General features: G+C 40.3%; 1 protein-coding gene across 3 annotated transcripts; it reads right to left on the bottom strand.

The window, feature by feature from the left end:
- Positions 1–609: 609 nt before the first annotated feature.
- On the bottom strand, positions 610–43,879 carry LOC144290718 (putative adhesion G protein-coupled receptor E4P). 3 transcript variants are annotated; one of them, XM_077860216.1, is made up of 17 exons: positions 43,750–43,879; positions 36,143–36,239; positions 33,311–33,361; positions 31,508–31,627; positions 26,230–26,379; positions 23,906–23,946; positions 23,118–23,256; positions 22,287–22,394; positions 19,154–19,338; positions 18,395–18,562; positions 12,641–12,835; positions 9,071–9,306; positions 7,180–7,246; positions 6,497–6,588; positions 5,152–5,332; positions 3,042–3,137; positions 610–918 (listed from the first exon to the last, which is right to left on the bottom strand). In XM_077860216.1, the coding sequence occupies exons 2-17, from the start codon at positions 36,171–36,173 to the stop codon at positions 862–864; spliced, it is 1,917 nt and encodes a 638-aa protein (XP_077716342.1). In that variant the 5' UTR covers positions 36,174–36,239; positions 43,750–43,879; the 3' UTR covers positions 610–861. The 3 variants fall into 3 exon arrangements, with proteins under 3 accessions (XP_077716342.1, XP_077716341.1, XP_077716343.1); XM_077860215.1 differs by having other exon boundaries at positions 610–947; XM_077860217.1 differs by lacking the exon at positions 22,287–22,394 and having other exon boundaries at positions 610–947.
- Positions 43,880–51,585: the final 7,706 nt, after the last annotated feature.

Raw genomic sequence — 51,585 nt, forward strand, 5'->3', positions numbered from 1 at the left:
TCTGGGAAACGAACTAGGGGTAGTGGAAAGGGAGTTGGGTGGGGGGTGGGGGTGTCTGGGTGATGGGCACTGAGGGGGGCACTTGATGGGATGAGTACTGGGTGTTATCCTATATGTTGGCAAATTGAACTCCAATTTAAAAATTTTAAAAAGAAAAAGAAATTAGAAATATTAAAACAAACAAAAAGAGAAAGAAACAACTGCTGTGACCCCCATGCTGCTGGTCTGGGAGTATTCCCACAGGATACATTCGAGATGATACTATACAAACAAAATCAACCCAAGAAACAAGTAGGTTTGAAAATCATCAGGCAAAGAAGATAATGCAGGTCTTTTGACTACAAGACCCTTCTGGTGACAACATGCTCCTAAGCAGGATGGTGGAGGAATTTTGCATTGTAAGAGAGCAACACTCTTTTTAATATTTATTCATATGGGAATTATTGAATTCTGAAAATGTTGAATGATGCAAAATCTTCAGGAGCATAAAATACAACCGATTGCCAAGAGAGAAAAACCTGTCAGGTGAATCCAGATGTTGGACAATAAATCTTGGGCAAGGTAGCAATAGCTAGAAAAAGAAAATACACTTTCTTTCATTACTAAAAATCATTCCTTGAGTATTTAATGGCACATGATATACAATATTGAGTAAGGGTTTCAAAGGTCTCCCAGTGACCCCTTCTATCTCTTGAGATAGAAGCCAAGATAGAGAAAAGTCTCAGAACTGCTTTCAGGAGGAAGATACAGATGATGGCATTTGTCCCATCCATGTGTGACCAGGGGAGGCGCTGTCCAGAACCAGCTCAGGTTTCTATTCTTTGTCAAATAGCACAGACAGGACGAGTCTCAGGCCATAGATTACCAAGAAGCAAGGTCTCTTCTAGGAAAAACTTCTGATGACATCCGTAGTTCCTCCTATTTGGGGAGATAGTAGGTAGAACAATCTGAAGAGAAATTAACACCTCAGGAAATGACAAGCCAGAATTTTTCTAAGGTCTTAGCTCAGTAAAGACACCCTAATATCTGACTTTATAACCTTCTCCCCATCCCAAATGCAATCTATGATGACCTTTTTATTTATCTGAACTTTCACAAACTTTTATAATGTATTTGTTTACCATGTGCCAGGCAGGACTCTAAGCAAGTAACACATATGACCTTGCTTACTTCTCATGATGAGAAAGATACTACTATCATCCTCATCTTACAGACGAAGTCCTGAGGCACAGAGATAGTAAATGGCTAGCACAAGCTCATGCAGCCTGGAAGTGGTGGAGTTAGGACTTGAATTCAGGCACCTTGACTCCCTTCACACAGTGACAGATCACTAAATGCTACAGAGGATCAATAAAGATTGTAAGATTGAATATGTGCTTTTTATTTTTTACCTTTACTTTTATTTAATTTTTTAGAGTGTGTGAGCAAGTTGGGGGGAGGGGCAGAGAGAGGCGGAGAGAAAGAATCTCAAGCAAACTCCATGCCCATCATGGAACTCAATGCAAGGGTCAGTCTTATGACTCTGATATCATGACCTGAACCAAAATCAAGAGTGGGATGCTTCACTGACAGAGCCAACCCAGACACCCTGAATATGTGCTTTATAGAAGGTAAAGTATTGTCCAAAGATAAGAGGATAGGATTACTGTGTGGAGCCTTCTATATAGTTGACTCTTGATAATTTGGTGTTAATAAAAGTAGTAATAAAAGCTGACATGGTTCAGAGTAGAACAAAAAGCTTCCATGTACACTGTTTTGTTCCTCAGTCCATCAGACATTTCAATGATGAATGAATTGAGGCTCAGAGAGGTTAAGCCACTTGCCCAGCATCTGCCAGCTAGAGCCTGAAAGAATCCAGATTCCAATACAAATAGGTGAACCCCAAAATCCATGCTGTGGATCCCACTATGCAACATGTGTTTGGAGACCACATGGGCTGGGACAGTTCTTTTACACAGTTCAGGTAGACACTGTCCTGAACTGCAATCCTTTGACTGCTGGTGATTTCAGCCAAGGGTTGAGCCACTGGCATATGCTGTTAGGACACTATCAGCAGCCAGTTGTCCTCTGTGTGAAAGTACACGTCCCAGGAAGTGGTCCTAAAGTTGTTGATGATCTGGAGTGAATCCCTGTACCCAGCTGAGTAGCTTTGAGCAAACCCTGTGGACTTTCCCACTCTGTGTCCTCATCTATAAACAAGGACCTTAGACACTCAGCAAATTAAATGAGCATCTTTTATGGGCTAGGCATACTCTAGGTAGAAGGAAAATGATAGTAACCACATCACTGAACCTACAGGGGGCAGAGTTTGACCAAAGGTAAACACTTTCATGTTTTCCCCGACTAAGAGAAATATCATACAGAGAGGACGTCATGCAGAGAATTAAAATAGAAGGTGGTAATAGACAGTGAAAGGCTGTCACCATGACCCCCTTCCTGGAAACCAAACTCCCTCCACCCCATGTGTCCTGATTTATCTTCACGGCTCAGTATCTTTCCATATCCCATATCACTTTGTGAAATAGTATATAATCCATGTTTGGGGGTTCATTGTTGGCCTCCCCCATCAGAATTTATTCTATGAAGGCAAGGATTTTAGTCAATGTATCCTCTGGTGTTTCCTCAGAACCTAAAACAGTGACTGGCAATATGGGACAATTAGTAAATATTTGTTAAATAAATGTTGTTATATATATTTAAATTTTGAGAAATATCATTTTGATATTTATGTAAAGACTGGAAAGAGAGAGAGAGAGAGATGAGAGGAGAGAAGAGGGAAAAGAGAAAAGAAAAGGAGAAAGAGAGGAAGGAAGAAAGGAAGGAAAGGAGAAGGAAGGAAGGAAAGAAAGAAGGAAGAAAAAAGAAAAAGAAAGAAAGGAAAACAATTCCATTGGTTTTGGTTTAAAAACCAAAAGCCACCATTATAACAGAGGAAGTAATGCAGTTTCTCTTTTCTTTCAGATCAAGGGACCAGGAAGCTCCTGGCAGTACAAGATTTTGGGTTCAGCAAGTACACAGCACTGCAGAGAAGCTGGTCTTACCATTTTCATTTGGGTCATAGAGTGAGTTACATCAGTGCTCTCAGTTTCAGCCCCTTTGCAGATCCCGCTAAAGCATTTCTTGTATTCCATTCGCACCTGAGGAATATAGAGGTTTATTAAGGAGGTGCTTGATAAGGGAGAAAGGACCTTGATTAGCAGGCTAAAGATATACATGGGAAGTCCCATGGCTACCTTCTCATTGGTTTTCTGTATACTCTCAGCTATCCTTTTGTTGATTCATTCTAAAATTCAAGTTCCTCATTACAGAAAAGGTATCTACTAAATGTCAGGCATCACCTACTCCTTCTAGATTGGTGGTGGTGATGATGATCCTGACAATGAGGAGGAGGAGGATGGTGAAAGTGATGGTGGTGATCATGTGGAATACCTGATGGTCATGATGATGACTCTGATGACAATGAAGATGATGGTGGTGGTGGTGGGGGATTATAACAATAAAGGCCACCATTTATTGAACACTAGCAATCTTCAATACACTTTATATACAATATATCATTTCAGTCTGACATAAGCCAAATGAGGAAGGTTCTTCTGTTATCCCCAATTAAAAATAAAGAAGCTGAAGCTGTTGGAAATAAATGGACTTGTCTCATATCCTACAGCCAGCATTCAATACCTCTTCATTCTCACTCCAGAGCCCTGACACTAACCACTATCTGAACCAATCCTTAGATTTCATGAATTCCTTCCTGAAACATGCTTAACATGTTTTAAGATAGTTAAACATTTCATATTAAACATTATTTCACTAAGACACTTGAGTTATACTTTATTCTAGGTGTGAGGAATACTAAGCATTAAGAAGGCCCTAGAAGATGAAAGAGAAATTAATGAAGTGTTATGATGGCATTTTTGCCACCACCATTTAATTGCTGGTAGTTCTGATCAATAGAAAAGGGAGAAATGCCAGAAAAACTGTTTCTAATCTTCTAAGAGAAATAAAAATATAATGATGACCCTCTGAAGAACTTAATGTGTGCCAAGGACTGTGCTAGGAGATTTATATTTCAATAGCTCATCTAATTCTCAACCCTGTGAGGCAGGTGTTGCCATTTACACAGGTGAGAAGTTTGAGGCTCAGAGAGGATAAGAAGGCTGCCCAAGGTCACAGGGCAACCTACTCAGTAGAAAACCTGACATTAGAGCTGAAGTCTCTCTGTTTTTGGTATATTCAGCCAAATTTTTCAGTGCCCTGCCCTAAGTGCACTACACTATAAGAGGTTATGTGTCTTTCTAGTGAACTTAGGTGTGGCCAAGTAATCTGCTCTGGCCAATGAAGAAAGCTAATTAAGCTACACTTATCAGGATCTCCTTTCCCTTTGCCATGAGAATATCAGTGTTCTAAATAAGGGCTGCCCTTCAACCTATATCCCAGAGTGAAAACAATGTAGATCAAGCCATGGATATGTAGATTGGGCAAGAAATAACCTTTATTTTTATAAACCACAGAAATCAGGGGGTGGTGGCTCTTTGTTACTGCAGCATAATCTCCCTTATCCTGACTGATACATGCTCTGCTATGAACTGAACTATGTCTCCTCAAAATTCACATGTAAAAGCCCTAACCTCCCAGTGTGACTGTATTTGGAGATATGATGCCCTTTATAGAAATGATTAAGATTAAATGAGGTCATAAGGGTACATCCTTGATCCAAAAAGATTAATGTCCCAAAAAGGAGAAGCATAAAATCTCTCTCTTCCATGTAAGGCCAGAGCAAGAAAGTGGCCCTCTGCAAAAAAGAACAGAGCTCTCACCAGAACCTAATAGCACAGGCACACTGACCTCAGATTTCCAGCCTCTAGAATTATAAGAGAAATCTCTGTTGCCCAAGCCATACAGTCTATGGTATTTTGATATCATCTGCAGCAGACAGAAGCACACTCTTAAGAGATAGGTTGGAATGCGAAGGCTAGTTAGGAGCTAGGGCAGCTCAGAGCACATGTCATACTGAAGCATAACCTAAACCCTCTTCCCAGAAGGAAGGCAGCACCAAATACAAACATAAAACATCAGAAGGGTGAGAATGGGACCAACCATTCAGTAAGACTTTTTGTCTTGGCTGGCAAGAGACAAAATAATTAGGCTTACCTGGCGATTAAGGAGACAGTGTACCACAAAGAGCAAAATGCCTTGCAGGACATTGATGATGGTGAATGTGTATGCCATGACTAATCTGATCACCTTCCCCAGCTCTTCAACCATAAAAAATCCAAGGCCCCAAGAACAGCCCAGGATAAATAGCTGAGCAATGGCTTTAAATGTTATGACTCTGCAAAGGAAAAGGAGCAATAATGACTATCATTGATCACTATGTGTTGCGCACTGTTGGTTTGCACAAATCACCTGAGTTAAACTTTACATCAACCTCATGTGCTTAAGTGGTTTATGCAAAGTCATACAGCTCAAAGATGAGAGAAAACTCATGTTCCAATCATTATCGAGAGTAATGGTTTCTCCTAACCTTGGAAATGATTTATCTGCAAGTCTTTTATTTGGATCTATTGGAAGCAGTGTGGAACATGCCTTCTAGGATATTTTTTTGAAAATGTAATTGAGGATGATATGACTTCAGAACATAACAGCTGTTGGGTTCCTTCAACTGAAAATTGTGTTTTATAAAACAGAACAGGGTTGTTGATGGCAACTGTCTAGGAGAGCTTACGTGTGTGAGATGATATGTGTGCCTGCACACAGGGGTGTGAGCCTACACTCCTCCAACACCTGTAGAGGGATGAGGAAATACCTAGAAGGGTGATGTTTGACCCTTCAGGATGGAAAACACTAAGGCTAAGAAATGTTAGTTTGGTCTGAGAAGTAGATGAGATGAAAGCCAGGGTCTGAAGTTGGAAAGATATTCCTTTAAGTTCTGTATACATGACTCACCAATGCAAGGTTCTAGCCCACTGTTGGGTAAAATAAGCAGTTGTTCATCTTATCAATGGGGGCTGGTACTCATATCCACCACATAGATTGGAGTTATGAGCATTCAGTGAAAGAATATTGGTAAATTTCCAACATCTACCAAGTCCCTAGTTAACGTCAGTTGCTCTTATCATTAATTTCAATCATTTAGATCAGCACCAGTAAGAAATGAACATCTCCAATAAAGGATAACAGAGTCCCTAGAAGTAGGTGGATTTACAAGGTGGGGGAGGCAGGATAACACTGATTCTCTTGGCATGAATTTCATATGATGATTATGTTACACAAAGGAGGCACCCAATAAATATTTGTTGAATAAAGAGATCAAGGAGTACATGAAGCTACCTAAGATTATAGTTTTTACCTCTAGAAGTTGTACCTCACATACTCTTTATCCAGTCCTAGGAAATGTTGTATCAGATTTTTGTATGGGTTTTTCTTTCCTAGTTAGAAAGAAAAGTAGTCCTGTAGGAGAAATCTGTGGATACCACTGATTCTGGGAACTTCTTACCTGGTGTCCTGAATGGTAGAAACTTCATGATTGAGGGAGGAAAGCTTGCTTCTCAAAATCCACAGAATTTGGAAATACAGCACCAAGTTTATCTGTGGACACAAAATGAAAACCCGAATTGGAATTTTATTTTGAGGCCATGGCAGGCAACTCAATTTGAGGTAGACCTAAGAATCTTTTTCCAAAAGATACGGGCTTCATAGAATGCTATGAGCATATGCTCTGGTCTTTTATACAGCACATGGTATGTATATGTACCTGTGGCACTTGGTGCTTGATTAGGGTGACTATATAGTTATCATTCACACCAAGTCACCTTGAAAGTGAAAGAGTACTATTAATTTCTATACCAGGATAATGGATGTGATCAGGAAATTTCTGATGAACAGGAGAACATGTCACTCTGTGCAGAGTAGATACTTGTTAAATATTTGCTGAATGAAGAAACGTGGGATTTTTAGAAGAATTCCCAGCAGAGGGTTATACTCCATCAAAGCAACAAGTGAACCAGGGGGAAGCAGGGAAAGACAGATGAAGAGAGCATTTCCAGGAAGAGGAGTTCATCACATTAGGTTATATTTTCTTAGCTTCACATCATTTCTACTTTCACAGAAGGAATCACACTCTATGTTTGGCCAACCCAGGGCAGGCACTCCCATAAATAACTATCGCTAGTCACTCACGAAGATAATGACTGCCACTGGGCCCATGAAACTCCAGATGAATGCTCTATCGAACTTGAGCCAGCAGCTGTCGAGAGAAGGTTACACATGGGTTCGCATCTGACACAAGCTGTATACTCTAAGTTCAGTTACCCCAAATGTAAGTGGGGGCAAACAGAAGTATTGAAAAGATTAAATGATTACAGCGGCTATATTGCCAAATCTTGATGTTAAGTAGAGTCAGTCCTCTGACTTTGTTCTTTCCTCAATATTGTGTTAGCTCTTCAGGATCTTTTGCTTCTCTAAATAAACATTAGAATCAGTTTATCAATATCTACAAAATAATTTTCTGGGATTGTCGTTGTGAATGCATTGAATCTATAGGTCAAGTTAGAAAGAATTGACTGACTCCTCGGCAATATTAATTCTTCCTCTCCATGAACAATGACCATCTCTCCATTTATTTGAATCTTCTTTGATTTCTTTCATCACGTTTTTGCAGTTTTCCTCATCTGGATCTTGTAGGAAAGATCAAATGAGATCATGTGTATATAGATTTTGAATATGTTTCCTGGCGAAGAGGTGGGGCTCAGTTAATAGTACCCTATTAGTAACAATTGGTATAAGAGAGTAAAAATAGTAATTTAACTAGAGCAAGAAAACCTACCAATGCTAATGAAGTATATTCATATACGAAGTACGCTGTTGCCCAAGTACTTTTTATTATGTCATGGCTTATGTTGGCAAAGATAGTCAAATTATTCTGAACAGAAACCTGGCAGCATAAAACTATTAAATCTAACAAGTTTGTCAACACTTAGTGAACAGAAAAGCTCCTGTGCTTATGTTCTATACCAAGTGTTACAAATGATAGCCCACAGGCCAAATCCAGTCCACCACTTGTTTTTGTAAACAAAGTTTTATTGAAACACAGCCACATTCATCCATTTAATATGGTCTATGAATTGGCTGCTCCCCCACTCTAAGGGCAAAGTTCAGTAACTGTCACAAATACCATATGGCTCATGAGACAAAAAGTTACCACTTGATGCCTTATAGAAATTTTGTCCACCCCTGCTCTATGCTACCATAATATCCCCAGAATCATTCTGGCCGGATGTTTGGTTTAAGCTGGAGACAGGGCATCTTTTTTCCTTCAAAAGCATCACCTTAAAAAAAAAAAAAAAAAAAAAAAAGCATCACCTTCATTACGTTGTTTTAGCACATGCCCGCCTACTCCCTAACAGAAACCCCATTGCCAAAACACTAACATCTTCAACTAACTTTGCAGAGCTTTGCAAACTTCCTTAGTGAGGCAATAATCCCTTTAGTGAAGAATTCTGACTTCAGCTGTGATCTTGAGAAAGTTTCTTCGATGCACTAAGCCCCAATATGACATCATGAACAGTGCTGACCCCACAGGATTACAGGGAGAATAAGATGAAATATAGGCTATCTATGAGGCATCACAAGCCTTCCAATTTGCTGCTATTGTTACTCTTTTCATTTTGGGGATGAATCTCAACCTCTTCAGCCACTCTTTCAGAATCCTACAGAGCACAGAGGCTACAGGTGGGCTTTTTCATCCTTGAAGTTATTGAATGTACTTTTTGTCCCTAATATCCTGAAGTTGTAATCAAAATTTAATGTGTAAGTACATTTGTCTGAAAGGTACATTTCCCTGTTTGGGGAAATAGGCCCTGGATTTCACCAAGTCTCAAAAGGATCCAGCCCCCAAAGATGCTGAGAACCATTTCTCTAGGGATTTCTAAGAGAAAATAGAATTCTGGCTTATAAAGAGACTGGTTTGAGGAATAATTTACAATGGGAAATGGACTGAAATGTTTTTGGTTTCTGATCGTGTGTCAGCCATAGACACCAATTCCACCATCACGGCATACATCATGCTTACTGTGTGTGTGTTCCATAATTTTGGGGTCCTATTACTGCAGACACAGCCACAATCAGAGCTGGAATCCCATAGCCAAAAGGGTACATGAACTTCTTCTTGAATTTGCCTGTACTGGTGTAGTTGGCCACCTTGAGATTCCTAACAGTGAGGAAGAGATGCAGCCCTTCAAGGAGCATCCAGGTGAAGGCGGCCAGGTAGAGGTAGTGCAGCACCCCTGCAATGATGGAGCACAGCACCTGGAGGGGAGACAACAATTAGGAATGTGTTTTGTACCCCTGTACCCAATTATGTCCTTAGCATTTAGCATTACTTGGGTGTGGCCTGCATTTTCAATTCTAACACCTGTAATATTTTACCTGGGAGCAACACAATTTGGGGAGCTCTCAGTGACCCCATGCTTACCTCATATACAGGGCAAGCCAGAAATACCAAGGAATGAATGTCATAGGAAGAGTCCTCAGATCCATGACAGATGAAACTTGATAGATGAATAGTCCATGGCCCTTGCCCTTTGTGTGGGTGTGATGCTTATTTTTATGTATCAACTCAACTGAGGTAATGAATGCCCAGATAACAGGTAAAACATTATTTCTGGGTGTGTCTGATAGGGTGCTTCAGGAAGACATTAGCATTTGAGTCAGTAGGCTGAGTAAAGAAGATCACACTCACCAATGAGGGCAGGCATCAACCATTCCACCTGAAGTCTAAAAGTAACATATGGAGGAAAGGAGAATTTGCTCTCTCTGCTTGAGCTGGGACATCAAGCTCTCAGACATTGGTGGTTGTGGTTCCAATAAACAAAACAGACCATTTTATAAAAACTGATTTTTTGTGTGTTTTTTACAGAAACAGAGTGGGCCAGAATCAGCCTCAGCACTTACTCTGTCAATCTGCCCATTTCCTAATGAGGAAATTGGAGCCCAAAGAGGTAAAATCTCACCCAAGATCACACAGCTAGTAAAAAATAAAAATGTACTTGAAACCCTGTCTCCAGAGATTGTACTTACTCTTAACCATAGCAATATACTGCCTCCCAAGGAGGAAAACAGTGCTTTTGTAACCTTCTGGCTCTGAGATCATAGTCTTTTAGGGTTAAAAGGAGTTTTGGAAAACAGCTAGTTCCAATTCTTCCTGGATATTATGATGCCTGTGATCATAATGGAGACAAAAGCTAATGTTGTTAGTATAGCAAAGCCACTGTCACTCAGAATTAAAAACTCCCTCCACCTCTGATTCCAGACTATAGATTGTCATTAGGATGGGACTTCCAGCTAGAGAATACACCACCCTGCTCCCCTGTTGTCAGGTGGGACCATACCACGGATTTATAGCCAGTAGAATGTGAAGGGACATGATTTACACAACTTTCTAAGAGGGCCTGTATAAACCTCCCTCGTGGGACTCTGCCGTGTTTTTTCTTTTCAGTTGGGTAAAATGAAAAGGACTCTTGGATGACCTTTAGAGTTGTCTTGGATGACCTTTAAAGTTGTTCATAACTGTTTGTGGGAATGTGAACTGGTGCAGCCACTCTGGAAAACTGTGTGGAGGTTCCTCAAAGAGTTAAAAATAGATCTGCCCTATGACCTAGGAATTGCACTGCTGGGGATTTACCCCAAAGATACAGATGCAATGAAATGCCGGGACACCTGCACCCCGATGTTTATAGCAGCAATGTCCACAATAGCCAAACTGTGGAAGGAGCCTCGGTGCCCATTGAAAGATAAATGGATAAAGAAGATGTGGTCTATGTATAGAATGGAATATTACTCAGCCATTAGAAATGACCAATACCCACCATTTTCTTCGACGTGGATGGAACTGGAGGGTATTATGCTGAGTGAAATAAGTCAATCGGAGGAGAACAAACATATGGTCTCATTCATTTGGGGAATATAAAAAATAGTGAAAGGGAATAAAGGGGAAAGGAGAGAAAATGAGTGGGAAATATTAGGGAGGGAGACAGAACATGAGAGACTCCTAACTCTGGGAAACGAACTAGAGGTGGTGGAAAGGGAGGTGGGCGGGGGGTGGGGGTGACTGGGTGACGGGCACTGAGGGGGGCACTTGATGGAATGAGCACTGGGTGTTATTCTATATGTTGGCAAATTGAACTCCAATAAAAAATTAAAAAATTAATAAATAAAAATAAAAAATATGTAAAAAATAATAAAATAAAATATTTGACGAAAAACAAACAAAGTTGTGCATAGAAGGGACGCCTGGGTGGCTCAGCAGTTGAGCGTCTGTCTTCAGCTCAAGGTGTGATTCCTGGGTCCTGGATGGAGTCCCACATCGGGCTTCCCTTGGGGAGCCTGCTTCTTCCTCTGCCTGTGTCTCTGCCTCTCTTTCTGTGTCTCTCATGAATAAATAAACAAAATCTTAAAAAAAATAAAGTTGTGCATAGAAGACAGAAAAGCTTCCATCAGCCTGAGGTTGGAAGATAGACACTTTTCAAACCTGTTTGTCCACCCTCTATGGTACAGAAGGGGGAAATTAATCACTCTTGTGATAACCCACTGACATTTTGGAGTTTATTTATTATAGGAACTATTGTTACCTTACTTAATACCATCAGCCTAACTCTCAATCAGCTTGATAAATGGCTTCTCAGCAAGTACAGGTCTCATTCAGAGCTACAGATGAGGAGAGTTGAAATGGAAACTTGCTTTTCCCCCTAATACCATCACTGCTGACTCTTTATTTTGTAATTTTTTACTTATTTTAAAAAATTTAAAATTTAAATTCATTTAGTTAACATATAGTGTATTATTAGCTTCAGGTGTAGAATTCAGTGAATCATCAGTTGTATACAACACCCAGTGCTCATTACATCAAGTGTCCTCCTTGATGCCCATCATTCAATTACCCCATCCCCCCACCCACCTCCCCTCCAGCAACCCTCAATTTGTTTCCTAGAGTTAAGAGTCTTTTGGGGACACTGAGTGGCTCAGTTGGTTGAACAATCAACTCTTGGTTTCAGTTCAGTTCATGATCTCAGGTTGTGGGATCAAGCCCCTCACAGGGCTCCATGCTCAGCAGAGTCTGCTTGGGATTCTCTCTCTCTGCCTCTTCCCCTGCTTTCTCTCTCTCTCTCGAAATAAATAAATCTTGGGAAAAAAGAGTCACTTATGGTTTGCCTCCCTTTCTGTTTTTATCTTATTTTATTTTTCCTTCCCTTCCCCTATGTTCATCTGTTTTATTTCTTAAATTCCACATATGAGTAAAATCATGTGGTATTTGTCTTTCTCAGACTTATTTTTTAAAAGATTTTTATTTATTTATTCATGAGAGACACAAAGAGAGGCAGAGACATAGGCAGAGGTAGAAGCAGGCTCCCCAGAGAGAGCCCGATGTGGGACTCGATCCTAGGACCCTGGGGTCATGACCTGAGCCAGAGGTTGAGGCTCAACCCACTCATCCCTCAGACTGATTTATTATGCTTAGCATAATACTCTCTAGTTCCATCCATACTGTTACCATCACTGCTGTCTCTTGTCTTCTCCCTCCTTCCTCAAGACAAGATGGCTAGATTTGATTATGACAGCAAGGTGATTTGGTTAAATCACCTACCTCAGGCTTAGTTTGATTAATCCCTGTAAGGAAGAGCAGGTGGGCCAGGAAGAGGCAAATGGAGAGCTGCAAGTGGAGGGAGGTACTCATGTTCTGGATGGATCGGCATAGGAGGAAGGTGAGGGCTGCCAGGAGGAGGCACAGCAGAGAGAGGCTCAGTCCCACATAGGTGATCACAGTCAGCACAGGATCCACCTATAAGCCACCAAAGGAAGAATCCGTTATCGTTTCCAATTCTGCAGTTATGTTTCTGATGGAGAGTCTGATAGGCTTCCCAGTTCAGTCCCTTATACAACTGACTTGACCTCTCTGAGATTTGATGTTTCCATCTTCAAAATGGGTGCACTCATAGCATCCAGCACACAAGGCTATCAAGAAACCAAAACCCTAGCCTGGTGCTATCCAAAAGAAATATGTGAGCCACATGTGGAATTTTAAATTTTCTAGTAGCCATACCTTTTAAAATGTCAAACGAATCAGGTCAAATTAACTTAATCGTATATATTCAAAATATTATCAGTACAATGTATTGAATATAACATAATCAATATAAAAAAATGCAATGAGTTCAGATTACAATCAATGTAAAACAATTGTTAATGAGATATTTAAGAGAGGGGGTCCAAGATAGTGGAGGAATAGACCTTAGTTTCATCTGGTCCTGGGAATTCAGCTAGATTGCTATCAAATCATTCTGAACACCTGCAAACTCAACCGGAGATCTAAAAAAAGAATAGCTGCAACTCTAAACAGTCATCCCAACTCCCCGCCCACCTCCCTTTCCACTACCCCTTGTTCGTTTCCCAGAGTTAGGTATCTCTCATGTTTTGTCACCCTCACTGATATTTTCACTCATTTTCTCTCCTTTCCCCTTTATTCCCTTTCACTATTTTTTATATTCCCCAAATGAATGAGACCATATAATGTTTGTACTTCTCTAATTGACTTATTTCATTCAGCATAATACCCTCCGTTCCATCCACGTCGAAGCAAATGGTGGAAGGGGGCACTTGGCAGGATGAGCACTGGGTGTCATGCTATATGTTGGCAAATTGAACTCCAATTTAAATAAATAAATAAATAAATAAATAACCACTTTCTGCAAGGTAGAAGGAGTTGAGAAGTGAATCTGAGGAGATATCTGGGAAGATAAATCAAGGAGGGGAGGGAACATCCAGAAGCTGGCTACCAGAAAGTGATATAGCACCAGAGAGCAAAATCAGAACTTTTAGAAGTCTGCTCCAGTGAGGGATGTCCCTGCCTCAAAGGTGCTCAAGTGGTGAAACCAAGCAGTATCCTAGGTGGAACAGTGTGGTCTCAGGATCCTCAGGGTCATAGGAAGAGTAGGGGTGCTGGAGTGTGGTAGAGTTCCCGGCATCAGAACGAGGAAGCTAGCTGCAATCAGGGAGCCCAGGAGTGGGCTCTTAGCTCAAGGTTGCCATATACTAGAAAGGAACAGAGACAATATACAGAAACAATGACTTTACAGGTAATACAATGGCACTAAATTCATATCTTTCAAAATGGGCTAAATGCCCCAATCAAAAGACACAGGATATCAGATTGGATAAAAAAGCAAGACTCACTGATATGCTGTCTGCAAGAGACTCACTTTAGACCTAAAAACACCTCCAAATTTAAAATGAGGTGTTGGAGAACCATTTATCACACTAATAGACATCAAAAGAAAGCTGAGGTGGCAATCCTTATATCAGACAAATTAGATTTTAGACCAAAGACTGTAATAAGAGATAAGGAAGGACACTATCTCATAATTAAAGGGTCTATCCAACAAGAAGATCTAACAATTGTAAATATTTATGCCCCTCACATGGGAGAAGCCAATTATATAAACTAATAAGAAAATTAAAGAAACACATCGATTATAATACATTAATAGTAGGGGATTTTAAACTCCACTCACTGCAATGGACATATCATCTAAGCAGAAAATAAACAAGGAAACAAGGGCTTTGAATGACACACTGGACCAGATGTACTTCACAGATGTATACAGAGCATTCCATCCTAAAGCAACAGAATACACATTCTTCTCAAGTGCACCAAAAACATTCTCCAGAATAGATCATATACCGGGTCACAAATCAGGTCTCAATCTGTACCAAAAGATTGAGATCTTTCCCTGCATATTTTCAGACTCCACCCTGAAATTGCTAGAATTTATATAGGAATTCAGGAATGTGGCAGCATATAGAATAAATGCATAGAAATAATTTGCATTTCTATACACTAACAATGAGACAGAAGAAAGAGAAATTAAGGAGTCGACCCCATTTACAATTGCAACCAAAACCATAAGATACCTAGGAATAAACCTAACTCAAGAGGTAAAAGATCTGTACTCTAAAAGCTAGAGAACTATTATGAAAGAAATTGAGGAAGACACATAGAAATGGAAAAATATTCCATGCTCATGGATTGGGAGAACAAATATTGTTAAAATGTCTATGCTACCTAGAGCAATCTATACATTCAGCGTAATCCCTATCAAAATACCATCAACTTTTTCTCATAGAGCTAGAACAAATAATCCTAAAATCTGTATGGAACCAGAGAAGATCCCAAAGAGCCAAAGGAATGTTGCAAAAGAAAACCAAAGCTGATGTCATCACAATGCCGGACTTCAAGCTTTATTATAAAGCTGTAATCATCAAGACAGTATGGTCCTGGCACAAAAACAGACACATTGATCAATGGAACAGAATAAAGAGACAAAACATGAGAGACTAAGTCTGGGAAATGAACAAGGGGTAGTGGAAGGGAAGGTGGGTGGGGGGATAGGGTGACTGGGTGATGGGCACTGAGGAGGGCACTTGACCGGATGAGCACTGTATATTATACTATATGTTGGCAAATTGAACTCCAATAAAAAAAAAAAAAGAGCCCAGAAATGGGCACTCAACTCTATGGTCAACTAATCTTTGACAAAGCAGGAAAGAATATCTAATGGAAAAAAAAAACCAAACTCCTCAACAAATAGTATTGAAAAAATTGGACAGCCTCATGGAAAAGAATAAAACCAGACCATTTCCGACATCACACACAAAATTAGACTCAAAATGGATGAAAGACCTAAATATGAGACAGGAATCCTTCAAAATCCTGGAGGAGAATAGAGGCAGCAGCCTCTATGACCTCAGTTGCAGCAATTTCTTGCTAGACATGTCTCCAAAGGCAAGGGAAACGAAGGCAAAAATGAATTATTGGGACTTCAAGATAAAAAGCTTTTGCACAGTTAAGCAAACAGTTGACAAAACTGAAAGACAACGGACAGAATGGGAGAAGATATTTGTAAATGTCTTATCAGATGAAGGGCTACTATCCAAAATCTATAAAGAACTTATCAAACTCAGCAGCCAAAGAACAAATAATCTAATCAAAAATGGGCAAAAGAGATGAAAAAACAGTTCTCCAAAGAAGACATACATATGGCCAACAGACACACGAAAAAATGCTTCGCATCATTTGCCATCAGGGAAATACAAATCAAAACCACAATGAGGGGATCCCTGGGTGGCATAGCGGTTTAGCGCCTGCCTTTGGCTCAGGGTGCGATCCTGGAGACCCGGGATCGAGTTCCGCGTCGGGCTCCAGGTTCATGGAGCCTACTTCTCCCTCTGCCTGTGTTCTGCCTCTCTCTCTCTCTCTCTCTCTCTCTCTCTCTCTGTGACTATCGTAAATAAATAAAAAATTTTAAAAAAAACCAATGAGATACCACTTTGCACCAGTCATAATGGCTAAAATGAACAAGTCAGGAAACGACAAATGTTAGTGAGGATGTGGAGAAAGAGGAACTCTACATTGTTGGTAGGACTGCAAGCTGATGCAGTCACTTTGAAAAACAGTACAGATGTTCCTCAAAAAGTTGAAAATAGAGCTCCCTATGACCCAGCAATCGCACTAGTTTTTACCTGAAAGGTACAAATGTACTGATCTGAAGGGGCACTTGCACCCCAATGTTTATAGCAGCAATGTCCACATTAGCCAAACTCTGGAAAGAGCCCATATGTCCATCAATCGATCAATGGATAAAGATGTGGTATATATATATATATTCAATGCCCTACTATTCAGCCACCAAAAAAGAAAAGAAAAAAAGAAAAGAAAAGAAAAAAGAAAGAAAGAAAAGAAAAAGAAAAGAAAAGAAAAGAAAAGAAAAGAAAAGAAAAGAAAAGAAAAGAAAAGAAAAGAAATCTTGCCACTTGTAACAATGTCAATGGAACTAGAGGATATTATGCTAAGCTACATAAATCAATCAGAGAAAGATAATTATCATATGATCTCACTCATGTGGAATTTAAGAAACAAAACAGTGGTCATAGGGGAAGAGAGAAAAAATAAGACAAAATCTGAGGGGGAGACAAACTATAAGAGACTCTTAATCATAGGAAATAAATTGAGGATTGCTGGAGGGGAAGGGACTGAGGAGATGGGGTAACTGGGTGACAGATATTAAGGAGGGCATCTGATGTCATGAACACTGGGCATTATATAAGATTGATGGATCAGTGACCTCTACCTCTGAAACTAATACATTATATATTAATTAATTGGACTTAAACCTAAAAAATAAAATAATTTTTAAAAATGAGATATCTGATACTTTTTTTATATTAAGCCTTCAAAATCCAGCACATATTTTTTGCTTATGACACATCTGAGTTCAGATGCTATTGTTTTCAGTGATAAAAGTGAAATGAAGTCCTACCAATGAAGTTGTATTTAATGGAAAAATATTTCACACTGCTTCTTAATTTAAATAAATTAAAATTTAATTTAATTTAATTTAATTTAAAAATTGGTTCTCAGTCACACTAGCCACATTTCAAGTGCCCAATAGCCACATGTGGCTGATGATCCTATTGGACAACATAGGTCTCCAAAGTCAAATCCATGAAGGTTGGGATTTCTTTATCTGTTTTGTTCTCTGCCATATCCTCAATGCCTAGAATAGCATCTGGCATATAGTAAGCAGTCATATGCAAATTTGTTGAATGAATAAAATGAAACCATGTATTTAAATGTGTAATATAATGGTTGTCATCAGTAAATGTTCAATAAATGAGAGCGTAAATAAGTAGGAGAAGAAGTTAGGTAAATTTCTTTAAGCCTGGCTTATCCTAGATGTGTTGGGGACCTGGGAAGTTCAAGGACCTATGCTTTTTCATTGGTGGCAGTCAGTTGCCTTCTTTCCCATCTGACTAGCTGTAACTTTCTTTTGCAGAGTAACGGATGTTTGAGTCCAGATTATCTTAGATCCCACCACTGTTGGGGCTGACAACCCAAACTTTCCAATGTTTGAGGGTTTTCTCTGCTAACTTAACCTCACTCTGCCCGTGCCCATGGACATGCCAGAATTAACATTCCCCACCCCCAGATGCAGGTTTCAACCAATACCTGAAAGGAGGTGGTGTATAGATACCCCAGCTCTCCTGCTGTTCAGTTAGGATGACTCAGGTGCATCTCCTGCACTGACTCCCAGAGTACTTGAGAGGGAATTAAGTTCTAGATACCCACAGTAGTGACGAGCTTGATAACGTTCTCTGCGTTAGCTTCTATTTTTTTCTTGTTTCATTTCCCAGTCCCTTACTGGTGCTTCCTGGAATTACCTCTCACGTAAGATACTTCCACTTGACTCCTTATCTTAGAGTCTTTTTCTAAGACATGGAGAGGACAATATCACAGTTTCTGGGACACAATCAGATACTAGGAGGAGACCATAGATCATGGTACCTTGGGAACAAAATCCATGAGGACAGCAAAGCTGGAAAGGTGGAAGCACTTGCATTTGGTGTGTGAATCATTGCTGTGCACATGATAGCAGCCCTTTGTTGACCAGGTGCCCCCCTCCTCTGATCCTTCCCAGAAGACGCAGAAAGGTTTTGTTCTTTCAACACCAGGCTGAAAAGAGAATAGCATAAAAGTTGAGCTCTTTCTGGTTTTATTATTTCAATTTTATAGGTTAGTCATGGATGTGTTAACATTGGAAAATGGAATAGGAAAATCCCATTATCTAGAACACTAGTGAGAAAGAGTTTCATATGACCACACCTGCTGCGGGGTTTATTCTTCATTTATTCTTCCCTTCTCTGGTCACCTCAGAGCCTCAGGGATTGACCTTTATGAACTGCTTTCCCCAGGCTCCATATCATTGGGACAACTAATGAGAGGAACTGGTGAGAAGTCCTTAAACAAGAGGAGGAGGAGGTCAGGTGTTTCTTCCAGTTGCTTCTGCTTCAGGATATCTCTGTCTCAAGCAGGGCAACCCTTCTGTGTGCCTCCAGCACGCCCTGGGCTCAACAATGCTCATTCCTCCATTGCCTTTTTAGGCTTAAATGTGATATAGCTTCCCCTTCCCCTGGTGCAAATCTCTGAGTGCCTCAACATTTCTTGTTGGTTCTGTTAACTGAATGAGCAGAGTTTCTTGACAGGACCCTGATAACACACCTCTCTGAGGTAATGCACAGAGAAGCAGTCATGGATTTTGCTCACCTGAATATGTTGGAAGGTCAGGAACACAGGTTTAGACAGGCGTACTTTTTTCTTCATACTAATGGTGCCACTCACGACACGAGAGTTCAGTTTCATTTCCTGTGTCCCTCTTTCATCATTAAAAAAGGATCCATTCAGAATATCCCCAAAACTCTGATAAGTGATGATTGCAACTGCACTTTTATCTGAGAAAACAGAAGAGAAATCACTTTAGAGGGCATCCATATTATGGGAAATCGGTATACTAGTGTCTTGTGTGAGAGTCATAAGGCAAACATTACATCGCTCTTGGAAATCCCTTATGTTGAATCCCTGGGTGGCTCAGCGGTTTGGCGCCTGCCTTTGGCCCAGGGCGTGATCCTGGAGTCCCAGGATCGAGTCCCACATTGGGATCCCTGCATGGAGCCTGCTTCTCTCTCTGCCTCTCTCTCTCTGTGTCTCTCATGAATAAATAAATAAATAAATAAATAAATAAATAAATAAATATCTTAAAAAGAGAAAAAAAGGGAATCCCTTATGTTCCCCCACCAATACATTACATGTGGTTTGAGGTACAGCATTTTGTATATATAATACAAATTATAATGCACCACACATTATAAGAGATATATATGTAAAATACCTGTTAACGTGTTGTAAGAATATATATGAGCACTTATACCTCAAAATCATGAGGCAAGATGTTTGTTCTCAAAAGAGCAAATAGAACTCAGGTAGTATAAGGAAATCACACATTCCCATCTTCCATCTCAAGCTCATTCTGGGTTATCTAATTCAGAAAGTTATGGAAAGGTATGCAGGATGACACATTTCTATTTAATTCATTCTCTCATTCTCCTTCCCTCTCTCTGTCTTTCTTTGTTTCTCTCCTCTCCCTCCCATTTTCTTTCTCCTTTTTGGGCAACAATAATTTAATTCACAGAAGGTAAATTCACATATGATGCTCTGTAGTGTGATGTAGTATTTCTTAAACTGCAATTATTCCTGGGCCACCATCCCAGTTTTAGCCAAATCCACTTACCACCTGTATGATTATTTACTCCATTAAAAAAAAATCAACTCATTTGGAGATCTTTTTCCTCCCCCTTCTCATCTGACAGCTCACAATAAGGAGTGGTGGTTAATCAGTGGCTGGGAATTTTCTGGAGAAAATACAGTAGGTATTTCACTCTCTCCAGAGAACTAGGTCATGCACTCATTCACTAATGTATTTATTCATTCTTTCATCAAATATTTATTGAACATCTAGTGTGTGCCAGACAGTGTTCTAGGCATTTCAATGCAACAGTGAAGAAAACAGGCTGAGTTCTTGCCATAAGAGAGCTGATATTATAGTGGGAGTGATGGACAACAAATAAATTAAGAAAAAGTGCATAGTGTGCCTGCTGTGCAGAAATTTAAATGAGATGATGGAATAAAGCAGGTGTGGCAAACTGTGGCCTGAGAATCAAATCTATCCTACAACCTATTTTTGTACATAAAGTTTTATTGGCACACACATGTCCTTTCATTTACATATCAGCTATGGCTGTTCTCCCACTACAATGTCAGGGTTGAGTAGTTATAACAAAGTTCATCTGGCTCAAGCAAGGCAAGGGAAACAAAAGCAAAAATAAACTACTGGAATTCATCAAAATAAAAAGCTTCTGCACAGTGAAGGAAACAGTCAACAAAACTAAAAGGCAACCTTTGGAATGGGAGAAGATATTTGCAAATAATGTATCTGATAAAGGTTAGTTTTGTAAAGAACTTACATAAAACTCAACACCCAGAAAACAAATAATCCAGTTGAAAGATGGGCAGTAGACATGAACAGACATTTTTCCAAAGAAGACAGATGGCTAACAGACACATGAAAAGATGCTCAATATCACTCACCATCAGGGAAATACAAATCAAAACCATGATGAGATACCACTTCACACCTGTCAAGATGGCTAAAATTAACAACACAGGAAACAACAGATGTTGGCAAGGTTGCAGAGAAAGGGGAAACCTCTTATACTGTTGGTGGGAATGTGGATTGGTGCAGCCACTGTGGAAAACAGTATGGAAGTTCCTCAAAGTTAAAGATAGAACTACCCAATGATCCAGCAATTGCACTACAGGATATTTTTCCAAAGGATAGAAAAATACTGCTTTGAAGGGATACATGCACCCCAGTGTTTATAGGAGCATTATCAACAATAGCCAAACTATGGAAAGAGCCCAGATGTCCATCAACTGATGAATGGAAAAGATGTAAGATGTGGGAGATATATGGCTAGATAGATGATAGATAGATAGATAGATAGATAGACAGATAGATAGATAGATAGAAAATGGAATATTACTTAGCATAAAAAAGAATGAAATCTTGCTTTTTTGCAATGACATGGATGGAGCTAGAGTATATGCTAAATGAAATAGATTTGTCAGAGAAAGACAAATACTATATGATTTCACTCACATGTGGAATTTAGAAACAAAACAGATGAACATAGGGGAAAAAAGAAAAAAAGAGGGACAAACCATAAAACAGATTTTTAACTATAGAGAAAAAACTGAGGGTTCCTGGAAGGAAGGTGGGTGGTGAGATGGGTTAAATGGGGGATGGGTATTAAGGAGGATACTTGTGATGAGCGCTGGGTATTATATGAAAGTGATGAATCACTAAATTCTATATCTGAAACTAATATTACACAATATGTTAATTAACTGGAATTTAAATAAGTACTTGAGAAAAAATGACTATTTGGTCCTTTCACAGAAAAAGTTTGCTGATGTGTAGGACAGAGGAAGACTAGGGACTATTTTAAATAAGGTGATCATTAAACACTACTCAATGGAAAGAGTATTCAAGGCAACAATCATCTGCTGCCTTCAAGTGCTGCCTTTTCAGACAATCACATGGAAACAGAGCATGCATCAGCCTGTCCCTTTTAAGGAAGCATGTCAAGCGTTCCCTGTTTGAACCTCAGTGTGTCACAAAGTACTCACTATGTCTCCCAAATTGCCAGGGTAGTGGTCATCATGTAGAGTCTTCCCTACCTTGAAAACTTTCTAAGTCCTTACCTCTTGGCACAATCACCTAGAAATGAGACAACAGTGCCTAGGATTTGAAGATCAGAAGAATCCATCTTAAACACAGTACCTCTTGTGGTTCCTTTGAAAGCATCGGTACAGTTGATATTCATAGTGTTATTTCCAGCTTCCAGAACAGTCTTCTCACTTGTCTCATTGCACCTCTTGATTTCATAGACTGGAAACATTAAGAAAATGAGTCCTGCTTTGCTTGCTTCTCATGCATAAGAAGTTAGTTGAAGAACTCCCTTCTTTGAAAGACTCCCTACTGATGATTTCTTTTTCTGCGTGCATGGTAGACCAGATGGCACTCCCTTTTACAGATAGTCAAAATGGCCTAAGCAGCATACAGTGGCCACAGCAACCCAGGAGAAGAGAGGGAATGGCTATGCTTCCTGGAGAGGTGGTAAGCTCATCCTTTTTTTTTTTTTTTTTTAAATATAAATTTTTTTTAATTTTTATTTATTTATGATAGTCACAGAGAGAGAGAGAGGCAGAGACACAGGCAGAGGGAGAAGCAGGCTCCATGCACCGGGAGCCCGACGTGGGATTCGATCCCGGGTCTCCAGGATCGCGCCCTGGGCCAAAGGCAGGCGCCAAACCGCTGCGCCACCCAGGGATCCCGGTAAGCTCATCCTTTATGTATAATATTTAAAAGATCAAAAAATCTTTAAATAATTATACTGGAGTGCCTGATAAGAGGGTCGGTAACTTAAGTCTTTAAGCAGGAGAACTAAATATTTAAAATTTTCCAAGGAAAGTCACCTGAGAGCAGGTCTGCATTTGGGAAGAACCCCTTGAATGAATTCTCTATGTCACATAAATATAGAAACACAAGGTCTCACGATAGATCACCTTCATAAAATGTTTTGGTCATAAGGAAATTACTGTTGTTTCTTACCTATACCAAGTGTAGAATTATCATGCTTTCCTGGAGAAGCTAAACCCTCAGTCCATATGTTCACTTCCATTTCTTGAAATAGCTGGGTAGCTATCTTTGCAATCTGCTCTTTGGTGGTTCCATTGTTCCTCAGAATTTCCTTTCAAAGAAATAAAGCTAATTAAGTAGGCTCTTCCTGAAACTTGAAAAAGCAGGAATATACTTGGTTGTGGTTGGATGATCCCAGGAGGCAATAGCACTGATCAAGGTGTAAGCTCTGTACTTTCAACCTGATATGTGTCTTCTCACTGACCACATACAGCCCTGCGAAGGGCATATCATTCACTCCATTGTATTTATGGGAACATGAGGGCCTAAGGATGAGGTGTCTAGAATCCATGAAAAGTGCCTTATGGAGGAAGAAGATAGGAAGAGGATGGGAAGTGGTGACAGGGATAGAGTGAAGCTATAATGCTGGTACTTGAACAACAGCTGAGGCATTGAAAGCCTTTCCCACAGGTTCTATTGACATTTGAGACCAGATAATGTGGGGGCTGTCCTCAGGCATGGCAAAATGTTTAGCAGCATTCCTGGTCTCTATCCTCTAGATGCCAGTAGCACCCTAGTTGTGACAACCAAAAATGTCCCCAGACATTGCCAGATGTCTCCTGGGAGAAAGGACAAATCATTCCTGTGTGGGAGCTGGTGTGTTCTGAAAGGCAGAGGTGGCCATGGTAGTTATTTGAACAGGAGAATGACAAGGCAAGACTGGCCAGTTGCTTCCCAGATCTAGGCTTCACTTCACTCACCTGAATGTTTCCTGAGGATGATGTCCCCTTACTGGTGCCCTCTGGGGGAAAAAAAAAGTAGCCATTGAGTGGAATGTGGGGGGGTAAGACACCTGGCCTACAACCCCTTTCTAATTACTCTCGAGTTGGGTTTCTCCCTGATGCTTCCCATTCTTGCCCAAGCCCCCTCTAAGAAGTCCAAATGTCTTCTACAGTAGAAATTTAAAAGAGGATTAGGGCAAGGCCTCCAGTTCAAGAATTTAGTCAACAGTATTTATTGAACAGCTACTAAAAGCCAGGAATAATACTAAATCTTATGGAAATAAGTTCACAAAGAAACGAAGGGTATTCCCTTGTGGAATTTGCAGTCTGGTGGGAAAGTCACTAGGTAAATAATGACAAATAAATGATTAAGTGATTACAATGGTCCAGCATGTTCTTAATATATAGGATAAGATACCTTGGGAGCACACAGAGAAGTCCTAGAATATGAAGGGTTCAGGGAAGGCTTCCCAAAGGAATGAATACTAACTAGGTTAATAACACAGAAATGGTAATAATGCCTGCAGTTGTCAACACAACATGGCATATAAAGTGCCTTAATACACACTATCTCATGTAAAGAAACACAGAAGTTTCTAGAACAGGGTTAGGTAGCTTAAGAGCTAATATTTATTGAGCCTTCCTAGGTGCCTAGCACTGCATGAATATTTTACACACCTTAATGAAAACAGGTAGATGAGGTGTATTAGTTTCCTATGGCTGCTATAACAAAGTACTACAACCTGGGTGGATTTAAAACAATAGATATTTATTTTCTCATAGTTCTGGAGGTTAAAGTAAAAAATCAAGGTTATTGGCAGGGCCACACTCCCTCTGAAGTCTCTAAGGAAGATCCTTCTTTGCTTCTCCTAGCTTCTGATGGTTGCAACCAATCTTTGGTGTTCCTCAGCTTGTGACAGCCTCTGTGTCTGTCTTTGCGTATCACTCTGTATGTGTGTGTGTCTCTACACCCAACTTCCCTCTTCTTATAGGACACCAGTCATATTGTATTGAGGCCAACCCTCATCTGGCATGACCTCCTCTTTATTACTAGTTCTGCAAAGACTTTCTTTCCAAATAAGATCATATTCCCAGGTTCCAGATGGACATGAATTTAGGGAGATTTAATTCCACCCAGTATATGAAATAAGTAGTTTTCTGAAGTGACTCTCAGTGATCCCTGCCATTTGGAACCCTCCTCCCCCCAACCAGACCCAGTGGCTCACTGCTAATAAACAGAACACAGCAAAAGTGATAAGATGTCACGGCTGAGACTGGGTTATAAAAGACTACAACTTCTGTTTTGTTCACACTCTTTCTGGCTATTCTCATGTGCTCACTACAACAAAGCAAGCTGGAGAGGCTGACATATCTAAGATCTGAGGGCAGCCTCTCACCAACTACAGAAACTGAAGGCTTCAGTCCAGTAGCTTTGAAAAACTGACTCCTGCCAGCGACCACATGAATGAGCTTGGAAGCAGATCCACCCCTAGATGAGCCTTCATGTGAGCCTTCATCCTTGCCCAACACTTTGACTATAGCTGTGAGAAACACTGGAGAGAAGGATACAGGGAAGTTACACCTAGATTCCTGGCCAACAGAGACTGTGAGACAATATGTGTTGTTTTAAGCCACTACCATTTGGGTAACTTGTTATACAGCAAAACATAGCTCAGACAGTAGATGCTATTATTATTCCCACTTACAGGTGAGGCATATAGAAGTTAGGTCATTACCCAAAAAGTGGGTAGATAAGTGATAGAGCCATGAGTTAAGTCCAATCTATTGAACTCAAAACGCAGAATTATACTAGGAATGAGCAACTAGTAAACATGCTGTGGTTAGTGAGATCCAGGTTCTCAGTAACACAGAAGCAGCTACAAATAAGAACAGAAGGAAGGCTAGAATGAGCCCTGGTGTTGGATGGGAATTTGAGGTATCAGTGTGAACACATAGGCTTCAGTATATAGACAGATAAAAAGATATAGAAATTGAATTTAAAGTGAGAGAGGGAGAAACAAGTAGGGAAGTCCAGCAGAAAATCTGAGATGTCATTTTGGAAGCCCAGGAAAGAGACCCAGACAGGAGACATACTCTTGCAAGGCAGCCACATGAAGATGGTGATTGGTGCTGGGGGCTTGCGTGGTACTTTCTGGGAGAAGATTACCAGGGACAACAATGGGATGCAGAACAAGAGCCAGTACAGATCTCTGCTCTCTTACCCTGGCCTGAAATTGATGGAGCCCTCAAAGTCTTCCCACACTTCCTTTGCCATGGTGGAAAGAGTATTTGGAAATCCTTACCATAACATGCTTCACGATCTACTTTAATGAAGCTAGCCACCCAGTTGAAGATAGAATTAGAGATACAGCTGCAGTAATAACTTCCAATTTTATTTCTGCAGTATGCTTTGTTCTTGCACTTTGACAGCCCAGCCTTACACTCATCAATATCTGCAAATCAAGAGAAAACATTATTTTTCATTCTCAGCAAACTATCCCAACTTACTTTGCACAGGGACACTCAAGTACCCACCATCATTCATAAGCATTTGTTCTTGGATAAGATGACTCAATATTATAAAAGTGATAGTTCTCCTCCAGTAATTTATAAATGAATACAATCCTAGTGAAAAACATCTAGCCAGACTTTAAGGAGTAAAACAATGGATACAATCATGCAAGAATAGCCAGAAAAACTCTCCAGTGGGGACTCATTTTACTGGACACTGAAACATACTTTAAAGCCTCAATAAAATGAGTGCTGCTGCTGGGGATTTACCCCAAAGATACAGATGCAGTGAAACGCCGGGACACCTGCACCCCAATGTTTCTAGCAGCAATGTCCACAATAGCCAAACTGTGGAAGGAGCCTCGGTGTCCATCGAAAGGTGAATGGACAAAGAAGATGTGGTCCATGTATACAATGGAATATTACTCAGCCATTAGAAACGACAAATACACACTATTTGCTTTGACGTGGAGGGACCTGGAGGGTATTATGCTGAGTGAAATAAGTCAATCAGAAAAGGACAAACATTATATGGTCTCATTCATTTGGGGAATACAAAATTAGTGAAAGGGAATAAAGGGAAAGGAGAGAAAATGAATGAAAGTATCAGTGAGGGTGACAATACATGAGAGACACCTAACTCTGGGAAATGAACAAGGGGTAGTGGAAGGGGAAGTGGGTGGGGGGTTGGGGTAACTGGGTGATGGGCACTGAGGGGAGCACTCGGTGGGATGAGCACTGGGTGTTATGCTATATATTGGCAAATTGAACTCCAATTAAAAAATTTAAAAATAAAATAAAATAAAATGAGTACTGATATATGAATTGATAAATAGGCTAATGAAATAGACCAAAAGTCCAGAAATAGACCCAAGTACATATGGAGCTTTAGAGTCATGATGATGGTGGTATGTCAAACCAGTAAAGAAGGACAAATGGTTCTTTCTATACTTGGATCACACAGTTTGTTAAATCAATTTAAAACACACTGTGAAAAGCAAGGAAAGAGATAGGGCAAATGCATATATCCTTAGGAAATGGTACAAATGAAGCAAAAGGCTCCCACCATCTAAGTCCTGGCATGTACTATTTTCCCGCGTCCTGCATCTATCTGCCCCATCTATCTGATGGACCAGAGATGAGGTTCAAACAAAGGGACCCACAGATAGAGTTGCCCTGAGCCAATGACTTACATTTATTCCCTCTGTTGGAAGGACTCAGGACGAGTACATGTAACCAATAGTTGCAACTTGCCCATTAATCTATGGGTTATATCAGGCTATGGGTGTGTGTTCTGAGTAGAGGGTATATGGGCCAAAGTGGTTATCACCAGTGAGTGACTGAATGAAGACTTAATAAATATTAAGTGCTTGTGTATATTTTGTTTATATTTTGTATCTTGGGCATTAAAAGACACTTATTTATTTAATTTGCCATGAGCATTTAGCCCCTATGTGCCTTGTGTATATTTATTGCTTCATGACTATTACTCTTGGTCTCTCCATTCCATACTATGCTTAACACACACATGCTCTACCCATCAACTACTTACCTATTCTAACACATCTTATGCATTTCATATATCCCACTGGATTTTTTCTTTCTTCTCCAGCAGAACCAAATAGTCTCAAACAATGTAACAAATGCATATTATACCACTGCACACTCCCTTGTCTAGAATAGGATTCCCCTTTATCCTGATTCAGAATGAGGGTTTTTTTTAAAGATTTTATTTATTTATTTACTCATGAAAGACAGAGAGAGAGACAGAGACAGAGACACAGGCAGAGGAAGAAGCAGGCTCCATGCAGGAAGCCCAATGTGGGACTCGACCCCAGGACTCCAGGATTGCACCCTGGGCCAAAGGCAGGCACTAAACCGCTGAGCCACCCAGGGTCCCAGGATAAGGTTTTTAATAAAATAAAATGAGACCCAGATCTCGCACAATTCTTAAAAATAAAGTCTACATGGATCAAAGATCTAAATGTAAAAATGGAGCCATATAAGTATTAGAATTAAACAGAAGTGAATTCTTTGATTTCAGTGTAGGGAAAAACATTTATTTTTTATTTTTTAGAGAGTACAGGAGGGAGAGGGGCCAGTGGAAAGATAGAGAGTGAATCCAAAGCAGGCTCTGCCCCAGCACAGTACCCAAGTGGGGCTCAATCTCATGACCTTCAAGTTCACGAGCTGGGCTGAAATCAAAAGTTGGACTCTCAACTGACTGAGCCACCCAGGCATCCTGGGGAAAACATTTTTATGATGATTTAAGTACCTTGATAAGTTTGCCTACATAAAATTTTTTAAATTAGTTGCATGGCTAAAAACATAAACAAACAAAGTCTAAAGACAATTGACAAACAGACAGAAAATATTCTCAATATATACTACTGACAGGGGACCAAAATCTCTAACATACAAAGAAATCAAAAATTGGGAGAAAAAGAAATGAACATTCAATTTTTTAAAAGCAGGGAAAAGACATGAACAGACAATTCAGAAAGAAGATATAAAATTATCCTGTAACATAAAATGTTCAAAATTGTTCATAATTAGGGATGCCTGGCTGACTCAGTGGGAGGAGTATACAACTCTTAATCCCAGGGTCATGACTTCAAGCCCCGTGTTGGGTGTAAAGATTACTTTAAAAAATTGTTCTTAATAAGAGAGGGTCATAAAACATCTATTGATATACCATTTCTCACCTGGCAATGTGTTCTGACAACATGCTCTATTGGCAAGGCTATGGGGAAACACGTACTTTCGTGTATTGCTGGGGAATGCCAATTGGTACAAGTTTTCTAGAATTAAATTTGGGATAGCTATTCAAGCTACATATGGATTTACCTCTTAAGTTAAGTCACCTCACCTCCAGGACTCTATTCTAAAGACATATCTCCTACAAATATTGGAAAGAGCCTAAGTATTCAACTAAAATGCCCCTATGTAGAATAAGGTTGAATAATCTATGGTTCATCCACACAGCTACACAAAAGAATGGAGAAGATCTCCATGTGATTTGTAGTAATTTCTAAGATATATAATTAAGTGAAAAAGCAAAGTGCAAAAGGGCATTTCTGGTTTCCTGTCAAAGATGTCTAAATCATGGAAGACAAGAAAAGACTAAGGATCCATTACAGATTGCCAATTCAGGAATGTGGCAACTAAATGGGATCCTGAAATGGTTCTTCTTTTTTTTTTTTTTAAAGATTTTATTTATTTATTCATGAGAGAGAGAGAGAGAGGCAGAGACATGGGCAGAGGGAATAGCAGGCTCCCCACAAGGAGCCCAAAGTGGAACTTGATCCCGGATTTGGAAATCAGGACCTGAGCGGAAGGAAGACGCTCAATTGCTGAGCCATCCAGGCATGCCTTAAAATGGTTCTTGAAGCAGGAAAAAAAAAAAGGCTTTGGGAGAATAACTGTGAAACTGGGGGGAAAGAAGGCTGTTGTTTAACATCCCTATATCAATATTAAATCCTTAGTTTTCATCATTGTAATATAGCCATGTTGTTGGTTAGCCTGAGGTGAATTGGGTGATGGGGTAATAGAGAATTATCTAAGCTCTTTTAAAAAGTTTTAAAAATAGGGATCCCTGGGTGGCTCAGTGGTTTGGTGCCTGCCTTTGGCCCAGGTCATGATCCTGGAGTCCTGGGATCAAGTCCCATGTCGGGCTCCCTGCATGGAGCCTGCTTCTCCCTCTGCCTGTGTCTCTGCCTCTCTCTCTGCCTCTCTTTCTTTCTCATGAATAAATAAATAAAATGTTAAAAAAGAAATAGCTACATCCAATGTTATATGATTCCACTTATAGGAGGTCCCTAGAGGAGTCAAATTAACAGAGATAGAAAGTAGATGGTGGGAGTCAGGGGCAGGGGCCAGAGGAGGGAGAATGGGGAGTTATGTTTAGTGGGGACAGAGTTTCAGTTTTGCAAAATATAAAAAGTCCTGGAAATGGATGGTGGGGATGGTTGCAGAACATTGTGAATGTCCTTAATACCAGGGAACTATACACTTAAAAATAGAAATGATGATATTTTGTTGTGTATATTTTACTACAATTGAAAAAAAATTTTTTAAATAAATAAATAATCCAATATCATCTGATTCTACTCCCAGGAGGTCCCCAGAGGAGTCCCATCCACAGAGACTAGATGGTGTGAGCGAGGGGTGGGGCAGGGGGTGAGAAGTCAGTGCTTCGTGGGGACAGTTTCCGTTTGGGAGGATGTAGGGTTCTAGAGATGGATGGTGGGGATGACTGCACAACAATATGCATATATTTAATATCACTGAAAGATACACCTAAAAGTGATTAACATGGTAAATTTTACGTTACCTGTATTTTGCCACAATAAAATAAAATAAATGCTAAGTAGTTTACAATGGTCAGATTTGCCTTCTGAATTTACACAACTCTACCAATCAGATATTCAGGAGTGGTTTTTCTCTTTGGCACTCAAATAGGCCTTTAGAATTTGTGGAAATGAGAAAGGATCTTGGCTAGAGCAGAAGGGAGTAGTGAAAAAGGAAATGGGAATACTAATTGGAGTCAGATCATGGAAGATATTGATTGTCAAGATAGTAAGTAATTCATTTGTCCTCTTGAACAATGAATACTTGAGGCCAGATCATGGAAGATATTGAATGTCAAGATCTGAGTTGAGGCCCAATCATGGAAGATATCTGAGTGCCAAGATGATAAGTTATTCATTTGTTCTCTTGGGCAACACATTTTTATTGGGCCTCTGTTTTGTGACATTATTCTCTGTCCTCTGCTTAGAGCAATGAACAAAACAGACATGGTCTCTACCCTTGTGGGATTCTCAGAGAGACAAATAAAAACTGGTGCTTGAAACTTCAAGGTCCTGGGAACTCAACCTTCCTCCAAAGAAAGACATCAAACCAGGTTCAGAAGGAGTGAGGGGGACACCAGGGATAGGGCCTTCTCTAGGGGCACTCATACAGCCGTGACATGTTCCACCTTGTAGTACGACTGCATCTTTGCCTCACTCGCACCCCACACATGCCCCCACCTCATTCCAGATTTCAGGATGTTGTGGACTGAGTCTCTACCTTCACATTTCTCGTGGGGCTTGATGTACCTCCCCCCAGACGCGGACTGAAATCCATCTTTACAAGCACAGTGGGTGCTGTTGAAGCAGCTGGCATTTTCAGGGCACATGGGACAGAAAGCTGTAGGGAACACAGGATCCTTTCGTTAATTTACTCATTCATTCAAGAAACATTCTTTGAGCACTTACAATGTCCCAAATGCTGTAGTCAGAAAAATGTCCTTTTGGGAATAGTTCTGTTGGCCTTTACCGTGCACCCCTCCCACTGCTGATCACAGATGCTTGCAGTGCCTGCCCCACTCACACCCAGCCTCTGCCACCAACACCACTTCTGCTCAACAGTAGCTGTCAGCATTTGTGGGTCTTTATCTGAGAGCTTTCTCTGGTCACCAGAGTCCTTTGTGCTTACCACATGGCAGGTTATCAGATCCCTCAATCAATGACTGACACGAGTCAGTGTGTTAAACAAACAAAAAAGGCTTTTTTATTATCAGGGGAAAAAAAATAAGTGTTGGCAAGATGTAGAGGAACTCTAGTCCTAGTGCATTGCTGGTAGGTGTGTAAAATGGTGCAGCATTGTGGAAAAAAGTATGGTAAGTCTTAAAATTTTTCAAATTAGAAGTACCATACAACCCAGCAATTTCACTTTTACGTATGTAGCCCAAAGAAATGAAAGCAGGGGTTTGAAGAGATGTTTGCACGCTCATGTTCGTAGCAGCATTATACACAGTAGCCAAAATGTGGAAACACCCCAAGTGTCCACTGACAGATGAATAAACACAATTTGGTCCATCCATACAACAGAATGTAATTTAGCTTCAAGAAAAAAGAAAATTTCAACACCTGCTACCACATGGGTGACCTCTGAAGATTGAGATATATAAATAAAGCAGTCATAAAAGGACCACTACTGTTTGATGCCACTTATGGGAGATCCCTAGAGGAGTCAAATTCCTAAAAACTGAAAGTACATGGTGGATCCTGGGGCTGGTGGGAGGGGAAATAGGGAACTGCTGTTTCATGGGGAGAGTTTCAGTCTGGCAAGAGGAAAAATGTTCTGGAGGGGGATAGTGGGGATGGTTTCACAACAATGTGAATGTGCTTGATGCCACTGAATTTTATGTTATGTATGTTTTACGAAAGTTTAAAAAGATAAATAAGAGGATTAAAGCTTCCTTGCCCATCTAGGAGAATCATGCTGGGATGCAACTCCTGACTACATTCGGCTCCCCCTCAACACAGCTCCCCCTCCCCCGCCCCTGCTCAAGTGTAACCTGCTTGACAATGGACCCTTATGGCTCCTCACCTTCCTGAGTAATTTCCCGCTCCCAGCTGGTACTTCCTGGGATCACCTCCCAGATAAATAACTTGCCCTCAGGGTCTTTTCACAGGTTGTGCTTTTGGAAGGGGACCCAACCCAAGACATGGAATAAAAATAGGACCTCCTGCCATGACTTAGACACAAGCTCTGGGAAAGAAAGAGCAGAGTCCACTGTCTATCAGCTGTGTGACCTTGAGCCAGCTACTTCCCTAGAGAGCTATTGGTCAAGTGAGGATACTGTCTAGAACTTCTTTGCAGAAATGTCAGGATTGAAAGAGATGTGTGTGGCATTTGCTTAGCACAGAGCCTGGTGTAAAACAAGATGATGGTGAAGGGAGGACAGTCCTTGGGAGCTGCAAGGAAAAGGCAGAAGGTGGCAGAGATTTACACTGTCTCCCTTGAAAAGGGGTCCCTTATCTCCCCTCAAGGCAGGTTATGAACCCTAATTTCCTTTCCCTGGCATTTGGAAATGAGTAAACTCACCTCCAGAATTCTTGGCATCGGATCCTGACAGAGCCAGCAGGACACTGAGACCTGGAACAGAGAGTGGGTGGGTGGGTGGGGGGGACAGTTCAGCTTGGCTGAAGCCCATGGGGGTTAGGGGCTTCGTTTCCCATTGCCCGGGTGTAGGGTGCTAACTTTACTGCCAGTCTACAAACACCAGAGTCACAGAGGGCATCATATATTCGTAAAGCATGCTAGGGCCATCTGATCACAGCTGTAAGAGAGTCTGCACCCAATTTCAATGTTGAGAGCCCGGGGCTGGGTGGGCTGATCCCCACACCAACAATCAGTGCTCTGACACCAGTTGGGTGTCTTATGATACAACTCCATTTCAACACCATCTACCCAGAGACAGCATCAGATCCCACAGGCTGAAAGCTCGCTCCCACAAGCCTGCCTCTCACTTCAGAAGCCGTGGAAAGGCTGGGTTGTCACCACCCCCTTCAGTTGTATGAATTTGTTAGAGCAACTCAGAGAACTCCAGAGAAAACATTCCAGCTACTAGATTGCTGGTTTATGAGGAAAAAGAATCGCTTGAGAACACTAGATGGAGGAGAGGTGTGGGGCAAGGTACAGGAGAAGGGTGCTGAGCCTCTATGCCCTCTCTGGGTGGCCATTCTCCACAGACCTCCAGCTTTACCAGCCTCAGCAGCCCTTATCTTGTCCAAGGGACTCCATAAACTTGTAGCTTCACACAGCCACAGCTTTATCAGATCATTGGCCCTTGGCAGTTTATCAGATCATAGGCCCTTGCTGATATTTCCCACTTCTAACTCTGGGAAACGAACTAGGGGTGGTAGAAAGGGAGGTGGGCGGGGGTGGGGGTGACTGGGTGACGGGCACTGAGGGGGGCACTTGATGGGATGAGCACTGGGTGTTATTCTATATGTTGGCAAATTGAACACCAATAAAAAATAAATTTATAATTCTAAAAAAAAAAAAAAAAAAAAAGAAATGATCATAGGCCCTTGGTGAGGAATTCACCCACCAGCTCCAGCCCCTCTCAGGAAATCAGGGCGTGGGGCTGAAAAGGCCAACCTTCTAGTAACATGCCCCAGGCCACCAACCCCACCCTGCAGCTGAGTTTCCCAAATCACTCCGTTACCATAACAGAAGACACCTTTATCACTCTTCTCTCTGGGAAACGCCAAGGATTTTAGGAGCCCTGTGCCCAAAATGGGGACAAAGCCCAAATACATATTTCTTTTTTTTTTTTTTTAATTTATTTTTTTTTATTGGTGTTCAATTTACTAACATACAGAATAACACCCAGTGCCCGTCACCCATTCACTCCCACCCCCCGCCCTCCTCCCCTTCTACCACCCCTAGTTCGTTTCCCAGAGTTAGCAGTCTTTACGTTCTGTCTCCCTTTCTGATATTTCCCACACATTTCTTCTCCCTTCCCTTATTTTCCCTTTCACTATTATTTATATTCCCCAAATGAATGAGAACATATAATGTTTGTCCTTCTCCGACTGACTCACTTCACTCAGCATAATACCCTCCAGTTCCATATTTCTTATTATAAATCACAATATCACAAGCTGTGTGTCCCGATTACTGAAAAGCCACCAGCTCAGAAAGCTTTTTCTCCGAGTCTAGTATCAAAAGGCCAAGTGCCAACCTTCTTTCCATATGCAACAGTCCATCTGGACCTGTCCAGACTTCTAGCCCCACACTGTCCGATGGAGTTATAGCGCAAGCCATATAGCTCCTTTTAAAATTTCCAGTAGCCACATTTTTGAAAGACAGATGAAATTGATTTCATTACTATATTTAACTCAAAAGAGCCAAGCTGTGATCATTTCAATCCACATTCAATATATGACAAATTATTCTCTTAAGTATTTTATGATCCTTTCTGTCTGCAAGATAGTCTTTGAAACCAAATATGTATTTTGGACATGTGGCTGATCTCCACTCGGGCTAGCTTAGTTTCAAGTGCTCAGAAGCCACATGTGGCTGGTAGCGGTGGTACTGCACAGCACAGGCCTGATCCCTAATACGCAGTACTTTTTTCTGGAGTAAGAGCAGATATGAATAGCACAGACCATAAGAATCCTCGGAGTCCAAGACTATGGCATATCTGGAATGGATGAGCATGTTTCGGGCATGGTCCATTTTGAGGACATTTTTAGATGAAGCTTTATATTAAATTTGAGGATGAACTCAGAAATGCAGAAAACTCTCTCACACATTTCCTAATATCAGTCCCTCAAGGTACATAGGCAGCAAATAACCAGGCACTTGAAAAATGGATTCCTGCATCCTTTCACTGCAAGTTGTTGTGATGGGATCTTTTCCTAAAATCTGGAGGCATCTAGGGGAGCCTGGGTGACTCAGATAGCTGAACATTAGATTCTTGGTTTCAGCTCAGGTCATGATCTCCTGTTGGTGAGATCAAGACGGGCTCTTCCCAAATAAACTATTTACATCTGAGTCTTTATCTCAGTTCTGCTTGGGGAGAGCAACTCAGAGACTCAGTGTGAGAGTTTCTAACAGGACTGGCACACACAGTCATTTTTGCACAAAGTGCCAAATTTGGGGAAGTAACCCAAACTAGGATGCTGCGGTCATGGGCAGAAGAGAATCCTGGGCAGCCCTGGTGGCTTGGTGGTTTAGCGCCACCTTCAGCCCAGGACCTAACCCTGGAGACCTGGGATCGAGTCCCACGTTGGGCTCCCTGCATGGAGCCTGCTTCTCCCTCTGCCTGTGTCTCTGCCTCTCTCTCTGTGTCTCTCATGAATAAATAAATAAAATCTTAAAAAAAAATAAAAAGAAGAAGAAGAGAGAATCCTTTGTTGTACTCACCTGAGAGCAGGGGCAGGCATCTGCTTCCCATAGCACTGTGATAACAGGAGCAACAACAACCTGAGAAGTGCTCTCAAGCAAGAGGTGGCAAGGATGTCTGGAATAAATAAGTCCCATGAAAGTCAATTTCAGATGGTCACAGATTTCAGAGGCCAAGTGGCCGATGCTTCTCAAAATCCTTTAATTTCTGCCCATCTTTTGACCCAACAATTCCACTTCTGGGAAATTTTGTCAAGGAAAGGGTGATTGAAGGAGAGTAGGTTATAGGAAATAAGCTTACCACTCAACAAATGGGGAAGAAATATCCTGCTGGAATTTACACACCTGGTCTATTGCAACCAGTAAGATTCAGACTATAAGAAATTCCATAGGAATTTCTTCACCATTCACATCACCAATTTCTTCAACTTCCCCCCAAAATTTAAGGGGTGAAAAACATAGGGGAGAGCTAGATTTAAAAAGACTTAGAAATACATCAACCAACTGCAGTGTCTTACTGGATCCCAAATCAAACACAATTTTTTAATTTTAATTTTTAAAAAGATTTTATTTATTTATTCATGAAAGACACAGAGACAGGGAAGCAGAGACATAGGCTGAGGGAGAAGCAAGCTCCCGACAGGGAGCCTGATGTGGGACTTGATCCCAGGACCCTGGGATCATGACCTGAGCCAAAGGCAGACAGACACTTAACCACTGAACCACCCAGGTGCCCCGAAAAGTAATTTTAAAAAAATGCTTGAAGCCTGGCAATGTGAAAGCATTAATGGTTGTTCATTCTCATGAATATGATAATTCAACCTCTGTTTCCTTATCTGTCAACTAAGCTGCTCTAGAGGAAGCCATAGGTATGATAAAGTGGTTATTTACAAAAGCCCTGATATTTTGGAGATACACATTAAAATTTTACAGGCAAAATCATATGATATGTAGAATTCATGTCAAAATAACCGGGGTGAGGGAATGGTTTGGGGAGCAAGTGGGATTCAAGTTTGGGCAGCTGTTGATCATTGTTAAAACCAGGTGAAAGGTCTGTGGGGTTCCTGATGCCATTGCTGCTACATTTGTGTATGTTTATTATGTCCCATAATAAAAAAGGAGGAGGGATTATCTTAAAGGCATATTGTTCATTAAGTAGCTAGGTAGATATCAAGGGGCAGAAGTATGTATGCTAGCATTTGTGGAAGATAAGGGAGGTAATAAGGAAGACATTGGCACACTATACACAATTAGAAATATGCATATATACAGTTATAATATATTTACACAATAGGGAAACTCTGCACAAATGTGAGCTATTCTCTATATAGTTAAACATGCGTATACTTAAACCTACACAAGATTATACAACAATCTAAGCGCAAACATATAAATGCCTATGCATGTATATACATATTATGATTTTATGTTTGCATAAAGTATTCTTGGCCACCTAAGAAACTCCTAACACCCATTGCCTTTGAAAACTGAGCTACTGGCAAGCAGGAGCAAGGAGCTTTTTCACATTTCACCTTTCGGTGCCATTTGAATTTTGAAGCAAGTGTAGGTATTTCATATTCAAAACCTAAGCCCCTTCTTGGAGAAGACAATGGAACTGCTGCACATCACTAAAAAAGACCCTTTCAAAGGAGACCTTAAGTTGTTCATATTTGCCCTGTGGATATTATTTTGAAATAATTTATTTCAAAAATATTTCAAAAATATTATTTTGAAATAAATTATTTGAAAAAAGCACTGTCTTCAGGTAATGCCATGAGCAATTAAGGTTTAGGATAAAACCTCCAGTGCACATTAGCAAAGACCATATGCCCTGCAAATCTGTTAAGCCACTCAGCAAAGACAAAGGCACCAATAGGGAAGATAGAGCTAAAGAATCTGAAGAAAATAGTTTCATAAAATGTAAGTGTGAAGAAAGGCAACATTTAAAGATGTGTAATGCAAATAATTAGACATTATAAATAAAAATTATGCTGCAGGAGGACATAACATGGAAAGTGATTGTAATCTAGCATTAGGATAAAAGTAGGTAATAGAGCAAAGTATGTGATCTCACATTTAAAGGAGATTCTATAAATGTTAATAGAAGAATGGCATTGTGAGTGATTCTAAATTTCTTTTTATTTAACTAGCTCTACATTTTATAATTACTTTAGCAATAAGGTAATAGCAATAGTGAAGTGTTTTCGTAGAAGAGGAAAAACAAAATGGCTGAAAAATGGATTTTCTTGTCAGCTCCTTCTTTTCTCCATGTCCTTTGATATGTATGTTCTTTTTTTTTTTTTTTGGTGGCTAATTTTTTTATTGAATTACAATTGACATACATTATATTAGTTTCAGGTATACAATAGTGATTGAATATTTTTATACATTATGATGCGGTCATCTCAGTAGGCTTGGTTACCACTCTGTCACTGTGCAAACCTATCACAGTATTTTTTTAAAGATTTTATTTATTTATTTATGAGAGATGCAGAGAGAGAGAGGCAGAGACATAGGCAGAGGGTGAAGCAGGCTCCACGCGGGGAGCCCAATGCAGGACCCAATGCCAGGACTCCAAGATCACACCCCCAGCCAAAGGCAGAAACCCAACCACTGAGCCCCTGTGCAAACTTATTACAGTATTGACTGTATTTCCTGTGCTGCACTTTACAGCCCCGTGACTTACTTATAACTGGAAGTTCGTAAATCTTACTCTTGTTCACTTGTTTTGCTTGCAGGCCAGTGGCTCCCCTGTGGCAACCACCAGTTCTCTATATCTGAGCCTGTTTCTGCTTTGTTTTACTTACTTATTTTGTTGTTTCTAAGTATTTTTTCTAGTTTAACTTACATGTATTTAAAACAATTTTACTGTAGTTAACATACAGTGTTATATTAGTTTCAGGTGTACAATATAGTGATTCAACAATTCAATAATTACTCAGTGCTCATCAAGATAAATATATCCTTAACCCCCTTTATTTTACCCTTCCTCCTACCCACCTCCCCTCTGGCAACCACCAGTTCTCTGAATTTAAGAGTCTAGTTTTTTGTCTCCTTGTTTTGTTCCTTAAATTCCACATATGAGTAAAATCATATAGTACTTGTCTTTCTCTGTCTGACTTAAATTTCACATAGCATAAGAGCCTCTAGGTCCATCCATGTTGTGGCAATGGCAAGATCCTACTCTTTTTTATGGCTGAGTAATATTCCTGTGCGTTTGCTATATATACACATGTATATATACATATATACACATATATGTATACATATACACACACATATATAGCACACACACACACTACACACCACATCTTCTTTACTCATCTATGAATGGACACTTGGATTGCTTCCATATCTTGCCTGTTATAAATAATGCTACAGTTAACATAGGGGTGAATTGATGTGTATGTTCTGCTTTGATCTCTGAGTTTGGAATCCTTAGGAGTCTGCCTATGGGTACTGAGGGGGGCACTTGATGAGATGAACACTGGGTGTTGTGCTATATGTTGGCAAATTGAACTCCAAAAATAAAGGAGTCTGCCTATGAGGCAATTTTCTGAACACTTTACCCACAGTTAGCTGTTGGCCATAGGCAGTTAAATGAGAACATAACTCAGTGCCCAGGAAAACCTGAGTTTGGCTTGCAAATCAGCAGCTAGTAGTTCAGTCACTTTGAGGCAGTGACTTTGTCTCTGGGACTGTTTTCTCTCTCTCTCTCTCTCTCTCTCTCGGTATCTCATTGTAATTTTATTTTATTTTATTATTTTATTTTATTTTATTTTATTTTATTTTATTTTATTTATTTTTATTGGAGTTTGATTTGCCAACATATAGCATAACACCCAGTGCTCATCCCGTCGAGTGCCCCCCTCAGTGCCTGTCACCCAGTCACCCCATCCCCCTGCCCATCTCCCCTTCCACTACCCCTTGTTCATTTCCCAGAGTTAGGGGTCTCTCATGTTCTGTCTTGCTCTCTGATATTTCCCATTCATTTTCTTTCCTTTCCCCTTTAATCCCTTTCACTATTTTTATATTCCTAGAATGAATGAGACCATATAATGTTTGTCCTTCTCCTTTGTTTGTCCTTTGTATTATGCTCAGCATAATACCCTCCAGTTCTATCCACGTTGAAGCAAATGGTGGGTATTTGTCATTTCTTATTGGGCCTGTTTTCTCATCTGCTAAATGGCACTAAGAAAGAGCATATACTTCCTAGTATCGCGCTGATGGAGTGAGGATGACCTTTCACAGCAGGTGGCACTGCCTGGCATATGACAAGTACTAGATAAAGTTAACTGTTCTGGGGACAGGATATGATGATAACAGTGGGGGTGGACATGAAGGTGATGGTGAAGGAGGAAGTGATGGCGATATTGGTGAAAGACATTAATGGTGAAAATAGTATAAATGGTAATAGTGACAGCAGAAGGAGTGGTTTTGGTGATGATGGTGATAGCAGTGATGGTGGATGTGATAATAACATCATAATGTTGATGATGGTAGTGCTTTTGGCAGTAATAATGGTGGTGTTGGTGGTGCTGGTGGTAATGGTGGTTGTGGTGGTGGTGATAGTAGTGGTGATGATGACGGGGATGGTGATAGTGGAGATGGTGGTTACAGTGATGATGATGACAGTGGTAGTCATGGAGGTCTCCCATGCCTTTTTCCTTACTCCAATTATAACCATGACTTTATGTGTTAAGGACTGATCCATTATCGAGTGGTTATGCGTGGGGTCCCAAGAGGGTCCCCCAGGAACAAAGTAGTGGCCTGAGAAGGTGCATCCCAGAAAAACCTCTTTGTTCCAATGGCCCAAACAGGCTAGTCACACATTATGTATTGGCATCTAGCCCGTAAATCAATTTTGCTACAGATAATTCTCTTAGCCTTCTATTCTCACTTCCTAAAAACATTCATGGAACTTCTGTGGTGGGCCAAGTCCCTTACTAAGTGCTTTGACACTATTGTTTCATTGAAAGCATATAATGTAGATTGAATAATATCTTCCCACTTTTCAAATAATGAAAATTGAGACTCAAAGAGATTCTATCACTTGCTCCAGGTGATGTTGCTAGCAAAATCAAAGCTAAGGCTTGAAAAATCAAGCCTTCCTATAACACTTGCACCAAGATCCTAAGCCCCAATACGTCCTAGGTGCAAAACATGTAATAAGAATAAGTGAGGCAATTTTGCAGAAGCAAGGAGGACTGTGGAGAACTGAAAACCCTGGGCTCTATCTAGAGACATTCAATTCCACTTTTTCCCCAAATGTGGAACCAGCAGGCCACCAGCTTTTGATCTCTGCGATGGACAATATTGCCTAATTGCAAGTCAAATTCTATGGGCATCTTCGAGGATTTATACTTGGTCACTTCCTAGATGCTCTCCCTTCTTTCAACATCCATTTTCCTGTTTTGATTCATGGTTCTCTTCCCTTCCAAAAACCTGCTACAGAATATACTGTAAAGAAATTGTGTCCAGGGGCACCTGGCTGGCTCAGAGTTGTGAGTTAAAGCCCCACATTGCGTGTAGAGATTGCTTTAAAAAAAAAAAAAAAAAAAAGAGGGCAGCCCTGGTGGCTTAGTGGTTTAACGCCCGCCTTCAGCCAAGAGTGTGATCCTGGGGACCCGGGATTGAGTCCCACGTCTGACTCCCTGTGGGGAGCCTGCTTCTCCCTCTGCCTGTGTCTCTGCCTCTCTCTCTCTCTGTCTCTCTCTTTGCATCTCATGAATAAGTAAATAAAATCTTTAAAAAGAAATGAAAGAAAGAAAGAAAGAAAGAAAGAAAGAAAGAAAGAAAGAAAGAAAGAAAGAAAAAGAAATTATGTCTAGATGAGTATGATTCTTTTTTGGAAGCCTCTTTTGAAACTGGTTTAAACTAAAGTGAATATTTTACATGAAAGAGGTGATATGTTTTTCAGAACTGCCAAGACCTCTAGCAATGCTGATTTGGTCTTTTAGTTGTTTTTTTTTTTTAATCACTTTACTGAGGTATGATTGGCATGTAAAAAGCTGTACATGTTTAATGTGTACAATTCGATGAGTTTGGACATAAGTACACATTCATGAAACCATTACCACGATTAAGGCCAAAAAGATATTCAACACCTTCCAAAGCTTCCTCCTGCCCCTTTGTGGTTAGCTGAGTGTGTGCAATAAGAACATTTAAAATAAGATCAATTTTCTCAGCAAAATTTAAGTATATAATACAATATTATCAGCTATGGGTGCCATGCTGTATAGCACATCTCCAGGACTTATTTATCTTGCATAACCAAAGCTTTGTACCCTTTGGTCATCACTTCCCATTTCCCCCATCTCCTGACCCCTGGCAACCACCATTCTACCCTCTGCTTCTGTGAATTTGAGAACTATAGCTCCACATATAAGTGAGATCATACTGTATTTGTCTTTCTGTGTCTGGTTTTTGTTTTGGTGTGTGTGTGTGTGTTTACATATCTAGCAATGCTGACTTGGAGAGATTTTTGACTATGACCCACTGTAAGAAATATGTTTTACATCAGAGAGTGATAACTCAACCAAGTTTCACAAATCAATATGCTGCATTTGATATTTTATAATTATAGTCCCTTTAATGTCTTTTAAGATGCTGTTTATTACCCATCAGGTTGGTTTCATGACCCTACTCCTCACCAGTGGGTCCCAGAAGCTGGAAAAACAGTGACCTGCACAGCAAGTCACTCTGGCCATGAATAAAATATACAATCCTTTGACAGCGAGCCTTGCATTTAACTGTGCTCATGTGTTTATCATGGAGGTAAGGTGTGAGGCATGTGACAAAGCTTGTCAATTCACCATGTAACCTTGATAAACCTATTCATCTTTTTAGGTCTTGTTTTCTTCATTTTCAGTAGCAAATTGGTTATATGCTATGTTTTCTTCAGATTCTGTTTCTTCTAACTTTTTAAAAGACATACCTCAGAGATAGTGCAGTGTTACTTCCAGATTCCTTCAATATAGTGAATCAAACAAATGTTTTTTGCTTTCCCACTGCATATAAAAATATGTTTACATTATACTGTAATCTATTAAGTATGCAATAGCATTATGTCTAAATAAAAAGCCCATTCCTTAATGAAAAATCGCTACATTGCTGAAAAATGCTAACCATCATCTGAGCTTTCAGCGAGTCATTATCACTGATCACAAATCATCGAAGAAATATAATAATAATAATGAAAAGTTTAAAATATCGCAAGAATAACCAAAATGTGACACAGAGACACCAAGTGAGCTGTCAGACAAATAGTGCCAATAGATTTACTTGATATAAAACTTCAATTTGTGGGGAAAAATAAAACAGTATCTGTGAAGTACAATAAGGCAAAGTACAGTGAAATGACATATGCCTGTGTTTTAAATCACTTTAAGCTCCTTGATATACAATTCGTCATCTCTATCGAGGTTGCCAAAGTATTTCAGTTTATTCTGCACCACATAATACACACATTGCCCAAGCAGAAGCTGGAAAATTATGCCCATATAGCAACTTTCAAAAAACAAAGCAACAGGACATATAACAAGTACCAGACATTTTTCTAGACACAAGATAACACATGAAATATTTTCTATATTTTTCTTGAAAGAAGCTAGTCAGTTCCTACTTACCCACAAGATGAAAAATTCTTGCTTCTCATCCAGAATGTAGCTTCTCAGGGTTAATGAGGAAGGAAGTACATCACTTCTTTTCTTGAGCTCTACTTTATCAAGAAGTCTTGTGAGTGCATGCGGAGGCTGGGGGTGTTAGTTGAGCAGCTTGCATAATGGAGAATCCCTTAGTTCTCTTTTCATCTGGGTAATTTAAATAGTGCATTACATTAGAATGGATCATATTAAAGTGCCTCAAAGAATGAATTTGGAAATGCTGATGGTGTTCTGTGCAAAAAATCACATAATGGAGAGCAGCGCCAACTTCTATATACATCAAGGAAATGGGTCCAATGTTGGGCAGGCTCCTTTAGTTGGCGAACTTCTTAGCAAGAGAGTTGAAGGCCAGACTGCGGGGGGAGTGTATCCCACTGAGCCAGTATATCTATGTATCACCCAGTTCCCTATCATGGTATCACTTCTGAATTTACCATCTTGGGAAAACAATATATCCATATTCTTGGACTTTGAGAGAGAATTCCTCAATGTAATTACACTCATCTACTTGGCTGATGAAATTCTTGACTGAATCCATTAGTGCGGTGTCCTGAAATTTTCTTCTTGCTCATATTAGAAGAATCTTTGTAAGAGCCAGCACAAATATGGGGGGAAAAACCTACAAAGCCCTAGTTTAACAAGTCTAGATACACATCAGTGATTCACTCCTTATCTTGGTTTTGTTGCATTTATGAAGCATAGCTTTATTTCCCTAACACAAATTTTTCCTTTTTTGGTTCCCATTTATTTTATAAATTAAATCAATGCAGTGAGTGGGAAAAATCAGAGAGGGTGACAAAACATGAGAGACTTCTAACTCCAGGAAACAACAAAGGGTAGTGGGAGGGGGGGTGGGCAGGGGGATGAGGTGACTGGGTGACAGGCGCTGAGGGGGGGAACTTGAGATGAGCACTGGGTGTTATATGTTGACAAATCGAACTCCAATAAAAAAAATACAAAAAAAAAAAGATTCCATTTAATCTACAGATCAAGTTATGAGAAATGCCATTTGACTGTACTGAATCTTCCTATCATGACACGAAATATCTTTCTATTTATTATTATTTTTATCTTTCATCTTGTAGTTTTCTTCATATGTATCCTGTACATGTTTTTGGTATTTACAAGATGTACAAAACCATCATATTATCTTACTAATGTTAATGGTATTTTGTTTTTAATTTCAAACTACAATTGTTTATTATTTAGTGTGCAGGAAAATGATGGACTTTTGTATAGTAAACTTGTTACCTGCAACTTTGCTACAAATGCTTTATTAGTTGCAGGAATTTTTTGTTGTTGTTTTTTTGGGGATTTTACATACACACACATATGCAAATAAAATATTCAAATAATCACTTTAGATATGGTGTGCAGGCAGTTAGCCCCTCCATGTAAAACTCAAAATGTTTGCTCCCTGTGATACTCAAAATGTTGCTTTTGAAAGACAAATGAAAGAGGGTTTAGGCCTAGCTGACGGTGAAAAGTGTCTGAATGTTAAACTGAAATGCCTGAAAGAGAAGTTCCTGAATTTTTGAGCATTTCATGTGCTCATAGCCTAATTCTGCAAGTGATAGAATATTTGCACAGTTATGAGAATTCCCCATCTTGGTGCATAGACCTCCTATGCTGACTCTAGACTTGACTGTGTGGCTGGCTTTGTCCACTGGAACAATAGCTAACAGGATGGAAACAGAAATTTGAAAAATGCTTACATATTGGGGCTTGCCCTCTCTTGCTGCCCCTGAAACCCCAAGATCATCATGTGAATGTGCCCAAGCTAGTCTAGTGGAGGATGAGAGGCCATGTGGAAGAGAGCCAAGGCTTACTGATCAACAACTCTCCACTCTGATTGCCAAAGTGCCAGATGTAGGAGTGAGACCATGCTAGATCATCCAGCAACCAGTTGACCAGCCAACTGACCACAAACGCATGAAAGAGCTCATGGAAAGAGCTCACCAGCCAGGCTAGACTAGATCAGAAGAAATGTTCAACCAACCCATAACATCATGAACAAAATAATATAGTTATTACTTTAACAAATGAAATTTGGGGGTGGTTTGTTACACAGCCAAGGCTAAGTGACACTCATCACAAAGTGGACCAAAAGAAGTTTTTTATTTATTTTTTATTTTTTTATTTTTATTTTTTTATTGGAGTTCAATTTGTCAACATGTAGCATAACACCCAGTGCTCATCCCATCAAGTGCCCGTCACCCAGTCACCCCCACCCCCCGCCCACCTCCCCTTCCACTACCCCTTGTTCGTTTCCCAGAGTTAGGAGTCTCTCGTGTTCTGTCTCCCTTTCTGATATTTCCCACTCATTTTTCTCCTTTCCCCTTTATTCCCTTTCACTATTTTTTCCCTTTCACTATTTTTTATATTCCCCAAATGAATGAGACCATATAATGTTTGTCCTTCTCCGATTGACTTATTTCACTCAGCATAATACCCTCCAGTTCCATCCACGTGGAAGCAAATGGTGGGTATTTGTCATTTCTTTTTTTTTTTAATAATAAATTTATTTTTTATTGGGGTTCAATTTGCCAACATACAGAATAACACCCAGTGCTCATCCCGTCAAGTGCCCCCCTCAGTGCCCGTCACCCATTCACTCCCACCCCCCACCCTCCTCCCCTTCCACCACCCCTAGTTCGTTTCCCAGACTTAGGAGTCTTTTTTTTTTTTTTAATTTTATTTTATTATTATTTTTTTAATAATAAATTTATTTTTTATTGGGGTTCAATTTGCTAACATACAGAACAACACTCAGTGCTCATCCCATCAAGTGCCCCCCTCAGTGCCCGTCACCCATTCACCTCCACTCCCCGTCCTCCTCCCCTTCTACCACCCCTAGTTCGTTTCCCAGATTTAGGAGTCTTTATGTTCTGTCTCCCTTTCTGATATTTCCTACCCATTTCTTCTCCCTTCCCTTCTATTCCCTTTCACTATTTTTTATATTCCCCAAATGAATGAGACCATATAATGTTTGTTCTTCTCCGATTGACTTATTTCACTCAGCATAATACCCTCCAGTTCCATCCACGTCAAAGCAAATGGTGGGTATTTGTTATTTCTAATGGCTGAGGAATATTCCATTGTATGCATAGACCACATCTTCTTTATCCATTTATCTTTCGATGGACACCGAGGCTCCTTCCACAGTTTGGCTATTGTGGACATTGCTGCTAGAAACATCGGGGTGCAGGTGTCCCGGCGTTTCATTGCATCTGTATCTTTGGGGTAAATCCCCAACAGTGCAATTGCTGGGTCGTAGGGCAGGTCTATTTTTAACTCTTTGAGGAACCTCCACACAGTTTTCCAGAGTGGCTGCACCAGTTCACATTCCCACCAACAGTGTAAGAGGGTTCCCTTTTCTCCACATCCTCTCCAACATTTGTTGTTGCCTGCCTTGTTAATTTTCCCCATTCTCACTGGTATGAGGTGGTATCGCATTGTGGTTTGGATTTGTATTTCCCTGATGGCCAGTGATGCGGAGCATTTTCTCATGTGCTTGTTGGCCATGTCTATGTCTTCCTCTGTGAGATTTCTCTTCATGTCTTTTGCCCATTTCATGACTGGATTGTTTCTTTGCTGTTGAGTTTAATAAGTTCTTTATAGATCTTGGATACTAGCCCTTTATCTGATAGGTCATTTGCAAATATCTTCTCCCATTCTGTAGGTTGTCTTTTAGTTTTGTGGACTTTCTTTTGCTGTGCAAAAGCTTCTTATCTTGATGAAGTCTCAATAATTCATTTTTGCTTTTGTTTCTCTTGCCTTCATGGATGTACCTTGCAAGAAGTTACTGTGGCCAAGTTCAAAAAGAGTGTTGCCTGTGTTCTCCTCTAGGATTTTGAAGGAATCTTATCTCACATTTAGCTCTTTCATCCATTTTGAGTTTATCTTTGTGTATGGTGTAAGAGAATGGTCCAGTTTCATCCTTCTGCATGTGAATGTCCAATTTTCCCAGCACCATTACTGAAGAGACTGTCTTTTTTCCAATGGATAGTCTTTCTCGCTTTGTCAAATATTAGTTGACCATAAAGTTGAGGGTCCACTTCTGGATTCTCTATTCTGTTCCATTGATCTATGTGTCTGTTTTTGTGCCAGTACCACACTGTCTTGATGACCACAGCTTTGTAGTACAACCTGAAATCTGGCATTGTGATGCCCCCAGTTACGGTTTTCTTTTTTAATATTGCCCTGGCTATTTGGGGTCTTTTCTGACTCCACACAAATCTTAAGATGATTTGTTCCAACTCTCTGAAGGAAGTCCATGGTATTTTGATAGGGATTGCATTAAACGTGTAAATTTCCCTGGGTAACATTGACATTTCCACAATATTAATTCTTCCAATCCATGAGCATGGAATATTTTTCCATCTCTTTGTGTCTTCCTCAATTACTTTCAGAAGCGTTCTGTAGTTTTTAGGGTACAGATCCTTTACCTCTTTGGTTAGGTTTATTCAAAAGAAGTTTTTTAGAGACATGTTGTCAGGCATGGTACCATATGACTTCACCTTCTAACTACAATTGATGGGACCATGGGTTGGTCCGTTCAGCACCAACAATGTATGAAGTGGCCCAAGCAGAGAAATCTACCTTAGAGTACTTCTCCAATATTGGATGCATACCGGCCAATCCATTCAGTTTGTTTCTCTCTTGGAGTTTGATTGCAAAGCCCTAGAGAGGGACACAGAAAGTAGAGTGGTCCATGAGACGATGAACAAGCTGAGAAATAACAAAAGCAGAAGCCATCAGAAGGAAGAATCTGTGGATGATCTTCTTCAATCCCTACTTGTTTATCTCAACTTTCCTTGATGGAGCAGTAGACTCACCATAACAGAATCCCAGTCAGTTCCACAATCCAAGGAAGCAAATGCCCAATCTGAGAAACAGATCGATTGGGTACAGCTGCTTCTCAAACTTTAACAAGCTTGTAACAATTCATTTTGGGTGACTGTGAAAGAATCTGTTTTATATCTTTCTCCACTCTGCTCTGTGCACTGGGAGATTGTCCTGTATGGACTGCATTATCAGACTTCTCTTGTGCTCTCTCTTCCAACCTGTTGTGACCAATGGTAGTTGTGGAAGGAAGGAACAAAGCTGGAGGAGAGAGAGATGGAGGTATTCATTTCCAAGCTCCTCCTTCCTTACAGGGCCTGCACATTTGGGCAGTGGTAGATTCTTCTGTCACAGGCTAAGGCACTCTTTGGGTTCCTATACCTGTTCCATCCCTTGCCCCTTAAAGACAAGGATTGATGAGTTACCCCCTGTTGCTATTTCCTCCCTCCACTCTCCCCATCCTTTCTTGGTTTCCATTAGCTCTGCTATGATATTGTGATTTGTACTAAGAAATATACATTTGGCATTCATCCTGTTTCTGGCACAGTAAACTGTGATGCTGAAGGACAGTATCACAAGATAGTGAAATGGGTAACAAGCCTCTTTTCACCACAACTGGGTTTATGTTAATGAGATGACTTTTGGAGAGCAACTTAGGATGGGGGCTGGTTGCCTGGAGAACAAAACAGAACTAGAGGGTTGAAACTTCCAGCCCCACCCTCTGACTTTCTGAGAGGGAAGAGATGTTGAGTTTCCATTCAATCACCAATGGGTGATGATTTGATCAAACAAGCTTGGGTAATGAAGCTCTTCTAAAAAAGATGAGGTACAGAGAGCTTTCAAGTTGATGAACATGTGGAGGTTTGGGGAGGGTGATGCACTTGCAGAGGGCAGGGAAACTCCATGTCTCTTCTCCACATTGCCCTGTGCGTCTCTTCCATCTGGCTGCTCCTGAGTTATATCCTTTCATGACAAACTGGTAATCTAGTAATCAAAATGTTTCTCTGAGTTTTGTGAGCAGCCCTAGCAAATTAATCAAACTCCAGGGGGAAACTGTGACCAGCTGGGCTTTTTTTTATTTTTTAAATTTTTTTAAATTTTTAAAAAAATTTTTTTGGCTTCAGAGAGGCGGGAACAGTCTTGTGGGACTAAGCCATTTAACCTATGGGATCTGACACTGTGCTAGCTCCATGTAGGTAGTATCACAATGGAGTTGAATTGTAGAACACCCAGCTGGTGTTAGAGTCTCATTTGGTGGTGAGGGAAAAAAACCTCATCCATACTCTAGAATTGGGTTCAGATCCCCCCATACATCTCCACACCTGTATAAATAGTCTTCATTAAACCCTCTTCATTTAATTCCTTTGGGTGAGCCAGCTGCTTCTCACCAAGCAGCCACCCAAGACACACCCTGGCACTTACACTGGTTCTACCCATTCTAACCAGAAGTCATGCCTTTCTTATTAACTGTCATGCAAGAGGAAGCCACATTTCAAGAAAAGGAGGAAACATCATCGTTTACCAACATGTGGACGTGAAGCACAAAACACAAATGCCACTTCCTCTTTTGTCATTTAACCACTGCTATTTTTTTATTTTTAAAAATATTTTATTTGTTTGTTTGTTTGTTTGTTTGACCCACTGCTGAGCCACCCACACATCCCACCCTTTTTTTTTTTTCATTAAAAAAATTTTTTTAACAGTAGGTTCTATGCCCAACATGAACCTCAAACTCAGGACCCTGAGATTAAGAGTCACATGCCCTACCAACTGAGTCAGCCAAGTGCCTGTTTTTGCCTGTCATTTAAAAATAGTTGTTTCGGGATGCCTGGGTGGCTAAGTCGGTTAAGCATCTGCCTTCCATTCAGGTCATGATTCCAGGGTTCCGGGATTGAGTCCCACATTAGGCTTCCTGCAGGGAACCTGCTTCTCCCTCTATGTCTCTGCCTCTCTTTGTGTCTCTCATTAATAAGTAAATAAAATCTTTAAAACAACAACAACAACAATTGTCTCTCTAGGGCACCTGGGTGGCTTGTCAGTTGAGCAGCCGACTCTGGATTTCTGCTCAGGTCATGGTTTCAAGGCCCTGAGATGAGCCCTGCCTCTGACTCCATGCTGAACACAGAGTCTCCTTGAGATTCTCTCTCTCTCCCTCTGCCCCTCTCTACCATCCCCTCACAGCTTGAGTGCTTTCCCAATCTCTCTCCCTCTCAAAAAAAACAAAAAACAGTTGTTTCTCAGCAAACTTCCCACACTTTGTAATAGTGATATTCCATAGAACATTGGCTGGAAATGGAAAATATGGTGAAGGTGCTCCACCCTGCAGAAACAGAGTTGCAAGAACTGAGCAGAACCCAGTGTGTATGCTCTATCAGAATGGCAGCCTAGACGTAACACTAAAACAGTACTAGTCAACACTTGGTTCACTGGAAATCAGCTTAACCTTCTCCTTGGAATATATAGTTGACCCTTGAACAACACAGGAATGAACTGCATGGGTCTACTTACATATAGATATGAATATATATATATACACACATACATATATATACATATACATATATATGCTGTCTAGTACTGTAAATGTATATTTCTTATGATTTTTGTAACATTTTCTTTTATCTAGCTTACTTTATTGTGGGAATGCAGTCTATAATGTTTATAATATGCAAGATATGCGATAATTGCTTACTTTATCAGTAAAGCTTCCAGTCAACAATAGGCTATTAATAGTTAAGTTTTTGTATGTCAAAATATACACAGATTTTCAACTGTGTGTGGGGGGGAGTCAGTGCCGCTAAGCCCCATGTTGTTCAAGGGTCAGCTGTACTGTCACTTTTGTTTCAAACAAACCTCTTATGCCAAGTGTACTTGCTACCTGTGATGATTTAAGTTGGCCCTGTACAGGCGGCAACACAACATTCTGACTTTTTTTTTTTTAAGATTTATTTATTT

The sequence above is a fragment of the Canis aureus genome, chromosome 19, assembly GCF_053574225.1.
Source record: "Canis aureus isolate CA01 chromosome 19, VMU_Caureus_v.1.0, whole genome shotgun sequence".
Classification (NCBI taxonomy): Eukaryota; Metazoa; Chordata; class Mammalia; order Carnivora; family Canidae; genus Canis; species Canis aureus.

Bases quoted from the DNA above. Each gene is read 5' to 3' on its own strand.
- LOC144290718 (XM_077860215.1), bottom strand. From the start codon at position 36,173: ATGGGAAGCAGATGCCTGCCCCTGCTCTCAG. The intron at 31,628-33,310 runs GTGAGTTTACTC...TGTTCCCTACAG, and splicing joins CGATGCCAAGAATTCTGGAG to CTTTCTGTCCCATGTGCCCT. The intron at 22,395-23,117 runs GTAAGAAACAAC...TAATGTTTCCAG, and splicing joins TAATTCTACACTTGGTATAG to TCTATGAAATCAAGAGGTGC.